We start from the raw sequence: 72,089 nt of genomic DNA on the forward strand, positions 1-72,089 counted from the left end.
GACCTTTGATTTGTAAAATGCCCATTACATAAAGAAAAGTTCTTGTATTAAAAAACCACCACCAACTCAGTGGAGGTTACTGCTTAATATGGAGGAATCTGCTGCAATGATCTTGGTATTTTGAAAATATATACATAAAAAAAACCCACAAGAACAGTGTGCGTAGATTGGTTTAATAAAATACTCATAACCAATAACACTCAGAAGCTGCAAAAGAGTTTGTTGACAAGTTGCAACATGTGGAGAGACAGTTTTAATATTGTTGGTTTGCTACAGTTAGTGAACTATAAACCATAACTGTGACAAACACTTATTAATAAGAAAACTACATATATTTGACCAGGAATGTTGATAGATTTTGAATATTACAAACTGTTTAACATCAGTTAATTAACTTCGAACATTAGTATTTCTACAAATACATAGCTAAGTCCAGTGGAAAAACACATGTGTGAGGGTATAGCTAACTTTCCCATTAAGAGAAGTGTACCCGTGTACCAACATAGAATTAATTTGTTCATCGTAAAGCATCAATAAAATATTCAGTTCCAGACCAGATAGAATACACGGCATTGTTTGTAAAACTTAAGTATATAAATTACCATTTGTAATAACCATTATTATAAACTGTATTGTTTTTGTATATTAAAACATACTTACGTTAAGATAGAAAATTGTGTGTATCAATTTTGTTGGCAAACATTATAGAGATACATATCGTCATTCAATTAACTTCTAACCTAAAATGAAAATTTCCTGCTACATGAAATCATAATACATAACATGATAAATCAGAGACTCCTCCAAGGTACATTATAATATGTAGCAATTAAAACATTTTACATTCAAATTAAACTATGATTAATTCTTTAAAACTTTCTTCAAAATTCAGAATTTGTTTCAAAATAAAGACATACTAGTTATTTCTTTACCTTCCTAGGTAGTTTAGAAATAAATGCCAATTAAAAACCCATACCTATGATCAAATGGGAATACAAACTAGAACTGGAAAGTGTTCTGAAACACCTGAAGATTATTAAATATGTTTTGCCATTGTTCTCATACTTTTTAATATGGCTGCTTTTTCACTACGTTTGGAAAATATAATAAGGATGTTCATAGAAATGTCCAATTCCAAAAGTGAGAAGATATTGTAGGCCCTCTGAGGGAATATGGCAGCATTAACCCTCCAATCCTCCATTGAAACAATTGTTCAGGTTGTGCTTGGCATTTCTTGTTTGTTTTGAAGTTGGTGCAAAGCTACATGAGAGTTATTTGCACTAGCTGTCCCTAAGTTAGCAGTGTAAGACTAGGGGGAAGGCAGCTAGTCATCACCAACTCTTTGGATACTCTTTTACTAACAAACAATGGAATTGACTGTCACATTATAATGCTCTCATGGCTGAAAGGGTGAGCATATATTGTGCAACAGAAATTGGAACACACAACCCTCAGATTGTGAGCTGGGCATCTCAACCACCTGGCCATGCCAGGCCTCTTGCCATTTTTACCATGTTCATCTGTGGCAAATGGTGTTAAACAACAGATAGGTGTGATGTTTATTTAAACTACAAAATAACTATTTGTATTATGACTGTCACTATTTACACTCGTTTATACTTGGGTAAAATGCTACTATGTGTATAAGCTGTGAAAAAAAACAATGGGCTAAATGATACAGTATCTACTACATGTGATGCATGTGCAAGCAGTATACTGAGATAATCTGTTAATGGAAATGCCATCTGATTATCTAATTTATCACAAAATTAATATCTGATCAGAGCCAATTTCACCAGACAGTGCAATATTTGTACAAAACATGATGCTTGTACCATCTATTTCTGAAATATTAAATCTATTAATTGTGTATGGCCTAAAACCAGTCTACACCAAGAGAAGTAACTAGATTTTAAATTGTCATTTCATATTGCAAAAAAATCTATTCTAAGAATTTAACTTTTTTTCCAGCATTTTTTTTTCTTCCAACAACTATCATTAATATGATAATACAGAACTTCACACAACATATACTCTTTTATTCCAAATCTCTGGTTTACAAGGTATCTGTCTAAAAATTTGTTAAACTTGGTTAAGTTTCAGTATAATTAATCAGTTTCAAACCATTTGGCTTTTTTTTTTTTATAATATTACACAGTAAGTTCTGTACAATTAAACATATTCCAATTGCTCAAAAGATGTTTGGGAAACAAAAAGTAATTATTTCCATATTTGATCATTTCTTTCTTGGAAATAAATACACAAAATATACTTCAGGTCGATCATTTTATTTTAAAACACACAAAACAAGTTTTCTCCTAGCCATAGCATCCTCTCACCCTCCCAGAAATGTTGCATGTCATTAAATCGAATAACTTTAAAAACTAAGGATATAACATTATGCTCTCCACAATTCAGGAATTACATTACAAGTTGGAATGTTAAACCACAATACATATAGATGATAGTACTACTTGTGTCTCTAATAACCACTTTTAGTAAATCCTCTGTCTCCAGGTGATCCACCAGGAAATCCACTTCCTTGAAAAGATGAGCCACCTCTAAATCCACCAAAGCCACCTCTGTATCCACCAGAGCCTCCCATATATCCACCTCTGAAGTTTCCCCTATATCCTCCTCTGAAGTCTCCTCTATATCCGCCCCTGAAACCTCCCCTATATCCGCCCCTGAAATCTCCCCTATATCCACCTCCTCTACCCAAGCCAGCACTTAGCCTTGGTGCCTTACGAGGAGGTCCACTATAAAAATAAGTACAAAAATAAGTATGTTAGCAGGAGTACATGAATACACAGATGTGACTCACAAAAATACTAAAATGAACAAGTTTAAGGATTTCTATGTCGTATGATTTATTGATATTTTCTACAGAAATTTTTGATGAAAGAATTTTCACAAGGCACTAGAGTGAAAAAAAAGTTTTAGTTAAGCTACACTTAAACCAGTGAGTTTTGTTTATATTAACTAGTGGTTAAAAACACCATTAAAATACTGTATCCAAAGCATAAAGCTCTCTTTCTCCCTTTATGTAAGCAATATCCCCCTCCTAACACACAAATATATTTTATAAATAATTAGCTACATTAACACACATTTAATACAAACTTGATGGTAAACATTAATTCCAAGGGTTTATATATTAACTGCTTTATAACTTTAGTCACTCTCTAGGAGAAGCAAGACTTGAAAACATTTTTAACATGGACAACCACTACAAGAGTAAACAGAGTTCCATTACTCAATAATATTGTATTCTCCCATTCTTATTCTTTCTAGGCAATTAAATAAATAATGAAATAGGGAAATTAATGATGTTACACAAATTTTTGTTGTTACTGTTTGTTTTTCTAAGTCTTTATGAAACACCACCATTTAACTTACTTAGAGCCATATTCTTCATCTAACAAATCAAATTTTCCAGCATTCATCTCGCATAGCTTACGAATCACATCAACCAATCTACTGTTAAGTGGACCCAGATCAGTGAGAGACTCTGGATCAGAGGCATAATGCATAATAAGGTTTTCTATTGCAGGCTGCAGTGCAACAATCATTGCTGCAATATGAGGTTGGATCTTGAGATTTATCCTGTTAAAAAATAGAATTTTTTTTTAAATTATAGAAGCCATGGTTCTAAAATAGAGACATCATTTTCTAACCCTGTAGTTACTGATATAGATTTTAACACTCATATAGAGAGTGGTGCTCTTACAACACAGCAAACTTACATTCCAGTACCTCACAGAGATGATTACATCACCACAAAGTTCATTGTAAGGTATACAGTTTTTCTTAAGTTAACTTGTTATTAAGCATTTAGCTACAAACTGTGAGTATCAAAAGCTCATTTCTAGCATCATAAGCCACGAAATGTAATCTCTGTTGCACATTTGTCTATTTTCTCAGCAAATTAGGTAATGATATGGGGTTTCATTGGCACAAAATGAGTAAACATAGGTCATGTGAAGAATGTTATTGTTTCCAAACTTGGCTTATTGAGGGGCAATTATTGTAAGTTATAACAGTTTGTTAAAATTTTTGGCAGCTTCCAATAAGTCTTATGCACTGGTCTTCTTTGTTTACCATTTTCATACAAGTAGGATCTTATTGCCATACCAGTGTTAATGTCACCATTGTTATAGGTTTCTTGCAAACCAAAAGTAACCTGTAAGAAGCCTTTTTCTTTCACAGACAGAATGTATCCTGGCATGTTTATAGCTATTACATAATATTTGTTTCATAGATTCCATCAGCACCTCAACTGACAAATGTTTCTGGCATTAAAACAGCTTATTCTATAGTTTCATTATTTCATCTAACAAATGTTACATCTCTGTTCCTTCATGGTAAGGAGAGCTGAAAATGCCAACTTTAAAATTACATAACACTATTTATTGCAGATGAATATTGCTTTATAAAATTAGACAATCTCTGCATCAAATTGTTTCAACTTAAAGCTCTCTTTCAATGTTGCATTATATGTGAAGATGGGACTTTTTAATACTAAGTTTTCTGTTACAGAAATCACTAGACTTCAGATCTGCTAACTCTAGACTTGACTTACCATCGATCAAGTTGGACACAGTCATTGATCAATTCGCACTTGGAACATCCAAATAACAACAAATGAAGAGGTGTTACCATGGTCATTTGTTTGCATGACACAGCTCGTGTTCGAACCTGAAAATCACATTATTTTTTAAAAAACTACTAAACAGCAGATAACCAGCAATTTATTTCAAAATCTACCATATAGAATATAAAGATTTGTAAATTTAAGTCAATGTTTTACATTTGCCAACACATGCTCACCTGAATAAAATTCAGTGTTATTTAGTTACCAAGGAAATGCATATTAGCAGCCAAACTAATAATAATTACAAAAAAACTTTACAAAACTATGAAAGCATTTCTGCCAAAGGTGACACATATTTCAAAAATCCTGTGAGGTTTTACATAAAACAAAACACAGAATCATGATTAAATGTAAACTATCTGTCACGTGGTTCCTGATAACGTGAAAAGCATATATAAATATGCAAGAGCACAAAATGGGCTCCCATTTACTGTTTCATTTTTACAATGCATATAAATGTTCAGCATTTCATACAGACTTCCTTGTATTATAGAAATCTTTGTCTGTTATAAAAAGTATTGAATAAGAATTAATTAATTCACAAAATAAAATTAAATCTGTTGCCATAATATATTTTAGTATTATAAAATATGTATTACTTTTAAATGTTGTTGTAGGCTAAGTTGCTAGTGAAAGTGAAAAATAAGAAAGGAACAACATAAACTGAAACATACTAAACAGTTATGTTTTTAAAATTCTTCCCATTTCACGACAAATTCAATGATTTTGTGGTAAATTTAAAGTTTTGTTTACATATGGTATTGGAAAAAGATGATAAAAATGTTATATAAAAAATGCAAATACTAGTGAAATACCACACCTTTATTTTGCAAATATAAAATGCAACAGAGTATTTTGATAAAAGTTAGCATGCAGCATCACACTTAAAAGGTGCAGTGAATTTCAAAAGAAGACCCCAAACTCAATTTGACTAATCTTCTTCAAGAGAATCACTTTTGTTGAAATTCACTGTGCCATAATCATGTATTAATAGCTTACACTGTGATTTGTTATCATTCTACCAATCAGAAAGAGTCACACCAATATAAAACCTATAAATCACCCAGAAGTAATACAATGATCCAGCCATAGCTTCCAAAAGTAAAATACTACCTGACAAGCAATGTTTTTGGAAATCCTATTGGACCATGTTTATCTTCAAGTAAAATAAACCAATAAGAACAATCTGTGGAAAGTCTGTAGGTTGTGCTGCACAGTATCCTAAATCAATGGAATTCACAGTGTGCTTACAAAACATACAACTCACAGATGAGAAGTATAGAAATACTGGAACAAAATTCCTATAATGAGGCCTTGATATTACAAGAAAAGAAACTGACCATTCTTGAAACAGACACTGTTGTTCACCAAAATATTTATTAATCAGGAGGGTAAAGTGCCCACAAAGTCCATCACACCAATGGTTGCAAAGAATCAAACTGGAAGACAGTGTGATTTGTAGCCTAGTTGGAATAATATAGTTTTGATGGTTCTTCCAACTATAATATAAAGATTTTCCAAAGAGCATTTTAAACCCTGCTGCAGTTCTTCAGCCAAGAGCCAGTCTTTCAACAAAGGTCAAGCAGATTTAGTGCAACTGTGAAAATTATCACTTAAAGAAACTTTCACTAACAAACGGTATGCAAGTTTACCTTGTCATCTCACTTTTACCTAGCAACAAATAAGTAAACATGAATATTGAATAACATCACCTAATAATCAAAATAACTTGTTGTTTAACAGCTGTTTTGGTTTGGTCTAAATTTCGTGCAAAGCTACATGATGGCTATTTTCACTAGCCATCCCTAATTTAGCAGTGTAAGACTAGAAAGAAGGCAGCTAGTCATCAACACCTACTGCCGACTCTTAGGCTACTCTTTTATCAACAAATAGTGGGATTGACCATCACATTATAACATCTTCATGGCTGAAAGGGTGAGCAAGTTTTGTGTGATGGGAATTTGAACCCGAAACCCTCAGGTTACGAGTTGAGTGCCTTGACCACTTGGCCATGCCGGGCTAGCTGTTTTGGCTGAACTTGTAAAGTGAACAGAAAAATATATAATGGATGACTGTGTGCATTCACATAATTAAGCAATAAATATATATATATATGCATTCTGCTTTGCTCACTGATCTTTAGGTATTTCTTCATTTATTACATAAACTTCCTCCAGTTGGTGAGCAGCGAGCCTAACGTGACTATGTACGAATCCTGAAAACATATAAATATATTAGTAATCAATGAAAAATCGACCCCTTGATGAAACTATGCATTACACATATAGCAAATGTTGTGTAATTATATCTTGATGGTAAAGTGGTCCACAGAAATGTCACAATCCTGATGTAAACATTCTTGAGTCAGAAGGCTACCAAACAATTTGGGTGAATTGCTGGGAATAATAAAGGACATTTGAAACATTATTATGTTTGTTGTTGTAAGTGAGTACAGTTACACAATAGACTATCTGTATTGAGTCCATCATGAGTATTGAAACCTAGATTTAGCAGCTTAAATCCTTATACTTATCACTGATCCACCAGGATGCTTTTTTAATTTTTTAAAGCAAAGCCACAGTGGGCTATCTAGCCTGCCCACCATGAAGAATTAAAGTGGTAGACTTAGAATAGTCCCACCAGTGAGCCTATTCCACGTCACTATACACTGAAAAACTTCATTATAACATGAAAACAAGGTGTAATGCTCTGCCAAGCATCAACTTACTCGTAAACTGTAAAGCACTTTTTTGTACTATTTAGTTGCTATTAGTCATTGTTTGTGACTCTTGTTTATGTAACATTTATGTTTTTGTGATTATTTCCATTATTATATATAAAATAACAAATAAGTAGGTGAATGTGTACTCCAGTTTATATCCTATTAACTAAAGCTAAATTACTTCATTTTTCTCCACACTGTAGCATCATACCTTCTCTCCAAATACAAAGAAAGGAAATGGAAATTTTTTAGGTATGTTAGTACAGTTCACTGAAGTCTTGTTAATGAGAGCTGCCTTTCCTTCAGTGGTAATCACCTTCCTTTTTTCCTTATGGAAGCAAATGTTTGGATAGTAACCTACCAGAAGAAATGCTAGGATCTGTGGAAAGAAAAAAATATGTCTTCATGATTGTCATGATATCATAAACAAATGTAGTAAAAAAGAGCATAAAGTTAACTTGAAAGAAACTACCATTTTCAAGCATGCAAACATTAATTTCTTTTTTAAATTTTTAAATAAATGTTTTTAGTTTTTTCTTACAACAAAAATCTAGCTTAATGTTTTAAACACAAATTTATATTAAGCTGATCTTTAACACAATCACTGGATGCAGATAAAATGCTAACCACAGTTTAAAAGGACACTAATGCATTGCTACAAATAGAACAGAGTAAAACAACTTCTTAGAAGTCTACAAATTGCACATAACATCTTGAATAACTCTACAAAGTATCAAATTCAGTAGTAAGTATGAAAAAAAGGAAAATTTCATACAAATACATGGACATTTTGTCAGAATATTTCAACTTTCCACGAAATATTTTACACATCTGTCTTTTATTTGATTGGAGAAGTCTGAAGTTTTGATATAAATTGTACATATTTTTTTGTAAAGCTTCATTCAGAATAATCCATCGAAAGAGAATAAGGCTTTTAAATCTTTACTTTTCAAACAAAAAAACAACGTTTATAACTTACCAAGTCTAGTTTACTATCTGGTGCATGGAACACCAAGTTCTGTGTTGACATGGTTTCGTCAGGAAACCCAGCAGACTGTAGCAGTTCTTTCAGCTGATTCTAACACCAAAGAACACACATTAACATTTCAAGAATATTTTTATGAGCAATGTTCATGCAAAGTAATTTTAACACAACCAGCTATAATGATAATGCAATTCTGTACAGTTTTAGTGAAAGAGTAATTTTTGTAAGGAATTTGAACTACACTGAATATTTTATAAAAGTCCTTTTTTTAATCAAACATGGTATTCAAAAACACAGCCTGTTTCAACAATAACCAGAAATAGTTATTAAACATTTATTGAGGTTTTTCTTAAACAAATATGAACTCAAGCTGATGTCTAATAAAGGGTTTTCAATTTTTCTCAATTTCAACTAAGAACCAATAATATTCTTTAGAATTGAAAAAAAAAAAAGTATCCACGAGAGTTAGTCTGTACTCAAGTCCTACCTTAGCATCTGCAGTTACTCTCAGTGTTGGCATGGACAAGATGAACTGCTCGCAGAAACCTTGCTCAGCATATTCCCCTTGCATGCGAGCATCTTCCCACTGGTTGAACACATTCAGTACGGTTGCATGGTCGCTCCATCTCATTCCTTGGAAACGTCGATGCACCCATGCGAGACGACGAGGAATGTTGGTGTCAAAAGGTTCTGGAAAAGTGCTGCTGTGAGCACAAATTGTACACAAAGCATCTCCCAAACTAATATAAAGGTAAAAATAACAAAGCACACACACATTAACACCATCAGTTTTTGCTATCACACATGAATAAAAAAAATGTCTCAGAAATATTTTAAACATAATTTAAAATTAAATGAAAGGGGTAAACTGACTAAATTCTGATGTTAAGATGCATTTGGAGTGAATCTTCAAAATCTTTCTTCAAGCCAGACTACTACTGTCATTTGATAATCCTATAATGAAACATTTATAAAGTTTAAACTTCTCAGTTTGTACCTAAAGAAAACTATTTATGCTTGAAGCCTTTTATTTCTAAAGAGTGCAATATAAAGTGTATCATAGTTAAAAACAAACATTGCTATGATGTGAGATGAAGAGCCACTGAACACAAGGTATAAAGTTCTGCTCACCCAAAAATGCATCCCAAAATCATCATCTTCCCAAGACGAGGTTCAACTGGCAACCGAGCCAAGATTTTACCAAGAGGTGTAAGTTCACTGTTGCGGTCTAAAGCTCCCATTTCTGAACATAATTAATTGTCATGAATAACAAAGAAAAACATTCTTATATTAAAACAGAGAATATTTTTAACAGCAACAATTCTTTTAATAATTTTCTTACATTGTTTTACTACCACTAATAAAATTAATAATTTTCAACATTTTCTTTTGTATTACATCAATAGAGAGGACATTTATTAATATAATTTTGTTATTAACAAGTACCAACTATTCTTTATGTCAAACTTAACAAATTTAGTTATCACGATTAACCTTCTTACTATAGGTAGGTTGGAGTGCACATCACGATATTGTACAGAATTACATTTAAAATGTAATTACTTTGTTTATGAATGTGAATAAACGTGACACCTAAAAACTGTTAATAAATCAAATTTTAATATTATACAAGTTTTAAGTTCTTAATTATACAGGGAAATATTTATCACAATTCTCAATCTCTCCTATTACAAGAATATTCACCAATTTACTTACCTTACCTCTTTGAAGTATAGAACTTAACATACATTACCCATTATAATTGTTATTAAAACAAAGTTCAATTTCTATAGCCTTCAATCTTGTTTACAGAGCCAGAAACTAGAAAATCACACCAAACTGTCACATTTTCTCTTTCATAAATTGCCATTAATTCTGTTTGACACTTTATATAATTCAAAAGTAATAAAAAGGAGAAGCTACCAAATGATGTGTAATGCTCTGTTATTTTCAGTACAGAGCTTTGTCAATTTTGTCTTCAGTTTATCTTATGATAAAGATTCAAATGCAATGGATTTAAGTCTCATTTGTCTTAGTCAGAAAGTCAATTAAATTATAATAATTATAGTTTTGTATGTGTTATTATATTGTGTACTAGTACCATTGTTATAGAAAAGGTATGCTTAAACTTCATTAGCAAATGACAGTAATAATAAGGTCAAAGATGAGGAAGTACCATGTTTTTTTTCACACCTGTCCCTTATTTATGGTTACAAAAGTAACTAAACTGTAAAAAATTACAAACCTGCAAGATTGCAAAGGTAAGATAATGAATAGTAATTATTCATAAGGTATGTTTACAAGCAGATCATGCATTATGTCATCAATATGGCGATTTACAACTCATGCAGTATAATTATTAGTTAGATGTAGTTCAAAGGGCAATAAAACAATAAAACTTAAGTATGAACAGAAGTGGACTGTTACAAGCTTTAAGCTATTTAGAACAGACAAGTGTATTATTCTGTTACAACGTAGTTACTTTGGAAAGGAAAAAAACATAATTCAAGTTTATATTGTATTTTACTTAAGTTAATTTTATGAACCTTAATCACTATAAATCCATATAAAGTTAGGTTAGAGAAAATAACAGATAAAATATAAAGCTTTATTTAGAAAATGTTTGATATTTATTCAGATTTTAGTAGTTACACAAATGAAATTTTAAAATTTTCAGGTAAAGAAAAGTACTTTTAATCTTTTCACTTGGACCAGTTAACATTTCTATTCCATGCATTTGTGGAAAAATCTTCAGACAAAATATTTAATTCAAAAATTCTATTTGTACAAAAACACTCGTAATGCCTAATAAAAGCTTGCCAGCTTTCATGAAGATACAAACATTAAAAATAATACTATGTAAACTACGTGCTTACAAAGTTAGTTATATTCTGCAACCCTGTACGGAAAAAGTTAATTCAGTAACAGAAACCAACCTTTCAACAAGACTTCAGATTCTATAACAGCATCAATGGGAGGCGGTTCAAGTGCTTTTGACAAAAACCTACTGATATCACCCAGTCGAAGAAGTTTGATTGCCAGAGCAATCTCATGCAAAGGTGTACGGAAAATTTCAGGTGTAGTGTAATTATCTAGCCTTAAATATAAAACAAATAATACTTTACTCCATTTATCAACAAAAACAACACAATAACATCAGAAATACTCACCAGGTTTCCTCAAATATTAATAAAACTTTTATTATATATTCTTGGAGAATGTAATTAGTTTCTCTCAATATGATACTGATATAAAAGTATGGAAACACATGTATATATACACATATTTGAATGTAATAAAATTTTCCTCAAAAAAGTATTAGTTTTACTGTATCTTTGATTGTTGATTATATGATGATAGAGAACCTGAAAAAAAAAAATCACATTTGCTAATGACAGTATGTTCACTGCTTCATTATTAAAAAAACAGAAAATGTCATTTTCATATTTGTTTTTCCAGCTGGGTAATTAGTGGTAATTAATTAATCATTAAGCTCATTAATGAATTGTAGTAAACTCACTATTCATCTCATGAGAGAAAGTATCTTATTTTGTGCTTATATTAAAGAGACATTTTGAACTATCCTTCTAAACATGTACTGGATATCTTCAAGTAGAATGATTTAGATTTAGTTATTTTTTTAATCCTATCTACACATGATATCAGCAATGTAATACAAAAGCTGAAACAAACTGAATATATTATTAATAGCATTCTATTCGTTTCTCCTTTCAAGAGGAGACCAACAATACTAATTATTCATAGTAAAAATATCAAAGATCTTTAAATGTAGTACATATTTATCTATAATCTATTTTGCTATAAGAAAATATATTTATGGACAACTAAAGCTACAGTTATAGTCCCAATTTTTTTTCTAAACCTTGCTTTATCAATTTATACTTCACTGGAATTACGGTGTTGCAGTATAATATGAAATTATCATGGAAAAAGACAAGTAGGCTTAACAAATATCATTTGAACTTGATCACATTTTTCATTTTGCTGGTAAAGTTGCTGTATTGGGTGATATGAGGCTAAAGCAAAGAAGAAGCACATAGAAAATGTAATTACATATATCAAACGACTCAAACAAATTACATTGTGAAATATTCAAAATGTTGCTGTAATATGCTGTTTTGAAGAAATACTAAAATTACTAACTTCTGTCTTACAATTTCTTTTATTAATGATAAGAATCCTCCATTTTATATACCTAGTACATTGCAATTTGTTTGATATTAATTAAAATATATATTGATTCTTCATTTTACTGACTGAAACAGCCAATTTCATTTTAAATCATAAAAAACATGGCAAACTAACAAACATACTTTTGTTACCTTGAAACTCACCTTTCAAAATTATTCACTATGATCAATTTATCTCATAAATATAGTTTTTCAACAAATGTATTTTAAGTATGTTTATTTCAAAACAGTAAACTTGATAACATATTCCTATAATAAATTATTTGAATCATTCAAATAGTTTGCTATCTCTTTATTTTCAGTAAACCAAACTAAGCCTTCCTGATGTTTTGTCATAGAAAAACATTCCTGTAGATTTTGATTTCGAAAAGACAAAATTCACCACAACTATAAAAATACATTTACAATAGAATCATTAAAATTTGTATGTTGACAAACCAAAAAATATTGCTAAATACACTTCAATTACCTTATATTGACATAGATAAATAGAATTTCTTTCATACATATGTTTTTAACCATTGTCTCCTGCTATTTTCAAAACTGAGCTTTCTGTGCATTATAAGAGTGACATCGCATAAACACAAATTATTGTACTAAATATAAATGGAACAGAACTACAAAGTTAAGTATAAAAGATACAAGTTGCTACATACTTTTCAAACCTGGCACGACTACAGAGGTGGAAACAAAAAACCAGGACGCACACGACCAGCTCGACCTCGACGTTGTTCAAGGTTAGTTTTTGATGCCCATACAGTGGCATAATTCGTCATATTGTTGTGTGACGTAAACAATTTCATTTTAGCCCTGAGGAAATAAAATACGTTATTTCTGTTAAAAAGAACACATTTTTATACAATTCTTATTAGCAATTTGGTTTTATAATATTTTATGGAAAAACACCTTAAATAAAATTATCCAATTTTCTAAACTAACATTCAGCATTTCCCTTTATAAAACCACAAAATAAACTCTTTCATAACATGCCAATGATTAACATTAGAAAGTTGAACTTTGCCACCATAAGAGAAAAAAAGGGTTGATATTCCACTTTTTGTCTACGAAATTTATATTATCTATGCATTTTAGAATTTACTAAATGTATCTTGTATAATTTAAAAAAATAACTACACTTTGTTTCATAACACCAACAATAAAAAACTTTATGTAATTTAACTATACAATATACATACACACACGTCTATATTACACATACATACAATTCATATGATATTTGTTTTTATATGGCCCATAATAAACATCTGAAAATTAAATAAGTTTAAAAAAATAAGGAAAATATAATTTGCCAAGGAAATTTTTATATCTTATACATTACTTAGTAGTGTTGGATACCAATAACACTTTCATCACAAAGTTCATTCAAACTCACCAAATTTGTGACCCTAAATTGACTATTATACTTTCCATACTATAACTTTTAGTATGTTTTGTGTATCCTCACAGAATATCAAACTCTTTCACAAAGCATTTCTTTATGAACTTTTGCAGTTAAAGTGTTGGCTGTTCCAAATATAAAGTGATTTTTATTTTAAAATTTCTTTACATTAACATCTACCACCTCCTATATAAATTTTAAACCTTTTTTTTCCCAGAAAACTTGTAATTTACCTGTTATTTTTTCCACCCTAAATCTATACAAGGTTGGTCAATTTGAACAACCTCATAACCACCATAAAAATATTAAATAACCAAATGTTGCCCTTTTCTTATTTCTAGAGAAATATCAAATTGTAATATGAAACTACATTTGTTTATCCCAACTATTTAAAAATTTGTATCAGTATATATAACCATATACATTTGTTTATACTTGAAGTTTATCACCTTAATGCCATTTGAAATGTGTCTAACTTATAATCCTGCCACTCAAGTTATAGGTCACTTGGCAAATCTGTGTAGCTCATGTTACTCTATCGATTTCCATTGTGCTTGAGGTTTTTGTGAAAATACCTTGTGAAAAACTTTAGCAATAACAACTGAAAAGCAGATAATACCCCATAACTATAATAATTTTTCTGGTTTTCTAACTGTGCAATAAAAGCCATTAAGAATTCAACTATGCTTCTCATTGCATTTCCTGTTGGAGTAAAGTTCGAACTGGAAGTAAAACAAACAATTCTCTGTACAAGAAACAATGTAATGAAATACATCATCTTATAGATTAAAAGTCTGGCTTTCAAACGGTTATAAGTTATATAGCAGTAAAAATCAGAGAGAGAACTATTAGCAATTTGTGTAAAAGAGTATGTGATAGGTACATAGACAAGAATATCTGATTTTTACCAACAAGATCAAAGAACATAAAAATATATCCCTTGTCTGAATGATGACATTATAATGTGTAATTTACATTAAATTCTATACTTCTTGGAGAGGTGGTAAATAAATTAGAGAAGATAAGATATCTAAGAGTAAATGTCACAATCTTTATACTTAGAAAACTGAAAATATTTTTAAAAATATTGCTTTATACAAAAAAGAATTAAAAACATATAATATTAAAAGTTGAATTATTAGCTACATTTGAATGCCAAGTTTATTCACATACCATGATAATAAAGTATTTTAATTAAATCTTGAAAGTATCTTTGTAAAACTTCATGATATACACAGAAAAGGATGCCATACAGAAAGAGTTGAGGGAAACATGGACTCTTTTTTGATACAGTTTTCAATTGTTTGATATCTAAAACAACAAAAAATAGGAGAAATGCAACCTTATATTTGAGTATCATTAAAGCTAAACCTTTCTGTTTATATCCAAGATTGTCTGTCAGCTTTAAAGTAAAATGTTTTGTAATATCTTTCACGTGGTATAGTTGAAAATAACCGAATTATCTCCATTACTGAAAGCATTGATCAACTGGGATAGAATGATGTCTGTGTATTTCGTGCATCTGTCAAAATCAGTTTTATAACTACTGTCAACAGCCAATTGTTCTAGCAATAACCTATTTTTTGTTTCATTATTCTGATGATAAATGCAAAAAACAGTTACAGAAAAAGTCTAAGACAGCAATGCTATATTCCATTTATATCAGCATCAATCACTACGTCCCTCTGAAAAATCCAAAGAATCCTTGCTCTAACCCATAATTTTGCAGACATTACTGAAGTACAAAAATCACCACATACCAGTATGACAAAACATCCACATGTCCTATAACAAACAGAACAAGTTCTTTACACATGTGTATATGCTTGTGGAAGGTCCTAATAAAGTGACCAGTTAATGTATAAAAATTCATTTAAAAAAAAACATTACTTTGCACTACTGCAGGAAATACTTACTTGCAGGAGTCAATGACAAAGACAACATCATTAATAGTGATACTAGTCTCAGCAATATTTGTAGAAAGGATCACCTTGAATAAGAGCACATAGAAAATTATTAGGTTAATAATGTAATCAATCTTTTTAAAAATTACATGGAAAATAATGGTTTAATATCTATAAAAATAGAATATTAAATTACATATTCAAAACTGACAGTCTGTATAAATTATTGATTTATATAAGAGTAACATTTTTTAATTTTTCCTACATTAGTCTCATAAAAAGTTTGATAAGACCATATAACACTTTTTGCAACATTATTAAAACAATTTTGGATTATATCTACTTTCATTATTGTTCTTTGATTTATATTTGAAAAGGACATATGTCCAAATTTGTTTAATATATGTTTTAGATATTTTCAAGTAATACACATTCTAATTCAGTTTTTAACTTAATTGATGAAGAAAGCCTATGTTAAAGATGTGTATTTTAGTAATTTAATTTTAGATTCACAAATTTAACAAATCAATGACAAAATAAACATAATACACAAAAAATAATTTAGGTCAATATATGCAAGGAAGGAGAAATAAAACTTAAAAATAAGACAATGCAGTATAAATTTTTTTATGTTTACATTTTGAGTTTCAATATTTCACAAACAAACAGCAAACAAATTAGCATAATTGGATATTTATTACCAATGAATTGCTATATTAAAAAATGTTTTTATACAATAAAATAAATATATAACTTCAGAATAAAATATATATCATCATGTTTGACCTTCCCACTATCTTGATAATAGGGATTTAATAGAAGTTACCAGGGGCATAGATCCTGGGAGAATGGGTGAGATACATCCCCCCTTCATTTTAGGTGGGGGGTATGGTGCATACAATCACCCCCCCTACAGTTTGGTCTGTTGAATTGTTTTATTGCATCACAGGCCTACAAATTGTGTGTTTGTTCTTGTGATTCTCGTGTTCTTACCAAGCGAATTACATAATTAGGCTTAGATGTAGGCTTTCTCAGTAGCTGAAACGTACATCTTTAATATAGGCATGCTTCTAGGCTTTTCGATCTAAGCGATAGTTCATAAGTATCAGTCAGTAGACCTAAGTATACCTGCAAGTATTGTGGCAACAAGATTACTTTGTGACTGCATGTTTTCAGCTTTCAGGTTCACGTAATCAGAGATTACCAATTTGCAAATTAAACAGTTCACATAAGTGGTTGCAAAAACTCCCCATCAGGTGTAAAAAATCTATGCCCCTGGTAGCTACACAATATTTCAGTTATACATAATGCTTAAAAATTTCATTATTCAAGACAGTATCTAGAAAACAAAGCATACAAATTATTGTGATTAAAACTGATTAGTAGTGTTTCTTACATTGTAAAACAATTTGTTTTTTAATACCTTACCTATATTACTTTTACATTATTTTCATATTTTCATTCAATCCCTCTATCTCTGGACATACACACAAACATACAGTACATCACAACTTTGCAATAATGACAATGAATATATATATATATATATATATATATATATAAATATAAAGGAAATAACTTTTTACTTTGTCAACTATTTTAAAATACTTCTATTACATACACAAATTACATTTACAATGAATTACTTGTATTGTTAAAACCTTCAAACTTGTAATTTCTATTTTTTCCACTCAGTAAATACTGTCAACATTTATTTCTCAAAATAAAGAACATTTCTAGCAAATGTTAGTTTTTCAACCTTGGTGATTCCAGGCTGAACATTATCAAACACACGATGCTGGTCTTCTCGAGGCAGTTGAGAATGGAGAGGCAGAATAACATAAGCACTGGTACCAAAAACAGGATGCTGCTCAAGATGCTTCATCAAAGCAAAGATCAAGTTCCATCCTGGTAAAAATATCAACACTGCTCCTGGTACATCAAGGTTTTTGATGTATAGCAGAAGAGCCTATAGTGAAAATACCAGCATGTATTGAAAAGTAATAATTAAAATCACATACATATACAACACATACAAATAATTTCAACAAACTCAGCACAAAAAAACAAACAACCCAAAGAACAGCACCTCACTTTAATACTGAATAACCAAATATAACTAATGGTAAAAAATATGTGAATAATAAAATGTGTCCTTAATAAAAAGTATCATTTGTTAGCCAAATTTGCATAACCTATTTAACAATGAAAGGCCTACTAAGAGAGAGCATTAAACATCAATAATTTTGCAAATAACCAAAAATTACAAAAATGCAAGCATAACCAACCTCAATAAGTTCAAAGCTCATTTCTTTTTCACTAAGCTGAGACATTGCATACTTAGTATTCTCTGAATATTCTGATCCAATCACCTTGTTACAGTCTTCCTAAAATCATAAGCACATGAACCATATCATCTATACGTAAGCTGCAAGATTTTTTATATTTCACAGTTTAAGAAGTTGATATTTTCTTAGTTAATAAAAAAAATACTATTTGTTCTGATACATAAATGGTAAGAAACATTCACCTCAAAATAAGTAGCTATAGGTTCACATTAGTCACAATTCATGTTAACAACAAAATATTATTTTTATTTCTCTAAAACTACAGTACTATGTAAAAGTGCTTGGACAAATTAGATTTCAGGCTACTTTCAAAGAACAATGGAAAATGAAACATCAAAATTTTATTAATTTCCATATTTAGTACAACAGAAACTCAGTGTAAGTGTTTCAGTTCGTCAAACAGTTAACATTTTGTGTCTCTCCCCTTTTGCTTTAATAACTGCAGACAATCTTTCGGGCATTGTTCCAACATACTTGATCAAAGAGTCCTTTGTTACTCCAAATGTCTTTAATACACTCCCATAAAGTTTTTTAGTAACTTCTGCATGGTTTGGATGAGAGTTTGGGGAAATTATCTTCTTGATAGTAGAGTCCTTTATCATTAATACACAAATTACTTGGTATACCTGAAGATGGCCTAGGAAGGTCAAAATGTTCTCTCCTTATCAAGAAAAGTGTTAATACCCTTACCAGCCATTCTGAAATACACTCTGCCACTTCCTTTCCTATTTTCAAATTTACCTGCTTCAGTCTTATGATATATATTGACAGTGTTTAGGGAGTATTTCAAGTCTGAGGCAATTTATCAGAGACCAACCAGCATCACATAAAGGGTTTATACTAACTCTCTGCTTTACTAACAATTATCTACATCTTTTGGTCTGTGACATGACAACAAAGTTTAATAACATGTAGTGTTAAACTCTGTTTTTATTAAGGTTTATTTGTGTAGTGATATTAAATTAATTTCTCCTAGTATATACAGGTAACACATGCTAGATCTTTGTTAGCTTCTTTCTATATAGTTTAGACACTGCATGGGGTACCATGACAGTTATTTCAGACCTTAAATAATTTGAGCAGTATATTCATTCAAACAGGAAAGAAACCTTATGATATGCTCTTGGTTCAAGTATATGGGAATTCTAGAGAGTAATGAGCATTTCTACCCTGGCTCATTCTACAGGGATCAATAAAACATTACCATGGTGTTAAAACTTACATTCTGTAATAGCAAGAAAAAATTAGTTGCATAAAATGGAAAAAAATGACAAAATATTCTCTTGTCCTAACTCTTTTATACAGTACTATACATAAACAAAATATTTTATACATAAATACACAATTTATATTAAATTATCTAATCAACATATATTTCACTTAAACTGCAAATTAAGCTTTTTATGTTAAGTTTTTCTAACAATTTTTGAACAAAGACTTTCTGAACTTGCTAACATAAAAACTTCACTGTCTGTACTGATTGTAATTTTTTTTAAACAAGAAAAGTTCAGAATTATTTTAACCACTAATCTTTAGCAAGTAAATTAAATACTGTACTGATAATGTATCTTTAGAAAACCTTTAAGCAAAAACTGTGGTCCTTTTTCTTTCTGGACACTGATTACACAAAACTTACATTTTGACTAGTAGCAAGATTAATTGTAAATAATACTAAGCACCTTTTAAACATCATTCGTATTTTGTGAATTGTATTATCCAATGGTAAATTTTTATTAATAACTTTACAGTGTACAATAGCCTTAAATCCTATTACAATAAACAATCTTGACACCAAGAAATACAAGTTTACACTCCTTGATATGCAAGTATAACCTCCTTAACTTCTTAAGAAGTGTTTTTAGGGTCTTTTACAGAGTTCCATGCAAAAAAATAAAGTAATTACAATTCTTTAAATTATATGGTAAAAAATCTGATACAAGACAAAAGTTCACCATGAAAAAATTTAGGGAGTAACATGACTATCTGATAAACTTAATCTTGATTCACCATCTAGATTAAATAAATTACCTATTGTTATTAATAATTTTTCAGGTACTAAATTAATTTTTTTTAAAGAATTATTTCAAATACAATAAAACCACATTTTCCATCACCAATAACTTACATCTGGATCATCCCCTTCAACACCATCTTCATCTTTCTTGCTCTTTGACTTTTTCGTATTTGGAGGCGGGGTGAAATTTAGCATCTGGATACAGTCTTCCAAAAAGTACTCTTAAAAGTGAAAAATAGACACACATCAAAACAAAAATCAGAAAAAGTTTTTTTATAAATTCAAAAGTTACACAGAATTGAAAGTATATACAGGCATGAAAAAACATGTTCAAATCAGTTTCAAACAGGTTAATAAGATTCTACAAAACTATATTCTCAAGACAGCTGGTACATGGGTATTAAAACTTTAATTAAAATACAATACAGAACAACATTTAAGCTTTTTACTCATCTTCAGAAGGCTCAACAAGTATCTGAATGGTAACAGCTGGTTCTGAGGGTTCTATTTTTATTTTATATTTTAACATAGTAGATGTTAGTAGACAACATAGTAGAACTCAGTAAGTCCCTTATTGTCCTTAGATTATATATATATGCAACTATAAATTAGAAACTTCTATTTAGCCACTTATGATTTGTCTGATTAAAATTATTTTTGATAATAGTATGATGTCTGAAAAGGGTTCATCCTTTCCTAGCTTAGGCATTTTTAATAATAATTTATTAATATATATATATTATATTGGCTTCATGTTGTTACGCAGCTGGTTGGATGATCCCTATACTGAGATAAAAACTTAGTTTTCTTATGTACGTTTCATAACCTTTTTGCAACAGGCTCAGTATAAAATACACAAGTTCATACACACATTTTCACATGTTAAATATTTACACTACAACTTTTAATGCAGTATATGCATCTTCCAGAAAATTTGGTAGATTTGTGGTAAATATTAAAAGTATTTTGTACATAAAAAATACGATTTTCTAATGAAGTATTTTTACTAAGGATACGTTTTTGAATATATAAAGTCTGTTTTGTTACTAGTCTAAGTATGAAGTGACTCTTGTGTTACGATTAAAAACTATTCTTTGCTCCCGAAACCTTAAATATCATTTGTGATCTCTGGAACCTCCTAAATACATTTCAAATATTCGTTTTCAGTAAATATTCATATTTTATCTGTTATTTTCTCCACCCTAACCTTATATGGAGTTGGTCAATTTGACCAACATTGTAACTACCAAGAACAAAATCTAAGCAACTGTAACACATCCAGTTAACCCACTCATCATGAAAGGATCAAGGCAAACTCACATAAAGACTGAGGTGATTAATGCCATTAATGGTCTCACTATGATGTTCATTTTATACTTCTGTTTCTAACTGCTTATATACTCAAGTGATCTGTATAGCTCTCTACACTTAACAATCGTGACTACTTATGATTTTGCATGAAATATTTTAAAATATACAGAATTTATAGTGAATTTTCATAACTTATGCATTCATATTCCATAATTTTAACAAAAGCAATTTCAGATCTGTCACAGATATAAAACAGCATTAAAAAAAGTAAACCTTTCAATGAAAATGAGACTGGTTTAAACCACTGTTACACATTAGATTGTTATTGCTACAAGTTTATATTTGCATCACTTATATTAATATAACTTGATACATGTAAACAAACTTATAAAAAAAATCATGTAGACAACTGATGCACTATGCTTAGGAAGTGGTCTACAAAAATACAACATGGCTAATTTAAAAAATGCAATGCATTTTAAATTACTTCAGCTGTTATTATAACAGCTTTTAAAATTTATAATGCATACTGGAAGGATTTACACTTTTTGATAATAAAATTAGAAAATGACTTTTACACTCCAGAAAATTGCAAGAGAACTTTTATTTTAACTGATATTTTGACTTATTTCTTTAGGGCTAGTACATAAAACTGTTTGAATATTTTAACACTAAATATTGCTAACAAATTACGACATTCCAAAGATATGATATCACTATTAACTTATATAGCCAATATAACTGCTGACATAGTACATCAGGTAAATTTCAAGTTTATAATCAACATAGCTATCACCATATGTTTCCATACTCTTACAGATATTTGCTTTGCAGTAGTTTATTTAAATACTCAGTCATGCTAACTTGAAATGACTTACCTGTCACAGGATAAGAACGACCAGATACCTCAATGATTGGACAGTTCTGAAAGTAGTCTTGGAAAAGAGAAGTGTCAATTGTAGCAGACATAAGTATAACACGCATCTGTGGGAAGGCTTGTACCATGTCTCTAATAACCACCATGATGAAGTCAGTCTGAAAATATGAAAAGTTACTAATATCTTCCTACCTATTTTTATATAAGCTAATAAACACTAGTAATTGTTAATTCCAATTTAATAATACTTACAGAATAAGTTTGTTTTTTTCAGAACTTTGCACAAGGCAACGTAAAGGCCATTTACACAGAACTTTCTCTAATTTTGAACTGATAAGGCTAGAAAGAAGCTGGTCAGCATTAACCATCAAAACGTGTTTTAACAATTATTGGAATCTCAACATTCTTCTTTAAATATATTAGTTGTTCATAGTTAAGCACAATGTTACATAATGGGCTATCTGTGCTATGCTCACCAAGGATATCAAAATCCAGTTTCTAGCTTAAATATAATATACCTACATATCCAAAGAGCAGTTTTTGGTGACAGTGAGTCACAAACTATAAATTCTTCAATTCACACTTCAGATAAGCCCAAACTTTTAAATACTAACAGAATCAGTACTTTAAATAAAATTGTTTCTGCTTTCCAATAAAGAGTTTGTCTTGACATTAGCTTTAAAATTTCAGTTACTTTCATAATATTTTAACAGTTGAAGTATTTTTACAAATTTAAAAAACAACTTTAAATGGAAATTCAAATGGATAACTTTCCTAATAAATTACACAATTAGTAATTTGCTATTAATTATTTATTTCAATCTATAATTCACCCCTCATTAAACTGCTTAAATTTTGTTTTTAAAAAGAGTAAAAAAAGATGGTTTGGATTAACAAATAATTTATCTTAGACTAAGAAACCAAAAATGTTATGTTTTATTTCTAAAAATCATGTTAATCAATATAAAGGTTAATTTTGTTTTCATATAAAGTTTGTATAAATTAATTTTAAAAAAATCATTCTGAAAGTATTTGTAAAAATACTGAAATGTTTTAAAGGTAAAGACTCAAAATTCCACAGTGCACTAGTCCACACATGAAATATTATACATTGAAGTCTCACTTTTTAAAAATGGCATCAAATGCAAGAGCCTTAAGATAAAAATTATGGTTTTCTTAATCCACAGAATATAACTAAATAAACATTACCAAAGTACAACAGATAATGCAAAAAAAATTGTGATATGGAGTTTAACAGTGTTTTATAAAGAAAAGCTATCTGCTAAGTAATTTTATGACAAAACTATGTTCCCTAGTTTTAAGTATCTTTCTTCAATTAATTAAAACATTTCATGAATGAGTATGTATGTAATTTTTCCATTAATTGAATCACAGTATTTTACTTCATTCTTTCAGAGTGTGAATGTGTTTGCAAACAAGCTCAAGTAATACCAATATAATTTCAATATGTAGTTTTCCTTGTACTAAATCTAACTTATCCTTTTAGGCACTTTGCCACAGGGCTTAATTTTAAGGTTCAGTTATCTGTAGCTACAAGTAGCTTCAGATCACTCTCTCTGTCCAGGATGTTACAAAGCTATCATCATAAAACTATTACACAAAGTTCCAATGAGGTAAATGTAATTAAAATTAGGTAATCTGCTATGAAATCTAATATGTAGATAGTGCAATACTGTATCAATAATGACCTTTATAGACAATAAAAAAGGAACACTAATTTTCCAAATAATCTAGATGCAACACCAAGTTGTAAAAAGAGGGACAAAACTGAACGTTGCTTCTTTGTTTCACTTAGGTGGCAACTACATAAGTAACTGCAATCTTGTGATGGTGAAATGTTGATACGAGCAGTAGTGCAACATTTTGTTTTTACACATTGTTAATATATAGAAACAAGGCATATCATGCAGACCCAAGATAAAAGCACAAGACCCTACGATGTCATGCTGAAAGGAACATGTTCAGGAATACTAGTATATGGGCTTCTATCAATCATTATAGACACAGGAATGTAAGTGTTAGGTTATGCATGTCCAATATGTAGGTATTTGAAGCTAAAAATTCATACTGCAGTCTCAAACTGCTAAACATACATAAACTAACTTATTAAAACTAATATTTTTCAAACAGTAGCATAGTGAACACTCACACAGTTAGATATTCAGTCTTATTTTTGAATTCTATCAAAACAAATTTCAAGGTATGACTTGATAAAAAAAAGTATAAATAATATTCAATAATGTATCAATTTTCAGTACAAATAGCAGCAATACTTACATTAACATCTCTTTCATGGATTTCATCAATAATCACATGTGAAATACCTCTCAAACCTGCTTCTAATTTTCTTAAGAGGACACCTGAGTAAGAACATGCCAGTATTAAAAAATGTTTTCAACAATTCATCTGAAAATACAGCTGAAAATCATGCATCTCTCCTCAAAGATTCAATATTGCCTGTTCTCATTCAAAGATTTCCCAACATCACAAAAGGTTTAAAGACATTTCAAAATATTTTCTTTTCTAAGATATTCTGATTTTCAGACTTAACGGATAACAAGAAATTGTTTCAGTTGTTGTTCCACACTGAAACCAAGGGTAACAGTGCAACTGTAATACAAATACTGTTTGTGATGTACAAATAAGCAGAGTTCAAAGATAACCAGGAATACTCGTACAAGAATCACTCATTAAATGATCAAACAGCGAAATCATATAAAACAACCTTTTAATCAGCAAAAGGAGTTTATTATATGATCTTATTTCATTTATATTTTTACTTTAGTATAGCCATAGCTTATTCAGTATTAATAAATACAGAAAACATATGTGACAAAATTATGAAGAGAAGATTCATTAACCTTTAAGTTACTGGCTTCATGGAAAGTGCTTTTAATGCAATCTCGCAAAATCACTCATTACACAGCGAAAACTGACCTAATATTATGCACTAAATTTTTTTATTAGAAAGTAAAAAAAAAAAATGTTAATTTTAGAAATATGCTTGATTAAAACAACTAGAAGAACCAGTTCCTCATTTGAAAAAGGAAAGAAAAATCGTACATACTTATTAACCCTACTGAGTCATGTCTGATAGGTCTTCTATGCTCACAGGTCAAAGGCCATATCATTACATTTGTGGACTTAACATTCAAAATTTTAATGAAATACTATCTTATGAATGTATGTTAATAAGTTAGGTATAAAATAACAAAATTCAAATTTTAGTATTATATATTAGTTAACTCTCTCAACATGGGTTCAGTTGAGTTGACTGACCAAGTTACCTGTTTGAACTAGTTTAACTTCTTTATAGTTTTGATACTACTAACATTTAATACAGTAAGTATATTTTCAAAAAATTGGCAGACTTTCAGTAAACATTACAAGTGTTACATACAAAATTTCGTACTTTTAGGGAAGTATTTTAAGAAACAAAAAAAAAAGTTTTGAGTATTTACTTTGATTACTCCATGAATAAAGTGATTTTCATGTTAAGATTAAAAATACTTTCCTTCATCTCAAAAATCTCAGAATTGGTTTGTGTATAAACTCTGAAACCTCCTAAATATATTCCAAACATTTGTTTCTAGTAAACCTTTATATTCTATCTGTTATTATGTTTACTCTAACTCTATACAAGATTGGTAAATATGACTGACCTTGTAATCACACACCCACACACACACAAAAGAGGAAATAAATCTAAATTACCTTCTTTTTTCTTTCCAGAATAACTTCAAATTGCAACATGAAACTACATGGTAGTTGTCAATTTGTACATATCTCTTTATACTTACATTTCATTGCTTTATATTGCTCTGTGACTGCCCTATGAAGAACTAACTACAACTATTCATACCATTATAAGTTGTAACTCACTTGGGGAATGTAGGAGAGCTCACTTTAGGCTATCAAACTACTTACCTACAGGCTGCTTGCATGCATATCTCAAAATATTTTTATTTATTATTATGAATATTTCTTTAGGTTAGTTAAAGTTAGATGATGCAGAAATAATAACGTACATATCCAAGTCATCATCTTTCTTCTTGTTTTTGCTGTTACTTGCCATTGACACATAATCCTAATATTTTGTTTATACTAATGATGGTAATGCAATAAATACTTTCATTTAATTAAATAATGTGCCAAAAAACACAGAATAATAATATCGCAAAAAGCAGAAAATTTTCCATAGGTATTACAGATTTTCTGGCATTCTAACTATGCAACAAACATTACTACAAATAAATCATTGTTAGCTGTTATTTTTTTCTGTGGAAATGAAGCTTGCACTAACTGCAAAATTGACAATGTAATATAACACTTCAATTGATAGATGAAACCTCTAGCTTTCCATTGGTTATAAATGATATTGAATTAAATGTAAGAGAGAACTATTAAGAAATCCTGAAAGGGAGAATGTGAAGGATGGATGTGGCAAGAGAGGTTTGATTTTCTATTTGATAGCTCTGTAACCAGACAAAATTGAAAGCTAGAAAAATTGTGGTTTGTTTGAGCAACAACAATTTTGTGGCGAGTAATTTAGGTCATAGTTCATACTTCCTTTAAGTGTGGTGAATAGCAGAAAAGATTTCAAATTTAACTACAAATTGATGTACAATGGTACAAGCTTAGAGCTACTTTAAATAAATGAATGTAATTTCATGTTACAAGTTGAAATCATTCTAAAAAAAAAAAAAAAAAGATAATTTATACTTAAATTTTTATGGGTGGTCACAAGGTCAACAAATTGACCAGTCTCATTTTGAATTAGGGTTGGCAAAATAACTAATGAAATATAAACTTTTACTGAAAAAAAAACATGGTTGAAATTTTAAGGATTACACAAATGAAACAAGATTTTTGAGATTGAAATGAATAAAAGTATTTTTATATTATTGTGAAAAATACTTTGCACACAAACTATTCAAAATAAATACTCAACATATTCATCGACAAATCTTTATTTCGGTTTATTGAAAGTACTTCAGTTAAAAATATAATTGTGATAGAATTAATGTTAAATGAAAGAATGTCAAATACACTCCATACTATAAATATTAAACTCATAAAGACTAAACAAGTGCACAGAGGACATATAGTCAGTCAAATTGATCAAGCCCATGTTGAGAGAGTTAAAAAGCTACAGTATAACTACATTATGATTACATTCAGGAATATTCATATTAGAAGAATTCAATGTCAATTAAAATCTAAGTACCAATTTCATTTTATCTTCTAAATCAACATATATATTTATTTTTTAATGATTTTAAGGTATTTAAATTTTCAAGTAAAAATCTTTAAAAAAATACTTTAACACCAGATGTTTAAGTCTCTACTTTTTATATGATATTTCTTAAAAAGCTAGTCACAAGTATACTGGATTTTCAAGTGCACATCAACTTACCTACTGTACAAAACAAAATTGAACCATAAGGTCGAGGAAGAGCCGACTCAAAACGAACGCTATATCCACAGCTGTATCCAATGGTTTCTACACGTTCTTCTGCAAGTCTTTCAGAAACGGATACTGCACTGATACGTCGAGGCTAAACAAATGTACAAACTTTATAAAACACAGTCAAATTATGTGTCAAAAATGAATAAAAAATGCTTTAAAATTCAACAATCTAAAATGTAAAGGAATTTGGTAAAACAAAAACTCATTCAGTATACTTTTTAAAACTGGTATATTATTCATAGGATACTGTATCACAAACAAATTTAAGAGAAAATGATTTGACCCTCCCTCAACATTTTGTCCAATGTTGCAACTACTGAATAACCATTAAATATACCTAATGCATCATTTAACCCTCTTGCAAGAGGATCAAAGTGCACTTCATGAGTTATGCTCAAAATTTAAATTGCTTTATTATCAATGTATACAAATAAACATTAATCCAAAAATGCAGTTAATAAATCTAATTTTAAGAAATGTTTTAAGGTTTTAATATATACAAGAAATTATTTTTAAAAATCCCCAACCTCCCATAGTATAAGACTTGTCACATTTGTTCTCTTGGTTTTTTCTCTAACCTATTTAACCACCCCATTCTGAAGTACAGATTTTCAATGTATATTACTCATTTTAATATGGATATTGCAAAGACAAGTCTAACAATTGTAGTCTTTAATCTTACTTGTTTATGGAGTCATAAACTGGAAAAATAAAATTCATGTCCCAAGCCCATGTTACACCCCCTCTTTTACAAATTAAAATAAATTTGCTCTCATATTTATAATATACTACCTGTAACCAACAGAAAAATAAAGCTTTAATTAATCAAAACACATGTAATTTTATGTTCTTTTCAGTACAAATACTGGCAATTTTTTCATCAGTCTGAAACCTTATCTCAATGTTCACAGCAAGTAAACAGAGGAATATATTTTAGCCCTTTCTGTCTTAATTAGAAGCCCTACTAAACAGTAATACTTATAGAAAATTGTTTGTTTTGGGGCACGATAATATTCTGTATTCTTAGGTGTATTATATAAGCAAACAAAAATTATTTAGTGTACTCATGCCATTAATGTAAAAAGTAGGTTTAACATTTCACCAGCAGAAAAAGAAGAGATAAAATCTAAGCACTTTATTTCTTGTTTTTCAATTATACAGGGTGGCCCGTAAGTCCCTACCCATCCATATATCTTATATATTCAGTGTATCTGTGTGCTGTCCCTCATTCTCGCTGCAAAATATTATGCAACGCCATGTTCTGTGAGACATTTTCCTCAACATAGCAGAGGTTATTGTTCCAAATACCATGGTAACAGCTGCCTTCAACTCATCATTAGTATTATAACGTTGTTTATAATAACATATGGATGGGTAGGGACTTATGGGCCACCCTGCACTATTTTGCAAAAGTAACTTAAGATGCAGAAATTTCAAACATGTTAGGTTAAATATCATAAGATGATTAAAAAAAATGTTCTTCATAAGATATGCTCGAAAGTAGCTTGTGTGTTATCTCATTCAACACTGTAATGTGAATTACAAGTAATCCTGACACATAATTTGTTGAACACAGTTCAAAGTGCAATAAAACATTAAAATTGAATAGAAACAGATATGGGTGTTTGTAAGCCTTAACCAATTTAAAATAAATAATTGTGGTTTTCTGTTACAATCTGCAGTCATTTTAGAAAGAGAAGAGGAAAGTACTTATTTATGTTTTTTAAGGTATTTACCAGCTGTTTTACTAAGAAAAAAACACCTAAGATATTTATTTAGAAGTTTTAAAGGTTATGCAAATGAAATTTCAAAATTTCCAGATGAAGAAATGTATTTTTTAATCTTAACATTAAAATTACTTTCCACTAGTGTCAGTCAAAACTGATGCCATATATCCATAGAAAAACCTTTAAATAAAATACTTAATTAAAAAAAACTTTTGGGAACAGTTGAGTTATGTTTACTGAAAGTTTGCCAAATATCCTGAATATATACAAAACTCGTTAAAAGTTACAGTACAGAAACTCTAATGATTACTTTTTTGGTTACAAGGTCAGTCAAGTCAACTGATCCCATATGAACAGTTAATATTAGTAGTAAGTGAACCTGCATGAGATTTGGCAAGCTTTGTAAAGAATTGCACATTTTGCACACACACACATTTTTGTGAATATAGAGACTGAGGACAAGATGACATCGTCTTAAGATTAAAAATTTTTTGTCATCTTATAGTTTTTAAATTTCATCTGAATAATCTCTAGAACTTTCTAAATAAATATAAATTTTTCAAAAAACTTTAAATTTAATGCAATATTTTCTCTATCTTACATCTATGTAAACCCAGTCAAATTGACAAACTTTGTAACCACAACAAAAAAGTAAATTAAATGTAGATTACCCCTTTTTTCTTTCTAGGATGACTGCAAATTGTAACAAAAAATCACAATTATCTTAAAGAATTCAGGGTTTGTATTTAATTGCTCTTTGAATCATGTCTAACTTATATTCCCACAATACAAGCTGTAAATCATAAGGCAAACATATAGCTCAAGTTACAATATTTAATGATTAAAACGAGTAATTTGAAAGCACATTTTAAAGATAACCTTAATCTAACCTAATACATTTTTAATGTTTGTATTTTATTTATGCTTATAATAATAAACAAACAACACATGTGAAAACCAGCAACTTTGGTTGTTTCGTTCAGTCTCGTTTTTCTGCTGTTGGCCCTCCAATGAGAGTTAACCCTAGTTCCTTGTAATGAATTTACTGTCAACTAAAATAATTATTCACTTGAAATGTGGATTTAATAACACAAAATAATAGCACATGCTAAACAACTGATATCCTATAACATTCATAATTTAACTGGCTTTCTTGTGTGTTGAAATAAATCCCTTAACTGTTTGATCAGAGCTTGGCAGTAACAACTGTGAATGTGTAGATGAAGTAACAAACCCTATACTAAGATCAAAGTAGTGTTAAACATTATTTGGTAAACTAAAGCTTTAATTTTTTTATTGGTTATAAATAATGTAACAAGAAATACCAGAGAGAATTACTTGCAATCTGTGAAAGAAAGTATGTGATGGTCATGGCAAGTGGGTTTAACTATCTAGTTTACATCTCTATAAACAAAAACTGAAGGCAACAAAAATTAACTTTGACTAAGTAATAGGTATACCGAGTAATTTTCACTGAAATCAGGACATTATAGAGATGATGAAATAACAGAAAACGGGCAAGTGATAGAGAACAAAAGTGATTTTACGGAATTGAGAATTTTTGTTTCCTTTTGAAATTAAGAAATTAAAAAATATATTAAAATTTGATCAATTTAATATATTTTGATGCCAACTTTATTTGTACACAAGTAATGAATAATAGTTTTATTAAAATTTGAATGCTACTTTATAGCAGGTTTTTTTGACAAAACTTTTTAACAATTCACATCGAGAGAATTAAACACACATTACTTTAGGGACTTTATAAATCTATCAAATGCATTATAAAACGACCATTTTTATTAGTCTACTAGCATAAAACAGCAAATTTATCGTAATATATTTGGATAAAATGAATCTGAAGTAACATTCTTTAGAAATGTTTTAATGATGTATCCTTATATTGTTTTGAATTTAAAAATAATTATTTCTATTCCTGTTTAGCATTCATGGCTATCTTAAAAGTTTGTTCTTCGATTTATAAGATGTAATTTTTTACATTTGCCAATTTTCAAATAATCAATTTATGATCTTAGAGAAGTGACCCTTGTTAATTTTAACAGTGTTTTAGTTGAATGAAAAGTACAACCACCCAGTAATTTAAATTGCTATAGTCACCGACATGTATATAAGCTACCTTAAAAATACAGAAATCAGCTATCTCATTTTGAAGAACCCAGAAATCAAAATTTTCCTTCCTTGGTGAAGCTACTGATGGTAGTCAACTTAATAAATATCAGAAACCTTAACCTGCATGATTAAAATAAACATTAAATGGAGAAATCAATTACTAATAATAATTTACATTAAAAAATCTAAAATATCTTGTTCAGTGGGTATGGTACCTACCCATTATATCGGGTGTAAAAGTAGAAACTGGTAAGTTATTAAAATTAGGCGAGTTAATTTATGTAAAAATTGTTTAAATCAGTGAAAACCACTTACGATACTCTTCATAATGATACTTTTCATTCCTAGGCACTTTTCAAAAATAGTTAAATATTTCAATATCAACTTGAACTGAAATTTACACTTAATAGTTAAGGGCTTTAACAGTAACATAAGAACTAATGCATTACGTATTAAGTGATTTTTTAAAAACATATTCGCTTTGTGAAATATCACATTTAATCATCAGCATAGAACTTAACAAGTTTATCACAAATAGCATTTTAAGAAAAATAAAACACTGATTTCTATGTTGAAATAAATCTTTAGAAGCTTTCACAGAAATTTTGTATTTACCTGAGTCACTACAATACAACATTCTGCAGCATGACCTGCAAGGGTGTAGCTATCCAAGATGTACTGGGGAACCTACAAAAAAATGGTTAAGTTCCACATATTTCAACCACAACTTAAACATTCTTAAATTCTGAGTTAGTCAATAATGGTTGTCTTAAAATTGTTGGCAATAAAATAAGATCTCAAATATTTTACATCAAATCATCCATAATTCATTTCAAGAATGTATAAAATAGTTTCATATCAATAACACGATGAATACATACACAATTGAAAATATGAAAATGAAACGATTCATACCAATTATTCCCAGCCTTAGCATTTCAGATTGTACTGAAATGTAGGCAAATGTGTGAAATCAAATTTTGAAAAATTGTGATAATTCCCCCAAAATAAAATTATTACTGAAAGAGAAAAATGTTGGCGAGTGTAGGACCCAACAGGGAACCTATAGCAACACCATCTATCTGCTCATAAAGGGTATTGTTAAAGAGTAGTCTTTAATAGAGAGTTCAAGCACAGATTGGAAATCTGATTTAGTTAAAAAGTCCATTAACATGTACAATATTGAAATTTTAAATTTGTTACATACAACTTAGTAACACTTATTTTGGATGAAGTGATTAAAAAAAGCAATATTGTTAAGTTCTAATTTCTTATTCTTAATCTCCCATTGAAATTATTCAGTTGATGAAAATTACTAAATTTCACAACTGCACAGATACAAATTGTCAGTAGATGAAAAAATGTAGAAACGCAAAAATTTTAATGAAGTTTGTTGCCCATTTTTACCTGAAGTGAATTTTTTTAACTTGGTGGTGACAAGAATTGTAAAATTATCTGCATGTTTTCTTTCCAATTTCCTTGTTTCTGAAATTGAAAAGATCTTAAACATATCATCTGAAACTCGGGGTTACTTTCTTCTATCTGCTGTAGGGCATTCCTTCCTTCCTATGACCTTAAAATTTCATAAAATACCTCAAACTGTTTAAACACTTGTTAAGACTACTTATTGTCATTTGGTTACAGCATTCTTTGTATCACAGGATATTACAAATTACAAAGTAAGTTTCTTGGCAGATAAAGTTTTATATAGTACAACTTTAGTATTTTAACTCAAAGCCATCAACCCATGTTAAGATCATATTACACTTTGGGTCAAATGTAACAGGTGTCTAGTTAAACAGATTACCTTAATAAAATAAAACAGAAATAAGCAATACCTGTCTACATATATTTTAATACTTTCAACAATATGGGTTAGCGTACACCATTACATGGTCCATTATGATAAATGCATCAACACTGGCTATTTGGTAAACTGTTACATGATGCATGTAGCATAGTAAATAGCTACATTATACAGTAGTTTTGATTGTTTTATAAAGGATAAGTCAATAAATAAAATTTATATTTCAAAATATACCATAAATATCATGCCATGAAAAGGTTTGCTTCAAATATGAAAATGTTTCAGTTATTGATGGGCATAATATTACAAACTGGGTTGGAAATGGTTAAAATAACATTCTAAAGAGGGATGAATACTTTGAATCAAAATGATCTTGAAGTCTCACCATGATTATAGTCCATGTCATCATATCCAATCATACTTTATCTGACAAATGCATATTTTGGAAATAGCACAGCACTGTAGTTTCCAGTCATTAAGCTGTAATGTCCAATGTATACCACTTATCCTTGCTAGTTTATCATAATCCATCTAGTATACAACCAAAATGGTTTCATAGCATCTGTTTCAAAAGTCCAGTCATTTAAAAATTACAAGCTCTGCATCTGCCAACTTGACTAGCATGTCTTTGTGTGGAATGCCATCAATATCCATTTAATTCTCCAACTGCTTGAGATATGCAATGACCAAACAGGAGGTAAGAATGGATGCATAATTTTGGTGAACCAATGGCCTGCTGGCTTTGTTTCCAGTGGAGATTCTTCCCAACTATGTTGCACACATACTGTTAGTTGGAGCATATGCAAGGCTTTTGCAACTGGTCTTTATGTTTGTGGATTCTCATCCATTACAAGATTATGCACATTGCTTACTATAACTGGTGAACTATCTGTTGCAGTTCTATTTCTAGATGGTCTTGCTTCCCCAAGTTGATCCATATTTCTTTGTTTTTCAATGCTATTAACTACAAGAATTTCCCCATTTTGGAAATTCCGCATCTCAATTTGGAACACATTTTTATTATCTAAGCGTATGGATATTTTGCACTGGAGAAGGCTATCACATACCCTTCCCAAAAAGTGAACAGTTTTCGTGTCACCACACTCTAAGAAAATATACACCTAATGCATTCTGTTCCACCACAAAATTACTAAATGAGGTTGTAACAAGACTTACTGACATGCACATTCATTGTTCTAATATAACATCTTTAACCATGTATTACAGCCAAGAATTTAAAAAATACATCAATTTTATTATGATGAAACTCAATTTTAAAGTTGAAAAGCTTTTCTAATTTCTATTTCCTATACTAGCAAAACTATTACAGCATTTCTGTTAGAAACATGCTTTTAATGACAAATAGTGCTTTTAAACACTGTAACAAATGCTTTTTGTACAAAATGTTACAGAACAGTGTGAAATGTATTAAAAAGAATTATATGAAATAAAACCTTCAATGATATTATTACCTGTGTAGTTTTACCACAACCAGTTGCACCTCTCACAATAATAACAGGATTTTCTTCTATAGCAGCTAAAATCTCTTCACGACACGAAAATACAGGAAGCTTTTGCCTTTCACTTATCATCTAACATCAAAACCAAAATACAATAATAAAAATAAAATTCTTGATTTTACATTTTACAAGTGACTTGGAATCAAAAGACTTTAAACTAATAAAAGGGAGGCCATTTTTTATCATTACAGTGAAATGTTTTGTTAGGCCTTCAGCCTAATCACTTTACTATGACAATATCAATCAACAGAAAGTAAACTTTTGTTACTGACTGAAAAACTTCTCAATATACAACAGTGCAAGTTTTCTTATGTTTTTTTTCCTTCTGTGAGTATAAACATGTTATCAGGTGATCCTGTTCTTGACAATGCCACACATATCATACTATGAGTCAAAGCCTCATTCTCTTTTTTATAAGAAACCCAATTGCAATCATGAAACCTTATTAGGAAATTCCCCTTATAATGTTGGAGAATTGTGCAAAATTTCATCCAAACTAGAATTGCAATGAGAGGATGTTTGTGGACAGATGAACAATGGCTTCTTATGTACACGTATATACATACTGTGAGTTCTAGTTCAACCAGTAGTTATGTTTTAACATTAGATGGTGAAACAAACATTTTATTTAAAACTGTTGGATAAATTTGTTCATGTTGTGTTATGGTGCTGAGTTACTTTTGCAATAAACAATAACTGATTGTCCCAGAACATTGGTTTTTTAACTAATTTGTTACTTATATTAAGGAGCAAATCAACCAAATGACACCTTAAGGTTAATAATTACCGATCATAATACTCATACCTGTTTGTATAAAACTAAGTAAACATTTTCTAAAAACCTTTTTTTCTATGAAATACCACAGAGGAAATGTGTTCGGACTGTGCTCTTCAGTTGCACTCAACATTTGTACTAAATTTAAGGCCTATCCATGTTACCATTTCAGGCTTATTTATATTTATTATTTCAGTCACACGGATATAGAGAGATGGCTATGTCACTACTCCATTATAATAAGATTACATAGAACCTACTAGGGTCAGTTTCTTCAGATTATACCTGGAGATAAGGTTGAGTGAATCTCTGAAAATCCTCACTCTTCAAGTGGATGCTCAGTCACTCAAGGGAACAAAACTGCCAAACATCAACTTCCAAACTTAAGTTAAATATATAATCTTATTCATACTTCATTTGTTACTTAACAAACCAGAATGGATAATTTAGTCTTATATAATATTTATTTTACAAATAACATTAAAACATGCTTAAACTTTCATTTCTATTATATGTCTAGGCCTCTAAACTATAATTTCAGTTCTTTACCAGCTCCTATACTTTGATATTTATATTTCTATACTTTCTGTTCAACTAGATGCAAATGTTTGGCTGATCCCACACTTATTCCACCATGTGGAAGGTCAATGAAAATTTTGACAAACTCTTGGCTTTGTAAAGGCATAGAATCTATAGACAATAATTATAAAAGGATAAAATTGTAAGCTTTAACTATATGACATCTAAATTTCAATATTCTTGTCTGAAAATAAGTTGAGTATTACAAGTTGGATACAGATAAAAGTGAAGCAGCCTCAAGACAAAACAAACTTCTTAAGTACTTCTCAAGCACTTAAAAAAGTTTGAAACTTATGTGATTTCTCATGAGAATTTTGTTTTCCTCATAATGATTTCATGCTGTATACCAGACATCAAGTAATGATACTGAGACTTAGTAAATATAGAATGCTAAAGCTTGTGACCACAAACTGCTTGAATGACACCAATCCTTCTTGTATTGAATATAATGTTAAGTCTTTTGTGATCAACAACATACATAAATACAAGATCTTACTTATGGAAAACTATAAATATTAGATATAAGTTGATCTCAACCAAATATATCTGTTGAAAAAATAACATGCAATCACACTGGACCATAAGTAATGTTGCCACCATGTTAAAAAGTGAAGTCATTGTTTGGTGGTAAATATATGTCAGTCATACTATGTAATAATATTTGTATAATTTACAGTGGCAAACTAAATGCTTCAATTACCACAATAAAGTATGAAAATAAATATACTGATGAATAGCAAACACATTAAAACTGACTGCATATATAAACAGGATTTTTAGTTGAAAAAATAAATTGAAAGACTAAGAAAGTTTGGCTGATTCACTACTTATAAGAACATACAAATACTAAATAAAAAATATCCATTTATCTGTTTTCACATAAACAAGATTATTTAGAAGGCTTTTACCAATTTGTATACAAAGGTGTAAATGTGAACAGAGCATAACAGTGACAGATCTTGTTCAAAAAAGTAAATAATATATGAAAATTATTAATTCTTAGACTGACACTCAAACTGATACATTCAGAATTTTGAGAGATACAGTATAGGCTTTCAACTTGTTTAGAAGCAAAAAAAACTATATAAGAACACAGTTACAAAATACTTATTGAGCTTCAACTTTATAATATCACAAGGTAGATTTTTCATTCAAGAAAGAAAGAAATTTAGTGTTTACCATTATTCACTACAAGTATTCAGTTATAATTAATGACTGTTTGATAACTGCATTGTAGCACAAAGTAATGCACTGTCAATATATTTAATCATAAGACTTAATAATTAAATAGAGCAAAAACCAAATAAACAATACTTTTGTGTCATAAACAAAGAATATCCTGCATTTTATTTTTAAATAAGTCACAGTTTTAATGAATTAAACATTTTTATATATCAGGTCTTGCTTCTTGTGCATTAAAATACATCACTTACCTTATTAAGATTTTCATCATTATGCAATCGATTCTCAAACTCATACTTTAAATCTTGACTTATCTGATCCAAAGGCAGCTAAATAAAAGAAATATTCTATTGTTTTTACATGTACAAAATAATGCAATTTGATGATATAAAAACTGCATACTGTCAAACTGTACTAGTGTCTTGCTATTCTTAACTGATGGCTGAGAATACATAACTATTTACAAGAAAAATTATAAAACTGGTTGTAAAATGCAAGAGAAAGAGCAAATGAAATTTAGTGATATTAACAACACAATTTATGTTCACGACTGTCTCAAAACTTCTACTATATCTCTGTTCTCAATGCTTTATTGTAACATCTAAAACTGTACAAAGCAATGAACTGGTACACTGCAGTTGATTCGACCTACTAATTGACCCCATACTGACATATAGAATTTACATACTATAATTTTCTAATGTTTTATGTTCCATCACAAAATTTTGCTAGCTTTCTGTTATTAAAAGTAATTTGTTAAAAAAAAATTTAATCATGTGTTTTCAATAAAAAATCTTTTAACAAATATATGAAGTCAAAGTGTTGATTACTCCAAACACAAAGTGATTTTCATGTTAAAAAAATTAAAAATACTTGTATTCATTTGAAAAATCTCTAATTACTTTTGCAAAGTCTATAATATTCCAACCACATAATTTGTAAATCAATTCACAAACTTGTAGCTTGTGTTAACTTACCAAATTACCTGACATACAAGCTACTTAGCGAGTATATTTTGTGAAAAATGTTTAATATTAATATTCTTTATTTTATCTATTATAACTTTACCTAATCCTAAAAGTTTCTAACTCTTACATCTTAGTTACTTTTATAATGATAAATAAAGAATAGACATGGAAAACAAGAAATATATTAACTTATGTGGGTTGCTTTTTTTTGCTGTTGACTGTCATAGAAACTTAACCCCATTTTTTTTTTTTATACTAAAGGAAATATCTACACTAGATAAGAACACAGAATAACAACATGTAAAAAACAGATCATTACCCATAATTATTTTAACTTTTCTGGTTTTATATCTCTGTAATAACAGCTATTAAAAATTCAGCTAAGCTTGTCAATGTGTTTTCTTATTGGAATAAAGTTTAAAATGGAAGCAAAACAAACAATTCTCTGTACTTAAAACATACACGTCATTTGACAGACTAAAGGTTTGGCTTTCTATTGATTCTAAGTAACATAGTATTAAACATTAGAGAGAACTATCGGTAATTTATAAAAGAGAGGATGGGACCAGTTCAATATGGCAAGTGGGGCCTGGTTGTCTATTTCATGGCTTTGTAACCAAATAAAATTGAAGGTTATAAAAAATTTTACCTTTTTTATTACAACATTGTCATTGTTCAAGCATTTTACAACTAATTTTTGTAGATATCAGACAGCTGGTATATAAATTAGAGGAAAGGGAATATCTGGAAAGCAAATGTCACAATTCTTATACTAGAAGAAATTTAGGATTTTTTAAAAATATTATTTTACATTAATAAAGCTTAAAACTTGTATAATATATTATGTAGTACAAATTTTGTTGCTGGATAGTATGTGTTATTTCTAAATTGCTTATGTTGTAAAAGTAAAGAAAATGGCCATTATTCCATCCAAACTTTGCTTTTGTGACCTGGATAATGAAATTTAGCAATTAATCTATTTTCTATGTAAATGAAAAGGTGCAAATTTGGCCATTTTTACATAGAAAATAGATTAATTTCTAAATTTCATAAAACAACATATAAATTATATATAAATTATAAAACAACATATGAATCAAGATTTACATGTATTTATACTAAAGTTATACAAAAATGTTTAGAAGTGAGTAGCATTTCAAGACTTGCAATGGTAATGTAAATCACTTTCACGTATCAGCCCTTAAATATAGTCTCCCATCATGTTTTCATTATACGCTCCTTGGTAGTGGTGTTCAAAGTCCAGTATATCTTGAGGGAAGCACTTGCCTTGCTCATCTGAGTATGCTCCCATGTTCTCCTTGAATTTTTATAGATGAGGATTAAGGATATGGGCTTTCAGGGACATCCTGCAGCCCATTTTGCTGTAGTTCTTCACCACAGCCTCAACCAGTGGCACATAATTTTTGGCCTTGTGATTGCCCAAGAAGCCCCAAACCACTGTGACAAAGCTGCCCCATGCTTTTTTTCCCTTCCTGGTTAGCTTCTTTGGGAATTCTGTGCACTCCAGGATCTTCTTTACTTGTGGTCCAATAAAGACACCAGCTTTGATCTTTCCCTTCAACAGCTTAGGGAAAAAGTCCCAAAGCTGCAGACTCCTTATCAAGAGCTGTGACAAATTGTTTCATAAGACCCAATTTTATGTGTAATGGGGGAGACAACACCTTATGGAGGTCCTTATACTTCCTGTTGTAGTGCTCTGCAGTGTCCCTGCTGTCCCAAAGGCAAAGATAACAGAGAAACTTGGTAAAGCCTCCTTGAATACCCATCAGGAATGTCACCATTTTGAAGTCTCTGATAATCTCCAAGTCATACTCATCATACTTCAAGACTTCCACCAAGATCTTGATGTTGTTGTATTCCTCTTTGAGGTGCACCAAATGAGCCAGGGGAAGAGACAGATATTTATTTCCCGTTATGAACCAGCACAGCTTTGAAGCTTCCAGATGAGCTATCAACGAAGAGGTGCCACTTGTTTGGGTTACAGGTAATTCCCATTGCCTCACACATACCAGATACATTGTTACAGAAGCAGAGCCCACCTTGACAAGTGAAGAAGCTTGAAAAATGTCGGCGACGATTCCTCTGACTTGAGACTTGCACACTTTCATTCTTGAAAATTCTACAACATTCAAGAAAGTTCTTGAAAATTCTTGTATGTTCAAGAAAATTCTCTATCAGCTACTCAGCACTGAATCTACCTGGAATGTTCTGGAAAATGGGTAAATTTGAAAATTTTATTACCCAGTCACAAAAGCAAAGTCTGGGAAGAAAAATAGGTCTTTTCCATTTTCTTTAGACATAAGTAATTGGGAAATAACATTTTCTGCCCAGGAACAAAAAAAAGTAAAAATTTTGTTACACTGTGATATTAAAATATGGATCATTAACTATATTTCAGTTCCATGTTTACTTGTATACCATGATAAGAAAGTAATTAAATTTTGAATGTAACATAGTAAAACTTTACGACAAAAATAAACCTGTAGCTTAAGGATTAATATTATTGTATGAGAAGTGTCTACAAAAAACTCCTACATGTGATTAATGTTAAGAAGTATTTATATATGTATTAGAATTACAATTACAATCCTTTATATTATGTTCAACCATATTTACTTGTGCTAATGGGCCCTCATCAACGTTACAGCTGGTCCATGGATTCCAGTTTTGTTGTGGTGGTGACCAAGGCACAACACCACCCATTTGAGGTTTACTAGTAGGTTCTAATTCTGATGTTTTCACCTGATCTTCCATTAGACTGAATGGTTCAGACATATTAACATCCTAAATAAAATATTTTAATAAGTAGACATCTCCATTTACACCTACAAAATAACTTAACAATTAAAAGAATAGCATAAAAGTATTTAACCAAAAGGTTTGTATGTTTATAAATAGAAAATGAAAAAAAATTTTAAATAATATTTTAGTCATAAAAATGTATATATGACAAAATGTCTTGGAATATAAAGTCCAACAGTTCACTGAACAGCTTTACAAATTCATTGCAATAATTTGAAATGTTTTATATACATTTAATACAATTAGAAGAATTAAATTCAACAATGATTTTAAAACATACTTAAAATCAACAAATGAACTTTAATGGATGTGAACTCTTAAATTTCACTACTATTAAACAATCAAAAGCATTAAAACCATTGCACGTTTTTGCTTAAAAGCTGAATGTACCATCATCGCTGTGTTCCTCAAATGAAGTATCATAATAGCAAGTAATAAAAGTTAATGTGTGGAACAAAGTCAATACTGTGAATATTTTGTATGTATCAATAATTTTTTCCCCCTTATCTTGACACACCAACCTGAGGAATTTGAACAGCTTCAAGTTGTAACAGATGTAAAACTTCACACAACTCACTTTCTAATTCTGGGCTTATATTTACTTCATAAGGTTCCAACTGAAAACAAAAGTAAACATGATAACAACTACATGATAATGATTTTTAGAATAATAAAATTTGTAAACTATCTTTGTTTAAGTGTGATCATTAATTAAATGAAATAAAAAGAATACAAAGCTCATGGAATTTCTAACAATACCAAAATGGTAAACTATTTTTTGAATAATTTAGCACAGTCTAAACTCAAATTAAAAACAAAGATACATTACAAATATGAATAATACTTTATTTCAAGAGTAAACCTACTTTTAATCTATCTTTATTTATTCTATATCTTCAATATTTAACAAGACAACTAAATTAAAACATTCTTTCATATTTTGGTACCTCTTAGTACAACATACATCAAATTCTTCTTGCTTTTCACTGTTTAGCTGAAGATTTTTTGTACTTATTAAAACAAGCTTCATATTTTTATAAATATTTAAAATACCTAAGGAAAATTATTTTTGTTAATAGCATTAGAAAATGTATTACTTTTTCCATCTCTTTCTTCTTAGAGCTCTGCCCAGTGTATGCTTCAATAACTTGGAGATGATAGAGTTGTCTAACAAGTGACAAAGCACATGATTTTGAGGCAACTTGCTTGTTTGAACCATGTTCTCTAGCATGTACATCTGTAAAATAATAATATTTATGTACTAAGGCCAATATTATTATAAACAGGCCACATTAAACTTGGATAATGCTACTGGGTTTATAGAAAGACTTAATACCATAAACTTTTGTTACTTTCATACTAAAGAAAAAATAGTTTGTTATAAAGTGGGTTAACTGAGAAATGTTGTTGATCCAATCTAAATGTGAGGATGTTGCATTAATGTTCTTTGACAAAAATCAAGTGGCAAAGAAGAAGGGAATTTTTTTTAAATTCCACATTATTTTTTATCAAAATTTTCAGCATAAACTCTGTCCCTAGGAATGACCTTGTAACCATTCAGTACTTGTAGTTTTCATGCTATTAATTTGAAATTAGCAAGCACATGTTCAATACACTTGGCAGATAATCAGTAAACACTACAATGTTTTCATACACAACATCAGTTTGTTTTTTTATTATGCCTTAACATCTGTAAAGTAATGCCTTTCTTACACCTTTTTTCTTTTTGCATGTTGCCTAACAAACATGCAAAGTAATTTTCATTCTAAGATTAAAAACACTTTTATGCATCAGAAAATTCACTAATTTCATATGCAAAATCCTTATAGTATCCAGGTAGTTTTATCAAATGCTTTTAAGGAAAAAACTTCATATTTTATGTTATTTTCATTAACAAATCTCTATACAGATTCAGTCAAGTTGAGCTCAATGACCACAAAAAAATAGGAAATATAAATTATGCCTTTTTCATTCTAGAATGACTACAGAATACAATATGAAAACACATGTTTAGATTAAATTAATGTAATTTAATTATTTTTGTAATCAGATTCTGCTGGTCATAGCTTGATAAGCCTAAAAATTTCACATTTGGAGAATGTGAAATGAAAATTTAAGTTAATCTAATCTATATATTTGATTAACCAAAAACATCATAAATTACTTTATCAGTACCATAGAATTTCATTACAACTTATCAAATTTATTAACTAAATTGTACTTGCATCTAAAAATATGAAATTTTGAACAGCCATATATTCAAATTACCTTCATGAAGGTTTCTTTCAAAGGAAGGGTACTGCTATATTTTAAAATGCTTGAGAAAATAACTAAGGGGACATCCTGAGCTTCTGACTGGTTATTCACAGGTCATATATCAAAGTAAGTGCATGAAAAGAACCATTTCCAAAAATGAAAAGTAGTGAATGGAGCCACTGTGTTTGTTTTACTAAATACAGTGATAGTTCAACAAATAGAAAAGATAAAATGCTTTTATATTTTAGCTTGTAAATATTGGTAATTTGAGTTCCTAATATAAAAAAAAAACTATAGTATTTGTATTTTAATATTAAAAATATCAAATGTGAACCATTGCTGCATTCAACATATTACAGAACACAAAAATCAATGTTTAGATGTGTTTTTTCAAATACTTACTTTTAAATTAAGGAATTAAATAATATATAATACCAACACATGAATTATAATCTACAGTATGATATCAAACTTAAGAAGATAAATTATAATCTATATGATATGAAACTTAAGATAAATTTGAAAAATAGTAGTTCAATAAAATATTTTGAATGTGAGTCAACAAACATGATGACATGACCTTTCACCTGCGACTCATCTGGACACAGTTAAATAATTTTTTTTACACTATCTTCAGAGAAGAGATATTACTAATTTAAGACACTTCTTCCGGTCTCCAAAGAACTTTTGTTTCCTTTTGAAGTTACAACAATGTTCCAATATAGGAACAGTATTTCAAATGCCTCAACAGAATAATGAACTTTTCTAAATATATATGTATATTTAATAATGAAGGTATGAAATAATTTCTTAAGAATATTTTCACTAGAGAACATAACTTGTAAAGGTTTTATTTAAACAAGTTTCATTATATAATTTCACATTGTGAGCCACATAAAAATTACAACTTTCTACAAAACTAAATTGAACCAAAACTGATTTTCTGGTTTCTTAAATTATATATTGAAATTTATTTTATAAAACTTTTATCAAATACATCAAATTTCATTTTATTCTCAAACTTTACAGTACTATCACATGGGAATGCTGGGCAGTAAAAGGTAAATGTGGGTCACCAATGCTAATATGATAACAAAAGTATGTTTTTGTTTTTCAGAGAAAATAGCTTTCACATAAACAATATCATCATAACCTCATCTATTTCTTTAAGAATTAATATTTCAAATTTATTACAATCTAACAAAACACTGTATACAAATACACAACATTCAAACACATGAAAACACTTACTTCTGCCCAGTTGTTTCACATAAAATGACATCTCACTGATGAAACTCCTGTAGATTAAACAGTAAACAAATATAAGCTATGTGAATAAAGATCCCACTAGAATACAAACACTGAAATAATCTTAGTTGCACATCACTCTGTATTTCTATTTCAAAACCTTTATTTGAATATATTGGTACTTGTTTTTTTGAGAAAATGAGAAACTAGATACAACCCTCAGATTATAGGAGACAAATTCAGTAAAATGATTCTGTGTAGAGATGGGCAATTAGTGGCATTTTCTAACTGATTAATCAACAGCTCAATGAAATCATCACATCTGATTAATTAATTAATTAATTAATTAATACAGTTTCATCAAACTGTAGTACCTACAAACAAGCCAAAAGAAAAATAAATATTCAGTGGGTACTGTCATCTAGTTACAATTTTGCTAATCAGTAGTTCAACAATAAACAAATACACAAAAAGAAAGGAAAACAACTGATTTACTTCCCTCTAATAAACAGTTAAAAAACAAAGCTGATTACAAAATTAGTGACAGTGTCAGATAAACTTAGCAGCTTTATCATAACAAAGACAGGACAAGCAAGTTTGGTGGCAATATTTTGATTGAGTAATTGGAATAACCAGAAATAACAATAACATTGGACAACTCAAATTCTGACTCATTAATTATTTTCATCACAACCAATATGATAAAGATTTTGATTTGCCTATTCAATATTAACTTCTGTCCATTGTGCATGTAAAGATGTTACAGTTACATTCAAAATTTAATTAAATGTATACTGTTATAAATGTATGTCAACAAACTTTGTATCAGAACATAGTTTATAATTCATTTTAAATTTTAAAATGAAATATTCAAAAATATTTTCAATGTTCACTTATGTCATCATGTGACATGTACTCTAAATTTGCACCCTTTTTAATTTGTATAACTTCAATAGTATATATAGCTTTTACAGCATTTATATAGTGCAAACACAAGTATCAGATAATGACAAAGGTAGTTTTAATATCCTAACTACCCTAGTTGCTAACATTATAAATATATTTTCCAATCCACATGATGAAAGTCCCTCCCACCTATTGATTATTTTCAATGCAATTTTTAAAACCAACATTTTCAATATACACATTGTCATAACCAATGTAAAAGAGCTTTTTATTTATATTTCAAGTTATAACTTCCTTTTACATTTGGTAGCAACAGACTTCAGTTAAGAAGAGAATGATTTTGTGTCATTATTCCTCACAGCATTTACAGAATTTTATTTCTCCTATTTATAGATTAATTAGAAAAACAGTTAAATGATAGTAGTTTTAAAACATTCTATTCCTACAATTGATATAGTTGTGTTTTTAAATTTTGCCTATTTGAAATGTACAATAATGTTTAGTAAAAAATGAACTTAGAGAACACATTAGGCTGATTTAGTCACATGTTCAAATCAAGCTTCATGCTGCACATATATTGGTGTATAAGAATCTCAGAGATGCCAACTATTTCAAATGACTGAGTGTAATGATTGTAGACAGAGCCCTTTCACAGTTTTAGTCCTTTTAGATTTGCCAGAAACAAGACAATCTGGTGAACGAGGCCTCTTTTTTTCCCATCTTGTGAACGATCACATTGGTGTTTCTATGCCGCTTAGGAAACGAGAAATACCCATCTACGCGTGAGCTGATTGGCTGACAAGCACTGATGACGTAACTATGGATTCCCCCATGTACCCAGTATGGAGAAGCACTGCACTCACACTATTGGTAGATGTCGAAGATACAAATATTTTTTACTATTTCAAGCACAAACATGATTACTGCAAGTAGCCATTTGGACTATGTCTTTTATTTATTATCAAAATTTATTTGTATCTCACTAGAAATTTTCTTTTCACCCCTTTCAAGCCCTGGGAGAACAATTTATTACTTTATTGTATAGGCCTATATAATATATAATAATTTGGGAGTTGCAACAAGTCATAATATTTGTCTGTATGAGCTTATAGTCGTAATGTATACACACATTTATCAACATAAAACTACAGCACTATGACTTTTGAGATGTGTACAAAATTAAAAAGAGTTCAGTATCTGCAGAGAATGAGAATGAACCAAAAGCATAATAAATTGGTTATGCTTTCAGCACCACCTCTGTGCTGAAGCATACAGAGAGACTTACAGAAATATAGTAGTTAGGTGACAACTGAACTATTTCTAAAAGTTCAATGCCTACTAAATCATTAACCAACTTTTGTTGTTCCTACATTTAAAATTGGCATTCATAGTCAACTATTCATCAAGTTTCCAGAATTATTCCAATTCATGTAAATAGTTTGAGTTTCATTCCCTATCCAACTTCATACTTTTGCTGTTGTTTTTGATTCTGTCAAAATATCAAGTTAAAAATCTTATTTAATACTTGTGAATAAAACAAATAATGTAAAAACTTTTTCAAAAATATAAGTAAATGTATGGATGGTATTTGCATCATCTTTACATAATGATGCCTGAATAGGAATGATGAAAGTACCATCCCTATCTTGTTTGAATTCTTTTTGAAAATTAGTTATCCACAGATTTACTTCCTTTGGGTACAGTGAGGTTCCAACTGTAACAGCTACTGATTATCTATTATTTGCTGATAATTCTTGTTTGTTTCACCCTGTAATTAATCTTTCTAATGAAACACCCAAGTTTTATAAGAAAGCTAACTTTAAGAGGTAATGATAACATTCTTTACACCAGAAATATTGTCTTTTCAATTACTACTGGTTAATATTGATAAAAACAGATAATTTTAAACTGTCATCTCAGTGAAATTGGTTGATACCAATGTTTTAGCTTTTAAGTTGTGTAAAAAAACATCAGAAGAAAGAACAGTAAATGAAAACCTTTTGCTATGATATTTACAGACATTTCTAGAGTTTACGACCAAGTCATTACATATATATTGATAAAAAAAATACTGTATAGTATTATAAAGTTCTAATGACCTTATTCAGCAGATTTTAAAATGCAATTTTGATGAAGAATCTGGGCCATCCAGACATAGGCAGTGCTACAATCTGCCTGATGTATCTACTTTATACATATCATGTTCAGCTTGAATAACTGTTTCAGCTAAATTTAACATGCACACTTTGTACAGGAACCTCCATTCACTCGATTTGTAGACAGTTATCTGTGTACTAATACCTTAATTACTTTGTAAGAATATCATGCTTACTAAGTTTAACCTTTTCCTTTAACTCTAGTGAAAATTTGCATTAAAATTTCTATCTTAATAATAGCCTTAGGCTTTGTTTTCAATAAAAGAAATTCTATAGGATGTGTTAGTAGAATTTGTTATTATTAGAAATTAGCATAAAATATTAGCTTAACAACTCCTTTCAGTAATTATTTGGTATTTTGATAATTTTTGTATTATAACACTTCAGGTTTTATTCCATTTAATATCAAAAATTGGTAGATTTTGATAACTGTGCAACAAAATACATTGAATATTCATATCTCTATGAATACAAACACAAACTATAAATTATAAGCTTATGTTTTAAGTTTTCTTTAAAACTTCTTACATAAAACAAAAACTATATTTTATAACAAACTGCTTTTTAAATGATCAAACAATGGAAATATGCTATGCATGTTAATCCTTTAATAACCCAATACATTTTTAACAATCATTCATGTCGAGTTTGGAGATGTCATTATCAATTTTTACATTGCTCTTTATTTTTAACAAAGTGAAACTTTTTATTTACTTTATAGATGACAAATCTACTGTTATAGATACTAATGATTTTGATACAAAAAAAATGAATTACCAACTTAAATATATACTCAGTGATTCCAATGGTTAACACAATATGTTAACTTCAAATTTTTGTAAGTACAAAAGCATATCAAACAAATCACCCTAAACTAATAATTTATAGTTGGATTATTTAATACTCTGTCAGTTTCATATGATGAGCACAGAAATTTGCTAAATTTTCTTACAGTTATAGAAAAACAACAACTTGCTCCTATAAAACACTATACACACCTTGATAGCTTTCTGTGGCACATTCTTGGGCACCAGAACTTTCTCAAGTAGAACACGCCAGGCAGCAGAATAATCCCTTTCCATTGATTGCCAAAACACTGTAGTGTCGGCAGGTTCAGCCACTCAGGCGATAAGTAACGGTGTCACAGCTCCAAACCCACTGGCTTAATATACAAGTGCAGTCTTTCTTTTAACTTGAACTTTGAACTCAAAATTCAAGCAAAAAGACTTGAAGTTTGTTGTTCTCTTTGTAATATATGCACATATTACCAGGGTAGGGATTAATATTCTTTTTTGTATTTGTTTCATAAAAGTAAAGCTTTCTGAAACTCATAAATATTTATACGTATTGTTAATGTTTCATTTTTATCAGTTTATGAAAAATGGCTTCAATATGAAACTTGTTAAAAATATAAAAAAATTGAAACAGCTGATTTGAAAACTCAGTAATCTTAACCTTTCTCTGGCCTCTGTTCCCTTCTTTCTGGAAGAGATAAAGGGCCTACAGTAATTTACATTTTAGTTTTATGCAGTAAACTGTATCTACTTTGCACAGCAGAATACTAGCACTGCTACTGTATTTCTTCCAAATAAAAATATTACTTAATTTACTTCTGCATAACGTAAAGTTTGCTGTTTACTGCTCTATTATAAAACTTCTATATAAAGAGTAAACAGCCAATTTTACAATAATATTTTGTTGTTTAAGGGAAAACTTCAGTTTGTTTGGCTTCAGAAAACATTATTAATTCAAAATCAAAGTAGCTACATCTATGTCATTTTACCCTACTACAAGAAACACAAATAAACATGTCTAGAATGTTTTGCAAGATTTTTCCCAGAATATTAGAAATATCAGTTTAAAGTAAACTAATGCATAAAATTAACTACTTACACCTGTTTAAACTACATATTCAATGTCAGAAGCTAGAGAATTATTGACAAACCAGAAAGCTTAAAAACTGTTCTAAGAAACAAGTTAGTTACAAATGGTTTTTTTCTCTTCCACATTCTTAACTTGGTCACTGTGGTTCAAAATTAAAAGTTAGTAATAAGTAGCACTGGACAGACAGATTAAGAATGTGGACAGAAAAAACATCTACAACTAATTAATTTTTGTAACAATTCAACTGTAATGTTTTCTGAAGCCTTGTGGTACATTAACTGCTCTTAACAGGAAATAATTTCTCTCCTTTATTAAAGCAAGGGGTTTGGAGCAATGGAAATGTAAATTTTTATTTGCAGACTAACTACTATGGTGCAAGCATTTTTGTCACCTAAGCAGTTAATTACATGATGCCCATGCTTATTTATTCTAATAAGTATATCTACACTAACAGCACCTCTTTGTAAGATTGGTTTGTGCTCATACAAACAAGAATTCACATATTTTTGCTGTTAAATAATTAGTTAAATGTTCTTTTTTACCACTCTTACAGAGCACAAGATAAGTAATGTTTCGTTATCAGTCCAAATCTAATCACTTTTAGTCAATGAGTGGACACTTTTGCCCATGCCTGACCATTTGATTTTCAAAGTGGCAATCACATACACTATGATCAATGTATGTGCAGATCAAACTGGACTTCCCTTAAACTTAAGACTTCAAGATTAAACTAAATTTATTTATTATATCTACTACTGTGTGGCTATACTATTTGAAGAACTCAATAATGTCCAATGAGACTTTTTTCCTACTACATCCATCCTGTGTATAGGTTTGTGTGTGTGTGTGTGTGTGTTTTGTAGTGACTACAAAGTACATTCACACCAACAATGTTTAATATCCTAAAAAGTTACTAAACGAATCTTAGTTTGAAAGTTTTTCCCATAAAAATCACTTAAAATTCATTTGCTCATTAGAGCAATTGCACTTTATAATGAAAAAAAAACAAACCAAACTTAAGTTTTTTTACTTTCCCATCCTTTGTCTTAATTAATGTATTTAACAGTGTATAAAATAACCCTGGATATTTTGAAAAATTAAGCATATTTCATTGAAGTTTGGATGACCTCTACTGTCAAACAAGTCTAGGATGTTACTTTTGTAAAGACATATTTATGAGTTACTTTTAACAGTTCTGTTGTAATCAGTATAACCACAAGTGTGGTTTTTATGCTCTCAAATTCTACATACAGTTTAATGACACAAGTTCAGTAGAAAACATGTAATTAATAAGTTTACAAAGTTTCCACCACAGTTTAGCTCCTTTTCTATTACAAAACAACAACAACTTAAACTTTAAAATATAGTGATTTGTTATAAAAACATGTTTACAAAGTTAGTGTGCTACAGAACCTAATTTTGCATGATGGATGAAGTCAATATATTTCAAATAAAAAATGTATTGATTAGTTGTAGCCAGCATGGGAGATAAACAACTTCTAGTTACGTAGAACTGAGACAAGTGATAAAATTGCAAGTATGTTATTGTAATACAGTAAGTGGCATGATGTTAACAAACTAAATCAAAACAGCAAACAAAAGTAAGAGAAACAATGTAGTTTTGGTTAGATATGCTATTAAACAGAAAATTCTTACTGAAACTCTTATCTCTGAACCCATGTATAAAATGGAGGATAAAGGCAGTAAAGAGTATTGTCTTATACACTGACAAATACCATATTTTACCTTAAAACTGCATTTCTTTTATTTACAATATCTTAGTTACATTTCTTACAAACAAATATGTAAGCATGAAAGCAATAATTGTATGGTTTGTAAAATTTAATGTCTAAAAAAACTTAAAATGTTCAAAACAGTGAAATCACAAAGCTTAGTTCTTTTGCAACATTTTAAAACAGTTGCAGAGACATTTTTGTACTAAATTAAATTATTAAATATCTTAAGTCCAGTGAAATATTCTGCATAATTTAGTAAAAATAATAATTGGTGCTCAAGAATGTATCACATTGAAATTTTATGGCACAAAATCTCAGAAGCACATCACAAATCAGTTGTATACCAAATACCATTACAATAACTACACTAAGCAAAAAACAACAGAAAGGAGAAAAAACCTGTTATGGTCAGGGCCCACTTGACTATACTTGTATTCAGCAGAAATCTTGTTTTGTTGAAAGAACTGGTGAAGACGGGATTTTGCATTGTCAAGGGTCCAGTTACCATGAATGCCTGCATTCATGTCTAAATCTTCAGCCTACAGAACCATTAAGAATGCTTTATGCAACATACACAAGTTAACTCAAAAAACACAGCAAAAGTAGCTTATTATGGTTCATAACACATCAAAATCTGACATTAATACAATTCAAATAGACATGGAAAACTGTTAAAAAAAACTAATTTAAATTCACACATACACTATCATCAACCCCTGTCCCCTTGAAAAGCAACACACCTCTCTTAATGACATTTAGTGTCCAATGAATACCCATTAAATTGCTTCACCAGTGTAACTAGACCACTTTAACATTTGAAATAAATACTTATGGCACACTAGTGTTTAACTAGGCTCTGGTAGCAAAACAGTGCAACATAAAAATAATCTTGGGCAAAAAATATATTAAAATACTTTAGAATGGTTGCACTACTTAAATACCTATATAATCTATCCAAAAATACTTCAGCAAATAAATAAATAAATAATCTTGCTTCACCTAAAACAGCAGGCAACATCTCTTAAGCACAGCAAATTAAAGTAACTTGGTGTTATTCACATCACTTCATTCATGTGCTGTAACTTTGAGTGAACACTTAGCTTGGCTCCTAACTCACTGCATCACATTATGTTCAGGGTAACTCAGTGATGATTTGCAGGCAAAGTGACAGTCAAAATGATGTGATAGAAGTAATTTCAAGCTGCTCTGTTTTACTGTATACAACATATCACCTATTGCTTACAACTTGAACAGAATTCTTTATGCTTAACTAAAACCTACAGCTACAAGTTCCATAAATTGTGTGTGCATGCATGCACATGTCTGTGTATATACACACACACACACACAAACAATCTTTTTTTAAATTATTTTTTATAAACTAGTACAGGTATAAAGTCAAAGCTCTGCCCAAGGCACTTGTTAATACAATATTATAGTTCATATATATAGCACATGCACTACAAGTTGCAACTTAATTCATTACACTAGAGTAAAGATGTACACGAAATCTGATATCTAGAAACTTCAGTCTTCAATCTTTTTCACTAATGCATTCATATAGAAGAATTATAATTTTATCATGTATGAATTCATGAAATAGAAGATTACAAACTTACTGGTGTGATAGCTAAAAGTTCATTATTTTAGCACTATAACACAAGATACTCTGTGCCAGTGCAGCCTCAAAAAGCTAATGCAACTCCACTGTAATTATTTCATTTTTTTAAATTTCTAACACATAAATTTTTTTGCATATTCATTAAAAAAAAACTCACCATCATCATGTGTAGAGAAATAGTTCTAAACAATCAACAGCTCACCTCTTCCAATCTTCGTTTATTAAGACGATCCAGATAATCTTGAGGAGGTCCTTGATGATAGGGTAAATAGCTTGTACCTATTCCTGATTGGGAATTTTTATGGCCACCCACAGCCTGATGAGGAGGAGGAGGGACACCAGGTGGTAACTGGCATCCATCAGTTTCATCCTGTGCCTCTGTTTGCTCAGTGGGAAGTGCACCTGACTAAAAATATCAAATAGACATACCTCTGTTTGCTCAGTGGGAAGTGTACTTAACTGAAAATATCAAATCTGCATTACAAACTGATGAAATAGTTTTCCCTTTATCTTTCATACCTTCAAGATACATGACACATACAAAAACACAAAATCTTCATTTCTATAATAAATGTTTGCTTCCTATAATACAGCAGTCCCTGGTGGATACAACTTCTCCCTTTAATGACTTCCTTTTAGATACAACTTCTTCTGTGCACATAACAATTTTACAATGATCTGACCAAGAACCATGATTTTTGGATGGAAGGTTGAATAACATCTCTTTCGTGACTTTTCGTTTGAATACTAACATGCGTGTTTGTTGTGTGACTTTATATGTACAGCTATGTAATATAATCTGAATCAATAATGATTCAAATATAGTTTGTTGATATCCACAAAAGAAAAGTGATCAAATACCACCAAATTAGGAAAATGAAGACACTGACATAGATGACATTAAAGGAAGAGTCTGTCTTGTGCTATGAAGATGCTAGCACTATTGCAGTTTTGAATGAAGACCAAGCAAACAGGTCAAAGAAAACTAAAAAAACTCCAACCTCACAATGGAAGGTGACAATGAAGATGACAAACTGGAACCCAAATCAGTGACTTCTACAACAAAGGCAGTCTGATACTTAAAAGAAATTACAAACCATAAGTTGAAAACAAACAAAACACTTCTCTATATAATATCTCCTAGTGAACACTCAGAGTGACTCTGTTAAATGTATGAAACAAAGATGGATGATTTTTTTATTAAATAAATCTGGTGTCAGTGCTACATATGTATGAAATAAATGTGATTGATAAATAAATTAGTTTAAACAAAACAATTTTAAGTTATTTTCACTAAACTATTATCCATCATAACTATTATTGTATCAATATACTATATCATCTGATTAACTATACAGTATATAAACCATTATGTTCAAGCCTTGACAATAGTGCCCGACACAGCTTGAACTCGATCATTTGTTATGTGATTACCGATTCTTTGAATAACGACTTCCAGTCAGATACAACTTCATCATGACAGACAGGTCGGTCATATCCAAGAGGGACTACTTTAGCAATGCACATCATAACCCCTGATAAAATAAGGCAGAAAGTATTCAAAAGGAAACTTTTACAGAAATGACTTACTGGAAATTCAACTGGTACTTCTGATTGGTTTAGTTTTCCAATACGCACTAGATACTGAAGAAAATCCCTAGCAGCATTTGTCTGTGCATCCTTCTTATTTGTAGAGTTTCCAACACCAGTGTAATCAAATCCTGGAACTCTAACCTTTTAAAAGAAATTCATATGTAATGCATTTTCAAACAGAAAACTCTGGATATTATCTACTTTTCAAAGATTAAATAGATACATTACACCAACATTTGTTTTCCAGTGGCAATTACATTAAAGTAATATTACACACTTCAAACTACGAAGCTACACAACAAGTAAAAAGTACTGAATTTCCAGAGAAAAAGCAGAAAGTTTTAACAGATACATCAGATTTTGTTTAAACAGAATTTACCCCAATTTTTCAATGTTCATTAACAACACAAAGTGACACTTCTTGTGCTAAGTGTTCTGAAACAACTGTTCTGATTTGAAACATTTATACATTTCTAACAATTTGTTTTTCAGTGTTTGTAATATATATACACACATATAAAATAACAGAAAAGCAGCTCATAGGGTAGCTTTTTTGCAAGTAAATACTTATTGTAGTATTCACATCTCAATGAAAAAATTTAGTAAAAAGTGAAGGTTTTCTATTAAAAAAAAAGGAATTTTCTGAAAACTGCTACATCAGAAAAGTGTCAAGACTGCTAAAATAAACTGTAATGTTTTTACATATTAAAAGTGGTACCCTTCATTGAAAAATATTTTTATAAGAATTCCATTTTATCAGTACTATCTAAATCAATAAAGACAATCAAACCTTTACATACATTCCTAGGAAAAATAATGCTCTTCTTGTGAGGAAGGTACTTCCATTTAAAACTGTTCTGTGATAAAGAAATGGTTGTTGTACATATTATAGTTTGTTTTTTTTTTTGAATCGTAAACACCCAAAGTGCGACTTTTTTTTAATGGATTTCTGCTTGTGGTTTATTATAGTAAGATTTATAGCCTTGTTATTATAAATACCTACAGCAATCAAATGCTTAAAAGATCATAAACAAACCAATTTAGTTCAGTTATAATAAGGAATACGAAGCTCTGAGAAACATGTACAAAGTTTTAGTAATTTTAATTTTTTTTATTCCATAGCCTAAAACGTTTTCCCTCTGAGATACGATTTCTAGATTCAATTATATGTTTTATTCATTGCAAGGCATGTTCAAATTACTCTTCAGAAGTTATTTACATTAAAAAAAAAAACACACCAGTGTATCATTATACTGAAAACAAAAATCTCAATAGGACATTTGTTCAGAGTGGTGTCTAACAAAAAGCACAATTTATCAGCTGTTTGAAGAACCCTTTATGTTTTGTCTGAACTGTCATTGTAACTAAACAATTTACTTTTCTATAAGTTAAATATATAACAGTTATTTGTTTTACAATATAATTTGATTACATCTAAGGACTAATAACAAACTTAATCCTAAAATATTTCTATTCACAGAATCTGTGTGGTTTTATCATTAAGGTAAGAATCTCCAAAAGTTTAACTTTAATATTCTAGAACTTAAATATAATTTTAGATATTTCAGAGAATGGTATTAATTGTACATTAAGAAACTTGAGAACATAATTTTAATTGATTTGCAGGTATTTAACTATATAATAAAACCTTCTTGAAATAAGTGACTTAATTCACAAGACTAATTGACAATACTTTATTATTGTGTAGCCTAATGTTTTCAACTGGATGGGCTTCTTCAATGTTGTTGTTTTTTTTTCAGTATTTATTTTCTAATCGATAATGTAGATGCCACTTGACATTTTGAATTCATTTCAATGACATACAAATTGCTTACTGGAACATTTAGGAAAGCAAAAAGCTTTCAGAAATAAAATAAAATTTTGGTTACTTCTACATATCACTGGCAGCTTTTATATGATGAAAATTCATGGAAGATTTTAAACATTCTTATTTTTTATATAATAATACCTAATTTTACATATTTTGGGCTTAAAATTTTTGAAAATCTGCAAAAATATTCTTTTACTGCTATATGTCATTGAATAAGGTGCACCTTTATCTGTATAATTTTGCTATACTTGCAATAGAGACAGCAAAAAGGAGTCAACCCTTCTTACTGGACTCAAGGATTTTCAGACCAGTTGCACAGCTAGTGGAGCAAATCAGAATCTAAGTTTAAAAATAATCATTGAAAATAATATTAAGAAACATTTGCAACAAAAGGAATGTACAAAACTCACAAGGTTGTGATAACAATGGACTAGTACATTTTAATAATTATGTGATTATTCAGTTTGTATATAATTAAAAAGGAAGTTTCATTAAATGAGGTACAGCGACTTGGTTAAAACATCTGAGGATACGTCTTGATTTGGAACTCATTTCAAAATTTTATAGTTTAAAAGTATAAAAGACCAATGACTCAAACCTGCATACAAATAAACTAAGATGCCTAAAATAAGTACCTCTACTACCAATCAACATTTCTGGGGTTGGGACTGAAATATCACTAGGCTTATCCTCAGTATTAAATGTGAGGTGCCACTGACATAAATAAATATACATATAAACTCACCTCACATAAGAACCTTTGACGATGCTTAGGGCCAGTATTTTTCACCTCATACTCTGGAGTAACTTTCTGTTTTCCACACCAAGCATACAAGAATGACTTGGTTTGATCTGCCATTTCTAACAGTTTTTGTGTAATAATTTCAAAATGTTGAACTCTAAATTAAAAAAAATAATTATTAAAATTCATATTTCAACATATTGTTTGCTTTAGCTCTTTCAATAAAAGTAAAACACGATACAAAATCTGTACATGTAAATATATTACAGAAAAATATATTGGGGAACAACAATATCATAGAAAACAAAAGTAGTTAGCTAAATTATAACTCTGAAACTATTAATACTGGTACATATAAATATATACAAGGACTATATACATCAATCTATATAAAATTATAAATACAAACAACACTTTAGGAAGGCTTAGGTTTAGTATACTTTGGAAAAAGAATTTAACAAATTAATACATATAAGTATATACAAGGACTATATATATTAATCTGTACAGAACTATAAATACAAACACAACACAACACTTTAGGAAGACTCAGGTTTAAAACATTTTGGAAAGAAAATTTAACAAAATTTTAATTGTTTAAGAAAACTAAATACTTAGTGTGTACAAATAAAATAGTTATACCTGCTTAACAACCACATCTAATATTTCTCTCTCACTCCTAGACTATACTAACTTTCTAACATGCAGTAATCAATCTATTTGTATAATTATAGGTAAGCTCTAGTTAAATAAAAACCATAGCCATATAAATTTCAACAATCAACAGAAAAGTTACACACACCAAAATAATAATCAACATTCATAGTAGACTATTTATGTTCACTATTAAGTGCTCTCATTATAATTAAGAATTTAAGTCATTTATCAGCTGTATACTGATTAAATAATTTTAAGTTTGATGTACTGTAACATTAAAATATAGTAAATCTAGCCTACATAAAGGCCTTGGTGTATCATGGCAACTTACAATTGATTTTGAAACAGGAATCATAAAAGCCAAAGTACATTTATCCAGATAAATTAGTTCGATTACTGTTGTTCCATCTTGATTTTAGTGATGGCGTTATTGTGAAACCTTACAAGTGTAGTTAGTATTGGTATAATAGCTTTAGAGTTAAGATGCAGAGTGGAATCACCTCTCCTAGACCCAAGTGCATAACATTTAACATGAAAGTATAAATACTCATTCAATTTTAAACAAATCATTTCTACATTAAGCTATTTTCTGTTTTATTACCAACATTTTTAATAGAAAACAAACCTTTTTAATCAGTGAAAACTCAAAATAATAAATCACCAAATGTTTTTCCAATTTTGTTGTCTATACATTTAATTTTATACTTTCAGTACATAGACTTAACAATAACATTAGACAATACTTTAGTGGTTAATCAACATGATACAAATGCTATTATTAGAACATAATGGTATCAAAACAAACTAGATTTTCCATATATTATAGATTGTACATCTAAAAGATTTACCAGTATTTATTCTATTAATGTCACAACTTCATTTAATGAATGGTCATGATCCGACAGGCTCATAAAGAAATTCACTTGCCCTAGTTACACTTTTCTGCCTGTTTGTTGGTGTAACATATATACCAAACCTCAACTTGTAGCATCACACATCCTTTTGGGCTCACCCACACAGAGAGGTGGCAACATATTTTATTTAAAGTGAAATTTAGTCATTTAAATACATTTCTTGAATATCATTATCAGTTTTCTAAAATGTTACTGGTTAATCTTCGTTACTAAGGTTTAATAGTAAAGTTACTGCCAATAACAGAAACTGAGTCTATTTTAATCAGCTTTTCACATAACATTATCACTAATAGTAATAACAATCACTAGCAAAACTAGTTCAGTAACTAAAAACTTCTTTGATTTAATGGAACTTCATATTACTTATTTTAATTTTTTTTTATAAGCCAAGGTATTGTTCAATTAACGAACGTATTAGAAATAGAAGGCTTAAGTAATTGAGTATTTCTTCACTGTAAATTACACTAACAATTAAACAAACAGTTCCTATTCTAACTTTATTAGTCTTTCAAAATACTATATAGTTTCATGACAACAACAAAATTTAACATAATTCATTACATAAAATAAGGCTTAATACATATTGCGCAGCAGTACTTCTATCAGGCTGACACCAATACAATTAGTATCACGAAATAATACTAATACTAGTAATATATACACAATAATTTATATTTTAAGGAGCAGTGATTACTATTGCTACACAATCATATAAATAATTATTAAAAGCACCTGCCCCACGTGTGACTCAACACATCAGATCCTTGAAATTCTTGATTCTCCTTTTGTGCTAAAAAACCTTAAACGCTATTCATATTCCTATGAGGTAGTACATATGCGCATGTCTGTGACGTAGAAAAGCTAAGGATTCTAATGTTATCTGTTTAACTGCATGCTATTTGATAATTGCGTGTTTTAAACAAAATGTTATAGGTAATACTATGCAATTATTTCATTATTATAAAAATTAGAATTGTGTATCTCAAGGCGGCTGGTATGGGTATTAGAACGTTTATTAGAATATAGTAGAGAACAACGTTTCGACCTTCTTAGATCATCTTCAGGTTAACAAAGCGAGTTTGAAATGTTCTCTACTATATTTTAATAAACGTTTTAATGCCCATACTAGCCATCTTGAGATACGTTTTTACTTCAAGGGGGTTTCTCGTCATCATGAAAAATTAGAATTCATTATTTCCATTCGTGAAGTTAATTTTGTTTATGTACTTGTTTCAATTCATAAATACCATTGGTTATGTCATACAATTGTTTAATGACTGACAAACATGAACCATGCTGGCCATTGATGTTTGTCTTATTGTTGAGTTCGACATGGAAAACTAACGATAAGAGTATATTTTAAACGTTATATTATTATTTAAACGGTCTTTTTTTTGCATTAAAACCTACTTTATGTTTTGGTGAATGTAGACTAATAATGAAGAAACTTGAAAAGTGATCTGTATTAATAGTAATACAAATTACAAGTACAACTAGAATTTAAATCGTCAGCGTAGAATAGTATAAACAGGAGGATGGAATTTGGATTGTAGCTTTAGGTGCACAATTCAGCCAGTTTCCACTTACGTACACTCATTTAAACTAATTTCAAAATTTTAAGAGTCTGTATAAAGATTGAATTTTTCTTGACAAGTCCAGCTAACACAAGAAATAAATTTATAGTAATACAACTATCAATCGTCAGCAGTGGGCTAATATTATTATAGTGTTAGCAGGCCTAACGTTCTGATACTTCTGGGAACACCCAGATCAGATTTAGGGTGTGCAGCTATCAACTCACACACACAGTATTGTGGCAGCTGGTTTAGGGAACAATATGCTAGGCATTAGGTAATGTGTGCTGATAACAACATGAGTGTATCAATTTCTATTGAACACTGGTGTTTCTAGAACCTCAATCAACTTTGATGTATGTATATATATATATGGTGACCTCTTCAGCCACTTATCACCAGTTTTAGTCTAGCAAATACTAACATGCTATATGTGAATGGAGAAACATGTTTCTGACTTTATTTGGCAATATCATGTACTAAATGAAGAAAGTAGTTCACATTGATCTGTGTAAAGTTGGACCTACTGTGAAAAACTATCAGCCTGTTTTGTTTGCACAACAAATTAAGTGTAGTTCTACAACAAAACAGTATACTACCAACCATACTGAGCTCAAAAATACTGGATTGCATGTATTCGTGTTGAGAAGTATTTAATGATCCCATTGAATGTATAGATGATGTTCTATGTTGTACTATGGACAGTCTACTGCTCATTTTTTGCATCTGCTTTGATGAAGAAACCAAGTCTCTAATCAATTTTTTTTTTGGTCTAGAAAACATACTTTATCCATAATCTTTCAGTATACAAGTAATATGCCAGTGCAGGTCTGTCACTAGAGGTATTTGGGTAAAGAGTTTTCAGGTAGAATGGTCATCATTATGATAACAGAGGTAAAAGTGTGACACAAATAAGCCAAGTATCTCATGTTGCAGCCACATGAAACTTCCAGATCATCTGAAGTTTAGCTGAAGATTCTGTTAAAATCTGAACTCAACAGTTTTATGAAATTGAAAGAGTTTCTCAGAGTGCTCATAGATGCATTTATAGGATTAAGTTTCAAGTGTTGAACCAACAGTCATAATTCATTACATAGGTATAGGTGATGCAAATCCAGTATAATAACAGCTATAGAAGCATCTTTCAAGCATTTGACATATATTCAGCATTAAACTTGGATCAGTGTTGAAACATGTAATAAGACAGCCTTCAGAAAGTGCATGGTCATTTCTAATTATTTTTATCATCTAGAAGGAAGAAATGTTAAGGTTCTGTACAGACTTTAGTTCGGTAAAAGTGAAAAGGTTCATTGGTGACTATCCTGTACTAGACACACACACACGAATGATTATATTCGTCTGAAGGTACCTATTTCTTCAGTACACTAGATCTAGCCTGTGGTTACTGGAAAGTTTAACAATTGAATACTTAAGACTGCTTTCAGTGTTTGAAATGGACTGTATGAATTTCAAAACATACTTACCATCCACTGATAATATAGCTGTTTCTTGATCTCCATGTTTTGCACTCTGCCCACTGAAGTATTGACAACATTTGCTCCAATATCTAATACTCCACTTGAATGCCTTAGGCAAATTCTAACTTGCAAAATTCTCCACCATCTTCAATGTGCTCTTTATCTAGGTACTATATATAAGCATCTTATTCCAATAATGTAATTACTTTTTCTCAACAAAGCATTCTGTGTGAGGTTTTATCAAAAGATTGTTGTGATTATTCACTATTTATGTTGTGATTTTGAATGTAGTTGGTGTTTGTACAGTTACTCTTCATTTATGTTTCTAAATTACTTAAGAAATAATAATAGTAAAAAATTGCCAATGGGTATAAATTACCAAGTTAATGTTTATACTACGGAGGTTAACCAGACCTTTGTAGTCTGGTGTTTGTCAACAGCCACGGTTGGGTCACTCAGATGAAGCTGTCTGTGATAAGATCTTTTGTGAGATGGAGACATACATGTGGAAGGAGGGTATTTTGTGGTAGCTTTTGAAAATGACTCAGGAATAACTGTCAGTTTTTTCTCAATCTATGATATCACTTTGTGCCAGGGCTCTGGATGACTATGTTCAATATCACCGACACTTATCTCCATATTCCCATAACATAATCTTCCCAGAGGTTTCCCAAGTTTGTGCACAAGGGTTAGGTGCTGCAATTCAGGGCTCTGTCTTTTGTTCTTCTATCAGTACCTTATGTCTGCTACAGAGTTGTTTGAGCTCTTTTTCTTGCAACCTGCATTCATTGGGCCTGTGCTCACATTATTATATGGATGACTGCCTCTTTCTGTTTCCATCCTATTAATTTCCTATCAGATTCTTCTTTCAGAAGTCACAAAGACAAGCTTTCTTATCAGTTTAGAGAAATTTATTTGTCAATGATACAATATTTCATCCAACTAGGTGTGTTTTCAATACTCTATTCATGTCCAAACAACTCTTATCAGGCTTCAAGCCTTGGAAAGAGCTTTCAGGCTTTTACTTCTGTTTCCTTCTCCTACTGTGCAGATGGTTCACTATCTCTTCTGGGGGTGTGGAAATGCATCAAGTCTCTCATTCCTTTGGAAGAAGCACGTATGAGGTCCCTTCAGTTGTCACTGCATGACCAATAGATAATAATGTCTTATCACTCAAAAGCAACATCATCAATTGCAAATAGTGGTTGGACCAGAATAACACTACTATTGGGGTACCCATTCCATCATGTTGTTTCGAGCTCCATCAGTTCTCAGACACATCTTTCCAGAGATGGGAGCTTATCTTCAAGGTCAGGAGTTCCAGGCTATTAGACAGAAGGCGAGTCTATCCTCCATATCAATGTTCTCAAACTTCTTGCAGTACACTGGGCAATGGTTCAAGGTTTATCACTCTTGAAGGGAAAAAAATGTCATAGTGGAATCTTAGATTTCTTGTGAAGGAGACACACATTCTCGAGACCTTTGCTTTTGTACCTTAGATCTTATTTACCGGGCTTATTCTCATTGTATCAGTCTTTTAGCATGTCATGTTCTAGGATTGATGAATTTAATTGAAGATTGCTTGTCTTGACCAACCCAAATTCTTCTAATGGAACAGATGTTACATCATGAGGTTTTCAGTAGATTTCCTTTCAGTCTGGGTCTCCAAACCTTTGCAACTCATTGAAATTTTTAACTGCATTTGTTTTGGTCTCTTATACCTCCTTCTTAAATGTTGGAAACAGATGCATTCAGTGAGGACTGGCTAGGTTCACATCTGTATGCCTTTCCCCTGATTTGGCTATTGCCTCAGATTCTGACTATGGTTCATTCTACTACTTGTGAAATTCTTTTGGTTGCACCATATTGGCCACCTAAAGCATGGTTTTTGTTTCTTCAATATCTACAGGAATATCCCCCTCTACCTCTTACACATTGGCAGTCTTGCTCTAAATGTTTGAGAACTCATCCTTCATGCTTGGAACTTATGCAGTCATTTGCCCAACATAAGGGTTTAACTTGTAATGTTTCTCTGTATTTGACTAAATCTCTTCATAGACTAACCATGAACATTTATTAATGGAAATGGAATATTGATTGTTAGTGGTGTATTAAAAGGATTTTAAACTCTTTTTCATCCTAAAGTATCTACAATATCCCATTTTACGACTTGGGTATTTGAAAGGGGTCTTGCTTTGTCTATGGTAGTTTTATATAATGTTTCCTTATCCACTACTTTTAGATATTCTAAATAATGTAAAATTTTTCAATCTCCCAGTTCTATCAGAGCTACTAAACTCCTTTTGTGTTTTTCAGTCCAAATGATATTTTGAATTACTAACTTTGGATTTTACAGTTATAAAATGTGTTGTCTTATTCTCCTTTTGAGCCCTTAGTTTCATGTTCTTTGTTTCATCTTTCTCTTAAATTTTGTTTTTGTTGGCTTATTGACATTGTTGGTCAGAATTGTTTGCATTCCACATGCATAGGACTCTTCATCATTCCACATTTGTCCTGCTTTACCCCTATAAGTCTTTTCTTCCCAAAACTCTTGCAGCCAGGGAAAATGGAAAGATTCTATTCACCAGTCCATTTGCCAGCCATTTCTCATGTTTGTGACTGTTACAATCCTGATATTTTGTTATGTCCTGTCAGAGCCCTGAAATGTTATGCAACTTATTTTAAGGTACTAGGAACCAATTGTTCATTTATTGGGATCCTTCTATTTCCAGTGGCTTATCTCTCATTACCCTTATGAGGTGGCTTCCCAGATTGATAGATTCACATAGCCTATAAGAGATTATCGTTACAAGAGATGAACTTCCTCCAAAGTGTTTGAGTGTGTTTTTCCACTCTTATAAAAGAGGAAAAAGTTAGAAGCCCTCCTGCTAGGAGCCCTGGATACTCTTGCCAGATGTTAGTGGGTGTAGCACTAGTCTCTGCAAGAGCCTACTCATAATTGTGGTTCAGATTTGACATGAAGCTAACTAGTTGGAAATTGCATGGTCCTTCTCTTTGATCAATGTTAGTTTCATGGAATGAATTCACTATCTCCTTGTACTTCCTTGGTTTGAGCATAGGTTTCACATCCTCTCCCTTATTACAAGGGCAAGTGGAATACTCCTTGTCCACTTGGTTGGGGAGTGAGGATGGATGTTCATAATTCAAGTACAGATGAGTTCTGTTCCTTTGGTCAAGTACAGCATACACTAATCCATCATTCCAAGTCTATGGTGTTGCCTTTTAGATTTCTTCAGGCAGAGAAGAAAGATTGTCCACTTAGGTATTCCTTACTTACTTGTCATGATTCTGGTGGTATGGAACACATCATTCTATAACTACAAGTAGGAATCCAGTCAAGATATAAACATATATATATATATATACTGATGATCACTCATATTCTGTTCCACCTTTGATATAGGAACTAAATTCCAAGTGAAGAGCATATGTGTTCTGAATGTAGTGCAGTTCCCCACTCTTGTACATTTTTTATCCTATAATTTGTATCTGTTTTATATAGACACTTTCTCTATGGATCATGCCTGCACTGGCCCCTTCATCTTGTCATTGTGGGATTCTAGCTCTATTGTCAGCAGATGGTAAGTGTGTTTTAAAAGTTAACATTTTTCCATAAACAACAAATGTGTCCATTTTTTTAGAATTTTTCTGCAAATTTCAAAGCATGGGTTTTTATTTGTTAAGAAGCTATCATTAAGGGCAGAAATATATAGAGTGAATGTGCTTCCATTTTCTGGTAAAGAAATGTTCTATTTTGTGAACTACTAAAGTTTAAATATCTAAAGTCATGCTATCTGGTTGTTTTTGCTGTATCTCAGACAGCATTTTTTGTCTGATATATTTCATTGCAATGCATCAATAATAGCTGGTATTGGTGAATGATCATTTTATGGGTCTTCAATGAATCTAGTTACATTTCTTTGAAGTTCTTTGTGATTTATAGCTGGTGGCAATGATTGTTGCAAGTTGTAAAATGAAGTTCCAATAGAAATATGTTAATGAATATCACTGAAGTTGAAACTGATTTTATATGTAATCAATGTTCATAAAAGGAAATATTTTTAATGGTTTTATAACAGTATCAAAAATACCCATTTTGGAAATCTTATGAAATTATAGTAATTAGTTTCAGGTGGAACAATACTATAATTTCATAAGATTTCCAAAATGGGTATATTTGATACTGTTATAAAACCATAGGTGGAACAATACTGTATCAACTGCATTTGTTTCTACTCTTTGTATCTTGCTCTCTAGATCCTGTTCAAAGTGAATAAAATAGAAAGAGTTAAAGAAAATAAAACTAAATAATGTCACCATGATGCACAGAGAATATAGTCAACTTCTTCAAAACAGAATTATACTGTAGTATTCCATTACACTACTACAGTAGGGATGCAGACCTATTGGAAGAGAAAGAGGTACCAAAACATTAAACCTGTTATAACATCTTTTACCATAGAGTACAGGGGAAAGAAACACTTCATCCAAAGTACTCCATTCCACTATTTCATTTAGATTCCAAGAAGAGCCCTGTCCCTCTGACAATCATTTTGAAATCATGTGAAGGTTCTTTATGTTCCATAGTCAAGCAGGTGGATACATTCATTTCTACACTCATCATTGTCCCTGATAGTGACAGTCCTATCAGCTCTGATATGTAGGACCAGTATTCATTCTTGCCCTTATTCATTGGAATCTTTTCTTTTTTATGGGAATGTGTTATTCCAGTCATGGGCAGGGTCCATTGAGGCCAACAGACTTACCATGGAGAAAAAGATAAAGTGGTCACAAGTCCAAACAAAGATGCTCCTCTACCTAGACTTTCTGAACAGTTTAAAGGAAAATGCCCACACTATTACAGTGGAGTGAACAAGTTATTCATTCTTGAGCCTTTGTTGATTCTTATGATCTTACATGTATCTCCTTACAGGAGACATTTCTGTAAACTGTTGATACTGCCACTGTTTGCAAGTTTTCATTACACATAAAATATATGTTGTGTGATAGGCTCAAGGGAGAGTATCACTTCTCATGGGCCAGCATGGTTGTATCACTCATTCAACTTTAAAAACTATTGCCATCCCTATCTCCATTGTTAATACTATCACATTATGCTCTTTTTACTTGCTTCTGGGGTCTCTCAATGGAACAGTGATAAGTTTCAGATTTACAAAACCAAAACCTGGTGTTCTGTTACCCATGGTGGACACAGCAAATAACTCATTATGGCTTTGCTCTAAAATAAAAACAAACTTCTAGGTAGACCTCAATTATTTTAGTGAGAACTTTTCATCACTTTGGGATATTTAAGTGGGCATAATACACTCTGGGATAGTGGAGATATTGATGAGATGGTCAGTTTGTGGAGCATTTGCCTTCAGATCATAGCCTTCTATTTCCACAGTCAGCCATTTACTGTAATTTATTTGTGTATTTATTTTTATTTTCTTCTCCCTTCTTTTTCTTGAAGGGATAATATTTATCCTTTGTTCTAAAGAGGGTTGTCTACAGTCAATTCTACCTGACTGAACCTCCTCTACTCTCTCTGAAATTTATCCTTCTGTGATTAACCTACCATCTGTTAAGACTATGTTAAAGCAGTGACTATTCACATTATTCCAAAAGGTTTTATATCATCCCTAAAACTTCAAAATGCTTCACAAAAATTAACTACTAAAAGGAACAAAGGGCTCAGAAATGAGCTGAGATCAAAATGCAATTGACTTGCTTGTGACAGTCTTGCTGTTTGTTTCAAATACTTTTAACAGACAACAAAACAGTATATCACGTGCCTGACATAAATCATTGAATTTGCCTTCAAAAACAGTTTTAAAGTGTAGTAAATACTTACTAGAAGTGTACATTTTATAAACAAAGGAAACTACCACCCAAAATGAGCTGAAAAAAAAAAGTATTAAAATATGTTTTAACTGGGATTTTAAATTTGTCCAATTGTAGTTAAAGTAACAAAAACTGTTACACAACAAACTAATGAAATGCTTTTGTGGTGGTATTGGTGATTTTCACTTTCTTATCTGTAACATTATGAAGTGCAATATGTACCATATCAAATGCAGGTCTTAATGGTTATATGGTTAGTTTCATGTACCTGCAGTATTGTTGTTGTTATTTTGAATTAAACACAAAGCTAAACAATGGGCTATTTGTGCTCTGCCCACCACTGGTATCGAAACCCGGATGTTAGCATTGTAAGTCCACAGACATACCGCTGAGCTGCTGGGGGTCACCTACAGTGTTAAATTTTATTCTGCCAAACTAAAACGTAGAAATGTGCAAACTAAAGAAGAGTCTTAAGCATGAAGTAAAAAAACAACAAAATACAAGTCACAGAAGAACTAGTTTACTAACAATTGAAACGTACGAATATAACTTTCGTTATACTTACATCATTAATAGAGTATATGCTCAGCAACCCAAAAGACTAGAACTGTAACTGCTTTGTTTAGCATTTAGGACAAAGTCACTAATGTACATTCCTGTTCATTTAAACCCAATACGATGTTGTTTTTTTCAAACAACCAGCAATTGTAATATTACTTTTAATATACAAGACGTAAAGTGTACGAACTGAATAACGCATAGTTATGCTACGTATGAGTGTTTCAAATATGTCTTAATTGTTACACATTTATATATCAGTACTTGGTTTGGGTTGAATTTCGCTCAAAGCTAAATGAAGGCTATCTGCGCTAGCCATATCTAATTTAGCAGTAGTAAACACCACTCACTGCAAACTTTTGGGCTATCATTTTACGAATACTGGGATTAACCGTGGATTAATAACGCCTCCGTGTGTGAAAGGTCGAGCATATTCGGTGACGGGGATTCGAACTCATGGCCCTGATAATGTGAGTCCTTAACCACCAGGCTTATAACGGTACTTATTAATGACCATTCACAACAAATCCAAAATAACAAAGCTAAAATTTGACAACATTTAATAACATAACATTGCCCTTTAACGAAGATTTATCGTGAAATTACAAGTGACCATAGTTTAAAATACAGAGTGCTCAATAATTAAAAAGAAACTTTTAACAGTGCCACACGACGTTTAATCGTGATAACATGTTAGGTGAGGAATTTTCTTTTACAAAGAACAAAACAACCTTTAACAATGAAATTAGTAAAATAATAATAATACAAACTCCTAATATTATACAACAAAACGACCTTTTAACAAAGATGTATAGATGATAATTACATCAGGCCCGGCACATCTAGGTGGTTAGGGTGCTCGCCTTGCAGTCTCAGGTTTGAATTTCGTCCAATTAACCACGCTCATCCTTTCAGCCGTGGGGGCGTTATACCATTCTGGTCAATCCCACTATTAGTATAATAATAGACCAAAAATTGGTGGTGGGTGATAATGACTAATTGACCTCCCTTTAATCTTTCACTGTTAAATTAGAAACGGTTGTCTCACATAGCTATCGAAATTCAACACAAACAAACAATAATTACATTGCTGTCTCGTTCGTAAACATTCCAGCTGTAATTAAAATTAACATTCATGATAAATAAAGTGCATAAAACAGTCAAAATAAACCGTAAAAAATAAAACATGTTAAATCAAGGAACCAAAATAGAAATAAACATTTTAACTAAAGACCATGTTTGTTTGTTTTGAATTTCGCACAAAGCTACTCGAGGGCTATCTGTGCTAGCCGTCCCTAATTTTGCAGTGTAAGACTAGAGGGAAGGCAGCTAGTCATCACCACCCACCGCCAACTCTTGGGCTACTCTTTTACCAACGAATAGTGGGATTAACCGTCACAATATACGCTCCCACGGCTGGGAGGGCGAGCATGTTTGGCGCGACTCGGGCGCGAACCCGTGACCCTCAGATTACGAAGCGCACGCCTTAACGCGCTAGGCCATGCCAGGCCCAACTAAAGACCAAATGTTATAAAATAAGTTCTAACAAAGATTCAGTCAAATCACGGTTAATTAAACAAAATATATTTTGTTTTAAAATTGAAATATAAATATTTAATACAACAAACTAAAACCTTTCAAAATGTACTCTCTGTCACACCAAACATGCTCGCCCTTTCAACCGTGGGGGCGTTATAATGTGACGGTCAATCCCATTATTCGTTGGTAAAAGAGTATCCCAAGAGTTGGCGGTTAGTGGTAATGACTAGCTGCCTTTCTTCTAGTCTTACACTGCTAAATTAGGGACGGATAGCGCAGATAGCCCTCGTGTAGCTTTGCGCGAAATTCCAAAAAACCAAACCAAACGATCAAAATATACAAAAGAAACTAATTTTCCAACATAAAATATTTTAAAATGAACCATTTAAACGTCAATGAGTTACCACAGATCAACAGAATTCAAAAGCAAAATATTTGTAAATATTTTTAACACTTTTACGTAGAGTAGTGGACATGGAATAAAACTGACATCACGTAGGTTATCGACAAGAAGGACAATGTCATATTAATACACTTTCACAGAAACACTTGAATACTGAAGATGATGGCCTTTAGACTAGGTTCTCACAAACATTTTGAGAAATCCTGCATATGGGTTTCAAGTCAAAGGGTATAGTCACATTCTGGTTACTCATTAAAAAACACATGAACCTTGACATAGGAAAACAACGCAGAATGTGTGTACTCACTCGTATATTACTGATTGTGTAATTTGTACGATAGGCAGATTTTGCTTCAGATGATTTACCACTATCGATACTGAAAGGATCAAAGACTCTGCTAGCACCACTAATTTGATGTCTTAGCCCTGATGTTATAGAAAGAGATGAGTCATGGACCACTTCTTTGTCAAGACAGATCTATTCATGCTAACTATAGCAATTTGGAAACTCAAGAGAGGAGAGTAAAATACTATTGGTTACTAAAAGAACAAGATAGCCATGATGAATAAAACTTGGTCTTAAATACCAAAGGTGATGATTGTAAGTTTGAGGTCAGATGAATTACGATTGGTCAAAAGTTCAGCCAGATGTTTAAGCTCTTAGAATAATATTTTGCTCTGAAATAATGCATCATAACGAAATAAGATACTAAGTAAAATAAATGTTTATTTAATTTTCATTTACTATTTATAATTTGTTTACTCTTGGATATTTCCATTTTATCCATTCAAAACATTTTGTACTACTATTAACAAAACACCACTTCATACTGTGTTTCTTCTCAATGTACTTTCATTTTATCTGTAACTTTTTCCCTGCCAAATATTCAATGTCGAAAACGAAACATTCTCTTACTGCCATGAATGTAACTAATTGATGCACTGTTAATAAAACTCATCAAGTGAGTAATCACAACCAGAATTGAACCACATTAAGAATTTTCAACTAAATGTCTCACCGGTTAGAATTAATATTCGTGCTATTACTTAAGCATATATAAATACACTCGGAGGAAATACCACTCCCTCATTGAAGAGAGGAGCTATACATTCTTAAGTTATATGAGGGGAAATCTAGCAATGAAGATGCATTATATACTCCATAGAACTTCCACCAATTTGTGAAATTTTGTGAATTATTCTCTCAATATATTGAATGTCATTTCGCTTCAGAAAATCGCACAGTGGTGCACAAGAACAAGAAACAGTGCTTCCTTCCAGTTATTTATTTTTCAAACAAATGTCTGTTTTAGTCACTGTTAATTGTGGTACTCGCACAGTGTAGTACATACATTGTACAATATAATATCATCAATTGTCTTTGGAAACGAAAGTCACAGTTCGCTTTCAGCTGAATTTTTGAACTCTTAGTTATCATCTTTATTTGTGAAAGATGTTCATCAGAGTTACTAGCACTAGCTGTCCAAGCTGCGTCATAACCAAGTAGTAATCTCATGATAATCTATATATATATATATATGTATTATAGTTCATGCATTTAATCAAAAAAAAATCTAATAGTTCGGAAAGCTAGAAATTCCATTTCCTTTAGTGATTTATATTTCTATTACATGATCATCCTATCTACTACTACTCAATTATTCCCAAAATTTTGGATCGTGAATCCAGTGGTAGTGGTTC

The 72,089-nt window shown here is 30.5% G+C and overlaps 1 protein-coding gene across 1 annotated transcript; it reads right to left on the reverse strand.

Moving 5' to 3' along the window:
• Window positions 1–2,018: 2,018 nt before the first annotated feature.
• Window positions 2,019–59,821, reverse strand: LOC143230864 (ATP-dependent RNA helicase A-like). The gene is given in 29 exon segments (XM_076465143.1): window positions 2,019–2,759; window positions 3,400–3,606; window positions 4,583–4,698; window positions 7,588–7,755; window positions 8,356–8,454; window positions 8,849–9,101; window positions 9,493–9,604; window positions 11,298–11,458; window positions 13,229–13,266; window positions 13,268–13,382; window positions 15,888–15,961; window positions 17,635–17,844; window positions 18,164–18,262; window positions 20,349–20,458; window positions 22,427–22,583; window positions 24,724–24,806; window positions 27,863–28,004; window positions 32,389–32,460; window positions 35,053–35,172; window positions 37,888–37,965; window positions 41,242–41,409; window positions 41,949–42,044; window positions 42,525–42,664; window positions 44,935–44,981; window positions 52,013–52,152; window positions 53,437–53,640; window positions 54,825–54,968; window positions 57,404–57,557; window positions 59,704–59,821. Coding segments are annotated over 28 exon segments (3,744 nt in total). The 5' UTR covers window positions 57,518–57,557; window positions 59,704–59,821; the 3' UTR covers window positions 2,019–2,482.
• Between the last annotated feature and the right edge of the window lie 12,268 nt (window positions 59,822–72,089).

Source organism: Tachypleus tridentatus, chromosome 10 (assembly GCF_004210375.1).
Source record: "Tachypleus tridentatus isolate NWPU-2018 chromosome 10, ASM421037v1, whole genome shotgun sequence".
NCBI classification, from domain to species: Eukaryota; Metazoa; Arthropoda; class Merostomata; order Xiphosura; family Limulidae; genus Tachypleus; species Tachypleus tridentatus.